This window comes from Dendrobates tinctorius, unplaced genomic scaffold (genome assembly GCF_039654945.1).
Source record: "Dendrobates tinctorius isolate UK_male_01 unplaced genomic scaffold, ASM3965494v1 ptg000143l, whole genome shotgun sequence".
In the NCBI taxonomy this organism is placed as follows: domain Eukaryota; kingdom Metazoa; phylum Chordata; class Amphibia; order Anura; family Dendrobatidae; genus Dendrobates; species Dendrobates tinctorius.
Genome location: NW_027361810.1, coordinates 12656973 through 12729061, shown reverse-complemented (window position 1 = coordinate 12729061; position 72089 = coordinate 12656973). Strand labels below are relative to the sequence as shown.

Genomic DNA, 72089 nt, shown 5'->3' with positions numbered 1-72089 from the left:
TGGATGAGGGAAGTTTATTTGTGGGGTCAGGGGGGTTTACAGGGTGTATGTGTCAGAGCCGCGAGTGTGTGAGGTGTACGGAGCAGAGCTGCAAGTGTACAAGGTGTACGGAGCAGAGATGTGTACGGAGTGGAGCTGTGTGTGTGTGTACGAGGTGTGCGGAGCAGAGATGTGTACGGAGTGGAGCTGTGTGTACACGAGGTGTACGAAGCAGAGCCGCGAGTGTGTGAGGTGTACGGAGCGGAGCTGTGTGTACGAGGTTTACGGAGCAGAGTCGCGTGTGTGTGAGGTGTATGGAGCGGAACCGCGTGTGTACGAGGTGTATGGAGCAAAGCCGCATGTGTACAAGGTTTACAGAGTGGAGCCATTTGTGTACAAGGTTTACAGAGCGTGGCCACGTGTGTGCAAGGTGTACGGAGCAGAGCCGCATGTGTACGAGGTTTACGGAGTGGAGCCATGTGTGTACTGAGTGGAGCCGTGTGTGTGCGAGGTGTACAGAACGGAGCCGTGTGTGTATGAGGCATAAAAATTGCAAAAAAAAGGGGGAGACAAAAAAGCGCAATAGGGTCTTATCCACGTTACAAGAGACAGTATATCATGAAATATGCTCACCTGGTTAGGATGAGATAAGAGCGTGTAGGTAGCGGCTGCTGCAGATCCACAGGTCTTCAGCGACCAAAGAAATCATGAATCCAAAGGGAGTTTGTAGCTATATTCCGCGCTGCCGCTTTAGACAAATTCCAGGAGAGTGCTGTATGATTGCAGTGGTTTTATTCTACGCGTTTCAGGGGTCTCATGCCCCCTTCATCAGGAAATACCACAAATACATACAGGTATCACAGACATAAATAGGTTTGAAAGAATGCTGGATTTCAAAAAAATGAGTGCCAACAAGTCAGATGATGCAGTGTCAAAGTTCAATGACACCACATGATTAACAGTTAACCTAAGATATATTACAAAAGAATACGTATTTTAAAAGATTTTTTGATTAAATTTTCGTTTACAAAACAGATAATAAAGTCAAATTTACGATTTAAACAAAAAAAAAAAAAAAAAAAAAAGGGGAAGGGGAGAGTTTATTCCTGTTTAGAGGTGGATACCTTACAAGTGAACTATCGTATGGAAACAGCAAACCGCTTTTTTTCATTGAAAGCATTGCAATCTTTATACAAAAAGGGGAAAAAAGTAAAAACATAATTTTAATTCTTTACCAATAAAAAATATATAATTTTAGTTAAATTCTAAAAAATTAAATATAAAGTTATTTTTTAGTATAGAGGAAATGGGTTTAAAAAATAAATAAGGATGCTAAAAGCAGCAACACACGAGAAGCTGCACAGCAGTCAGCGCTGCTCAGAATGAGAACGCAGACAGCATGGATTCATTACTTCACTAATACAAAGATCATGGGCAAATTTTAGATTTAACACGAAGCACATAAAAAAAGGGGGTTAATATCAGATGCAGCAACACACAGGACGCTGTGCAGGAGCCAACTACTGCTCAAAGTAAAAACACAGGATAAAGCGGCAGAGTGAATGGGTGGCTTCATTAATAGATAAGATCACAGGCAGTTTTTGTGTTCAACACGTGACACATAAGTCTTTACACTGTGAAGGAGTGGCAGTAACATTCTTGTACTGTTCACTAATCTCTATGGCTAGGCAATATATGCATGGGAGCTGAGTTAAAGGAGAAATGAGATACTATTATCAGCCGGGGTCATTCTTTCATGTCAGACTAGTAGAATTAGTAGCGCTTACCCGGGCTTAATTAAAGAAGAAAAAAACTCTTCAAAAAATTTTTTCTTCAAAAAATGCAACTAACAGAGATAATGTTTAAGACAGAGGTATGAAAGTGATTGCTCCCAAGGGCAAAAGGAGCTAAACCTGATAGGAGGCTATACAGGATTTTCATATATATAACACTCTTTTAGAGCTAAAGCACAAGTAATATTTAAATAAATACATAAATAATTTTTATTTTTTTTTTTCCTTTCTTTTTCACCAGACCAAGGAGGCACAGTATTGTAAAATTAGTTATAAATATAAATATAAAATTGCAATTAGGTATTGCATTAAGTACAAACAAATCTATAAAAAATATATAAAAAACCACAAGGCGGGGACTGCATAACTAGGTTAACATTATCAACAAGGGAAACTGACACAAATAGTGCATATAAAATTTTAAATTTAAATAGAACAAAGAGAAATTATCGCAAAGAACTCAGAAGCCATCTATACACATGAGGGTTTTTTTTTTTTTCTCTGATTACAGAGCATGTGAATATGGGTGTGAACAAAAATTCCACTGTCTAGGTAAAAACCTCAGTTATTTCATTTAAACCCTGTGGTTTCAGACTCCCTAATTTGTAGATCCAATAGGCTTCCTTTCTATTTAATTTCGTTGATCTGTTCGGTGCACATTTAGGTATATGATCGATAGGGCTAATTTTTAATAATTTCGAATTCTTATCATGTACCAAGGCGTAATGTCTGGACAGCCCATGAGTAAGCAGGCCTTTTTTAATATTATGCCGATGGGAGTTCAATCTGAGATGTAGGGGTTGTGTGGTCCTCCCTACATATTGCTTACCACAGGGACATTCAATGACATAAATGACAAAGTCAGAGTTACAATTTAGAACAAAAGGGATCATAAATTTCTCTTTAGTAGAAAATGAAATTATACAATTAGCTTTATGATTTATATTAGAACAGCATAAGCAGTTCCTCGTACCACATTTAAAGATTCCTTTAGTTGAATTCAGGGTGTAACCGTTAATGGGGCTAGCATGAGCTCTCAGGCAGCTAGGGGCTATTAGATCCTTGATTGTGGGGGCTCTACGGAATGTAACCCCGGGATTCCTAGGAAGGATATTGTTCAGAATGGGATCGTTCAGTAATATATGCCAATTCTTATGAAAAATTCTACGGATTTCATTATGTTCAATGGAGAATTGCGTTATAAAATTCATTGAAAAGTTCTTATCAGTAATTACTTGCTCTTTAGGCTCCAGCAATGCTCTCTGATTTACTTTGAGAGAGTTTTTAAAGGCATTCTTAATTAAAGGCCCTTTTACATTTAGCGATGCACCAGCGATCCGACCAGCGATCCGACCCGGTCAGGATCGCTGGTGCATCGCTAAATGATCGCTAGTGAGCTTTCATACAGAAAGATCTCACAGCGATGCAGCAGCGACGCAGCGCACGATACTTACCTTTCACACACAGCGATCCTGGCGTCCTCCCGCCCGCGTCCAGCGTCGCTCGTCGTCACAGCAGGAAGTCTCAGCAGGAAGTGCCCGACGAGAAATGGAGCCGGACATTCTCGCGCGATCAGCGATGGACAGCGGGGGAGCCGGTCGCTGGTAAGTATCACACATAGCGATATCGCTAGCAATATCGCTATAACGTCACAAAACCAGTGACGTTTTAGCGATATTGCTAGCGATATTGCTTAGTGTAAAACCCCCTTAAGTGTGAAGGGTATTTTTGGGCAAAAAAATCTTTTCTTTAAAATATTGGACTGATCTTTAAAGTCAGTATCCAATGAGCAGTTTTTTCTAATCCGGTGAAATTGATTGTTAGGGATGTTATTAGGGATGTTATTCGGAATAAGAAAAACCCTGTTTTTGCCTTGTACAGCCTCTCTGGCGTCTGTACGGGCCTTTCGGGGGGCTGTGCCGGCCTGCCAGGGGGTCTGTGCAGGCTCCGGTGGTCTGTGCCGGCCTGCCGGGGGGCTGTGCCGGCCTGCCGGTGGTCTGTGCAGGCTCCGGTGGGGTGTGCCGGCCTGCCGGGGGGCTGTGCCGGCCTGCCGGGGGGCTGTGCAGGCTCCGGGGGGCTGTGCCGGCCTGCCGGGGGGCTGTGCCGGCCTGCCGGTGGTCTGTGCAGGCTCCGGGGGGCTGTGCCGGCCTGCCGGGGGGCTGTGCCGGCCTGCCGGTGGTCTGTGCAGGCTTCGGGGGTCTGTGCAGGCATCGTCCGATGGGACTACAAGTCCCATCGGGCGATGCCTGCTACCATGACAGTGATTGACACATTAGCCAATGATGGGACAGTAGTAGTCCCATCATCCGGCTAATGTGTTGAATGTAAAAAAAATAAATAAAAAAAAATTACATGCTACATACATGCTACATACATACAACATGCATACTACATACATGCTACATACTACATACATGCTACATTCATACTACATAAATACTACATGCAACATACATACTACATATATACTACATACATACTACATATATACTACATGCATGCTACATACATACTGCATGCTACATACATACTACATGCTACATACATACCACATATATACTACATACATACTACATACATACCACATATATACTACATACATACTACATGCATGCTACATACATACCACATACATACTACATACATACTACATACATACTACATGCATGCTACATGCATGCTACATGCTACATACATAACACATATATACTACATGCATGCTACATACATACTACATGCTACATACATACCACATACATACTACATGCATGCTACATACATACTACATGCATGCTACACACATACTACATGCTACATACTACATATATACTACATGCATGCTACATACATACTACATGCTACATACATACTACATATATACTACATGCATGCTACATACATACTACATACATACTACATATATACTACATGCATGCTACATACATGCTACATACATACTACATATATACTACATGCATGCTACATACATACTACATGCTACATACATACTACATATATACTACATGCATGCTACATACATACATATATACTACATGCATGCTACATACATACTACATGCTACATACATACTACACATATACTACATGCATGCTACATACATACTACATGCTACATACATACTACATATATACTACATGCATGCTACATACATACTACATGCTACATATATACTACATGCATGCTACATACATACTACATGCTACATACATACTACATATATACTACATGCATGCTACATACATACTACATGCTACATACATACTACATATATACTACATGCATACCACATATATACTACATACATACTACATGCATGCTACATACATACTACATACATACTACATATATACTACATGCATGCTACATACATACTGCATGCTACATGCATGCTACATACATACTACATACATACTACATGCTACATACATACCACATATATACTACATACATACAATACATTCATACAATACATACATAGACATACAGTACATATAACATAGAGTAACATACTTACCAATACTTGTCACATTGTTCCCCGAAGCCATTGTATTTTACGGAATAAATATTAACATAACAAACCACAAAAATACTCACCCACGATCCGAAGCAGTCCACGAGTGTGTCCCACGACGATCTTGGGTAGAGAACTGCAGCATCAGCTGATGCTGCCGTTCTCTATGGGCTGCAGGAATCCAATGACGGAAGGTAGGTATCCTTCCGCACTGTATTCCTCCGCCACTTAAAAAAAAAAAAAGTCCCTAGTCTCACTTTATGCCATTGCTGTGTGGGAATTTCCCACGCAGCAATGGCATAAAGTGAGACTAGGGACTTTTTTTTTTTTTAAGTGGCGGAGGAATACAGTGCGGAAGGATACCTACCTTCCGTCATTGGATTCCTGCAGCATCATCTGATGCTGCAGTTCTCTACCCAAGATCGTCATGGGACACACTCATGGACTGCTTCGGATCGTGGGTGAGTATTTTTGTGGTTTGTTATGTTAATATTTATTCCGGAAAAGACAACGGCTTCGGGGAACAATGTGACAAGTATTGGTAAGTATGTTACTCTATGTTATATGTACTGTATGTCTATGTATGTATTGTATGAATGTATTGTATGTATGTAGTATATATGTGGTATGTATGTAGCATGTAGTATGTATGTAGTATGTATGTAGCATGTAGTATGTATGTAGTATGTATGTAGCATGCATGTAGCATGCAGTATGTATGTAGCATGCATGTAGTATATATGTAGTATGTATGTAGCATGCATGTAGTATATATGTAGTATGTATGTAGCATGTAGCATGTATGTAGTATGTATGTGGTATGTATGTAGCATGTAGTATGTATGTAGCATGCATGTAGTATATATGTAGTATGTAGTATGTATGTAGTATGTATGTGGTATGTATGTAGCATGTAGTATGCATGTAGCATGCATGTAGTATGTATGTAGCATGCATGTAGTATGTATGTAGTATGTATGTAGTATGTATGTAGCATGCATGTAGTATGTATGTAGTATGTATGTAGTATGTATGTAGTATATATGTAGTATGTATGTAGCATGTAGCATGTATGTAGTATGTATGTGGTATGTATGTAGCATGTAGTATGTATGTAGCATGCATGTAGTATACACTCACTGGCCACTTTATTAGGTACACCATGCTAGTAACGGGTTGGACCCCTTTTGCCTTCAGAACTGCCTCAATTCTTCGTGGCAGAGATTCAACAAGGTGCTGGAAGCATTCCTCAGAGATTTTGGACCATATTGACATGATGGCATCACACAGTTGGCGCAGATTTGTCGGCTGCACATCCCTGATGCGAATCTCCCGTTCCACCACATCCCAAAGATGCTCTATTGGATTGAGATCTGGTGACTGAGGAGGCCATTTGAGTACAGTGAACTCATTGTCATGTTCAAGAAACCAATCTGAGATGATTCGAGCTTTATGACATGGCGCATTATCCTGCTGAAAGTAGCCATCAGATGCCTGTTCTTAGCTGAGAGGAGTGGTACCCAGTGTGGTCTTCTGCTGCTGTAGCCCATCTGCCTCAAAGTTCGACGCACTGTGCGTTCAGAGATGCTCTTCTGCCTACCTTGGTTGTAACGGGTGGCAATTTGAGTCACTGTTGCCTTTCTATCAGCTCGAACCAGTCTGCCCATTCTCCTCTGACCTCTGGCATCAACATGGCATTTCCGGCCACAGAACTGCCGCTCACTGGATTTTTTTTCTTTTTCGGACCATTCTCTGTAAACCCTAGAGATGGTTGTGCGTGAAAATCCCAGTAGATCAGCAGTTTCTGAAATACTCAGACCAGCCCTTCTGGCACCAACAATCTTGCCACGTTCAAAGGCACTCAAATCACCTTTCTTCCCCATACTGATGCTCGGTTTGAACTGCAGGAGATTGTCTTGACCATGTCTACATGCCTAAATGCACTGAGTTGCCGCCATGGGATTGGCTGATTAGAAATTAAGTCTTAACACACAGTTGGACAGGTGTACCTAATAAAGTGGCCAGTGAGTGTATATGTAGTATGTATGTAGTATGTATGTGGTATGTATGTAGCATGTAGTATGTATGTAGCATGCATGTAGCATGCATGTAGTATGTATGTAGTATGTATGTAGCATGTATGTAGTATGTATGTAGTATGTATGTAGTATGTATGTAGCATGTATGTAGTATGTATGTAGTATGTATGTAGTATGTATGTAGCATGCAGTATGTATGTATGTAGCATGTATGTAGCATGTATGTAGTATGTATGTAGTATATATGTAGTATGTATGTAGCATGTAGTATGTATGTAGCATGTATGTAGCATGCATGTAGTATATATGTAGTATGTATGTAGCATGCATGTAGTATATATGTAGTATGTATGTAGCATGTAGTATGTATGTAGCATGTAGTATGTATGTAGCATGCATGTAGTATTTTTTTTTTATTTTTTTTTTTAACATTTAACACATTAGCCGGATGATGGGACTACTACTGTCCCATCATTGGCTAATGTGTCAATCACTGTCATGGTAGCAGGCATCGCCAGATGGGACTTGTAGTCCCATCGGACGATGCTTGCACAGACCCCCGGACATCAGCACAGCCCCCCGGCAGGCCGGCACAGCCCCCCGGCAGGCCGGTACAGACCCCCACAGGGTGCACAGACCACCGGCAGGCCGGCACAGCCCACCGGCAGGCCGGTACAGACCCCCGCAGGGTGCACAGACCACCGGCAGGCCGGCACAGCCCCCCGGCAGGCCGGTACAGACCCCCACAGGGTGCACAGCCCCCCGGCAGGCCGGTACAGACCCCGGGCAGTCCACACAGCCCCCCGGCAGGCCGGCAGAGACCCCCGGAAGGCCCGAAATGACGGCGCATCATGATGCGCACACACCGCGCATCATGATGACGTCAGGCTGTCAATCAACTTTGAACTTCCGATTCCGATGCCGAATTCCGATATTGAAAAAATATCGGAAGTCGGTATCGGAATTCCGATACAGCAAGTATCGGCCGATACCCGATACTTGCGGTATCGGAATGCTCAACACTAGTCTTCTTTAATAAAAAGGTTAATATCTAAAAAATTAATTAAAAGACTGCTGTAAGCTGCTGTAAAAGAAAGATCCCAGTCATTACAATTTATTGTCTGAATAAAAGTTTCAACATTGTTAGTGGAGTTGTCCCAGATAAAAAATAAATCATCAATTAATCTTTTATAAAAAATAATATTTTTGCTCCAATTTTCATTCAAAATAAAAGAATTTTCAAAAATCCCCATGAAAAGGTTAGCGAAAGTAGGTGCTACCTTTGAGCCCATTGCGGTCCCCTTAACTTGTTGATAAAATATTTTTTCAAAGGTAAAAAAATTATTTTTCAATATAAAATCAATACCTTTTAAAATAAAATCCTTTTGAGCCAAAGAAAGTCTAATGTCAGATTTTAAAAAATGATGAAAACAATTCACACCTACATCATGTGGAATATTAGAATAAAGTGCAGTCACATCCATAGTAATGAAAACATATTGTGGTTTCCAAGTGATTTCTTGGAGTAGATACAATAAATGAGTTGAGTCTCTGAGGTGACTTTTTAATTCAAATACATGCGGTAACATAATCCTATCAATGTAATGAGCTAGATTAGAGGTTAGAGAGTTAATACCCGCAATTATCGGTCTGCCAGGAGGATTGCAAAGACCTTTATGTACTTTAGGTAAGTGATAAAAAAAAGGAATGCTTGGGTTTTTAATGCTTAGAAACTTTTTTTCTTTATTATTGAAAATATTCTGGGAAAGACCCTCGATGATTAAAGCATTATAGGCTGTAATAGATTTAGAATAATCGCTAAATGAGCTTTTAATATAGTAGCTAGTATCAGATAAAATTCTATGAGCTTCATTAATGTAGTCACATCGATTTTGGATTACAATCCCACCACCTTTGTCAGCCTGTCTGATCACAATCAAACTGTTAAGAGAAAGGGATTTCAATGCTTGTTTCTCTTGTCTATTAAGATTAGGTTTCTTCCTTTTACTAATGCCCCTCCGTGTTATTTTTTCAAACTCTTTTTGTACAATATCGCTGAAGGCATTAATCTGATGACTTTTGTCCTCAAGGGGATAAAAATTAGATTTATAAGGTACATCGAGATGAAAAAGATCATGAACATCTTCATCCATTTCAGCAGAATCCTTTGTGGTGTTTTTAGCAAAATGTCTTTTGAGAGTTAATTTTCTGATAAAAATCTGCAAGTCCAAAAAGAGGTCAAAATTCTTCGATTTATTATTAGGGCAGAAGGATAATCCTTTGGAGAGAAGGGCTGTCTCACTACTGGTAAGATCATAATCTGATAAATTAAAAATATTAGAAATATTAGAAGCATGACCCTCCTCACTACTTGTTAAGGTAGTATTTTTCCTTTCTTTTTTTCTCCCACCTCTTGTTCCTCTAAAGCATTTTTTCTTTTTCCTTTTTTTGGAAGAAAGAACTGATCTATTTGAGGTGTGCTCTTGAGAGCACAGGGTAAAAAAGGCACAATACCATTTTTGGAAACATTAGAGTTATCCAGTATAATGGTATTAATAATTTCTGAGGAAGTAATAGCACTTGTGGTGGGAATATTCACAGTATCAAGCTCATTAGTATTGAAAGGTTGAGAGGGTAAAAGCATGCTTGGTGTAGTATCATGTATAGATAAATCCAGTAATGAAATGGGGAGAGGGGAAGATACCGATAGGGAAACATTGCCCCCTTTCGTGGGTGGACAAGAATTTTTGAAGGTGGAGGACATTTTTACTTTTTCCATTTCCTTATCAGCAATGTTTTTGTTAATCTGAATTTTAATCTTTTCAAGGTGTTCCCTTGCTTCAAGCAGGGTTTGGGAGTGATTAAGAAAACTCTTATTAAGAGCTTTGCCAGAGGATTTTGGAGTACTCATATTATCTGGGGGGATACTGGAGACAGAATTATTGTCCAGATTAGTAATAGGAGTTTTGGTATGGAGGGGTTGTGGGCTAGATCCACCCGAATCACCATTTGATTTCTTTATTTCTGTAAGAGATACAGTATAGGTCTGTTTATTAATAGGCTGTAGTGAAGCAGAATCATTTTTAGTAGAGGCAATTAAACAATTGCTCTTTAAGTTCTTATTCTCGTTATTGTTTTTTCGTTTATAATCTTCCCTGTCCCTCTGTAATTTTTTGGATTTCTTCATTATCGTGTCATTTTCTAGCTGCATAATAAATGTCGTCACATTTGAATTTATTTTCCTATATTCTGGGTGCGCTATAAACGGTAAAAGATCATTGTAGATTTGTTTGATCTTAATTGTTGCTATATCGCAAAGCTAGGACCTCTTTTTAAAGAGGGCAGTTAACATTTCTGACATGCAATTATTTACAATATTATTCCAGTCATTTGTGAACTCACAGTCATCCGGAAAAGGTGATTCATGCATTATTCTGAGACCTCTGGGGCAGATATTTTCTCTCAAATAAATCGAGAGAAAATGAGCATCCAGATGAAAGTGAAGTTCTTCTTTAAGTGCTTCCTTGAAACTATAAAATGTTTTACGAAGATTTCTAGTTTCTTCATCAGTAAATATGTGTTGATTTAGATCCACAGCAGAGCTGGGTTCAACACAACCAATTGTCTGTTTAATTAGGCGTTCTCTAGAGGCCAGTCGATTCTGAAAGTATTCCATAGTCAAAAAAAGGTGAGAAAGTAACGGACCCTCTGCTGCTGTGCAGTCTTGAACCAGGAGGATTTTCCCAGATCCTGCTAGTTGATAACTATTGCAAAAAAAAGGGGGAGACAAAAAAGCGCAATAGGGTCTTATCCACGTTACAAGAGACAGTATATCATGAAATATGCTCACCTGGTTAGGATGAGATAAGAGCGTGTAGGTAGTGGCTGCTGCAGATCCACAGGTCTTCAGCGACCAAAGAAATCATGAATCCAAAGGGAGTTTGTAGCTATATTCCGCGCTGCCGCTTTAGACAAATTCCAGGAGAGTGCTGTATGATTGCAGTGGTTTTATTCTACGCGTTTCAGGGGTCTCATGCCCCCTTCATCAGGAAATACCACAAATACATACAGGTATCACAGACATAAATAGGTTTGAAAGGATGCTGGATTTCAAAAAAATGAGTGCCAACAAGTCAGATGATGCAGTGTCAAAGTTCAATGACACCACATGATTAACAGTTAACCTAAGATATATTACAAAAGAATACGTATTTTAAAAGATTTTTTGATTAAATTTTCGTTTACAAAACAGATAATAAAGTCAAATTTACGATTTAAACAAAAAAAAAAAAAAGGGAAGAGTTTATTCCTGTTTAGAGGTGGATACCTTACAAGTGAACTATCGTATGGAAACAGCAAACCGCTTTTTTTCATTGAAAGCATTGCAATCTTTATACAAAAAGGGGAAAAAGTAAAAACATAATTTTAATTCTTTACCAATAAAAAATATATAATTTTAGTTAAATTCTAAAAAATTAAATATAAAGTTATTTTTTAGTATAGAGGAAATGGGTTTAAAAAATAAATAAGGATGCTAAAAGCAGCAACACACGAGAAGCTGCACAGCAGTCAGCGCTGCTCAGAATGAGAACGCAGACAGCATGGATTCATTACTTCACTAATACAAAGATCATGGGCAAATTTTAGATTTAACACGAAGCACATAAAAAAAGGGGGTTAATATCAGATGCAGCAACACACAGGACGCTGTGCAGGAGCCAACTACTGCTCAAAGTAAAAACGCAGGATAAAGCGGCAGAGTGAATGGGTGGCTTCATTAATAGATAAGATCACAGGCAGTTTTTGTGTTCAACACGTGACACATAAGTCTTTACACTGTGAAGGAGTGGCAGTAACATTCTTGCACTGTTCACTAATCTCTATGGCTAGGCAATATATGCATGGGAGCTGAGTTAAAGGAGAAATGAGATACTATTATCAGCCGGGTCATTCTTTCATGTCAGACTAGTAGAATTAGTAGCGCTTACCCGGGCTTAATTAAAGAAGAAAAAAAAAAAAAAAAACTCTTCAAAAAAATTTTTCTTCAAAAAATGCAACTAACAGAGATAATGTTTAAGACAGAGGTATGAAAGTGATTGCTCCCAAGGGCAAAAGGAGCTAAACCTGATAGAAGGCTATACAGGATTTTCATATATATAACACTGTTTTAGAGCTAACGCACAAGTAATATTTAAATAAATACATAAATAATTTTTTTTTTTTTTTTTTTCCTTTCTTTCTTTTTCACCAGACCAAGGAGGCACAGTATTGTAAAATTAATTATAAATATAAATATAAAATTGCAATTAGGTATTGCATTAAGTACAAACAAATCTATAAAAAATATATAAAAACCACAAGGCGGGGACTGCATAACTAGGTTAACATTATCAACAAGGGAAACTGACACAAATAGTGCATATCAAATTTTAAATTTAAATAGAACAAAGAGAAATTATCGCAAAGAACTCAGAAGCCATCTATACACATGAGGGTTTTTTTTTTTTTTTTCTCTGATTACAAAATTATGTTTTTACTTTTTTCCCCTTTTTGTATAAAGATTGCAATGCTTTCAATGAAAAAAAGCAGTTTGCTGTTTCCATACGATAGTTCACTTGTAAGGCTGGTTTCACATTAGCGCTTTTTAAGCGCACGCACGGCCGGGGGTAGCTCCGCCCCAGAGCCGGCTCTCTGCCCGGCGTGCCCGCCCCTTGCTTGTAGCGCCGCCTCCTAGCGGACAGCGGCGCCTGCGATCGGCGCACCCTATCTTTAGCATAGGGTGCGCAGATCGTGCGCAGGCCGTGCGCTAGTTGCGCTTTGACCTGCGCTGCGCACTTTTGACGGTGCGCCGTGCGCGCCAAAATCCGAAAAGTTCTAAAGTAATGCCCGGCACTCCCCGACGCGTGTTTCGGAACTGGCGTCGGGGAGTGCCGGGCATTACTTTAGAGGCTGTCATTATATCACGGGTATGTAACATCTTTAATCGGCTCACACATTATTGAGTATTATGTTATGGGTTATCACTTTGGGATGTGAGTTTATCACAATGGCATATTATTGATGTAGAATTATTTTAGTTTTACAACCCAATTGTGGGTATAATCACTTTTGTGTTATATATATATTTTTTTGTTTAAATATACCACTGTTTATAATTATGCACACTTGTTATACCAATATGTGTGTGATGCTGTGATAGATCATTAATCTACTACAATCTTTTGACAGACCTCTTTTATTATTTTTTCATATATATATGTTATGATTTTAGATTAATATTTTGTATGTCCTTGGCACTTGTTTGCACAAGTTTATAATTGCCTAAATCCGATTTAATAAAGATTATATAGAATTTTAGATATATTGTGTCCTATTGTTTTTATTGAATTGTCCATACATAGTGGTTTGTTTTACCATAGAATTGAATGGTCTCCATTCAAATTTTGTGACATATCAGGAAGGCTGGTTGATTGGAGCTGTATGAATATTTGCACGAGTTAATTTAATTTATTCATTATATGTGGATTATATGTAGATTGGTGCAATTTTATACATTTTAATTTTAATTTTATTATTTCTTTCTGCTGTGTTCATTTGTTTGCTAATCTATTAATAAACAGACCTATACTGTATCTCTTACAGAAATAAAGAAATCAAATGGTGATTCGGGTGGATCTAGCCCACAACCCCTCCATACCAAAACTCCTATTACTAATCTGGACAATAATTCTGTCTCCAGTATCCCACCAGATAATATGAGTACTCCAAAATCCTCTGGCAAAGCTCTTAATAAGAGTTTTCTTAATCACTCCCAAACCCTGCTTGAAGCAAGGGAACACCTTGAAAAGATTAAAATTCAGATTAACAAAAACATTGCTGATAAGGAAATGGAAAAAGTAAAAATGTCCTCCACCTTCAAAAATTCTTGTCCACCCACGAAAGGGGGCAATGTTTCCCTATCGGTATCTTCCCCTCTCCCCATTTCATTACTGGATTTATCTATACATGATACTACACCAAGCATGCTTTTACCCTCTCAACCTTTCAATACTAATGAGCTTGATACTGTGAATATTCCCACCACAAGTGCTATTACTTCCTCAGAAATTATTAATACCATTATGCTGGATAACTCTAATGTTTCCAAAAATGGTATTGTGCCTTTTTTACCCTGTGCTCTCAAGAGCACACCTCAAATAGATCAGTTCTTTCTTCCAAAAAAAGGAAAAAGAAAAAATGCTTTAGAGGAACAAGAGGTGGGAGAAAAAAAGAAAGGAAAAATACTACCTTAACAAGTAGTGAGGAGGGTCATGCTTCTAATATTTCTAATATTTTTAATTTATCAGATTATGATCTTACCAGTAGTGAGACAGCCCTTCTCTCCAAAGGATTATCCTTCTGCCCTAATAATAAATCGAAGAATTTTGACCTCTTTTTGGACTTGCAGATTTTTATCAGAAAATTAACTCTCAAAAGACATTTTGCTAAAAACACCACAAAGGATTCTGCTGAAATGGATGAAGATGTTCATGATCTTTTTCATCTCGATGTACCTTATAAATCTAATTTTTATCCCCTTGAGGACAAAAGTCATCAGATTAATGCCTTCAGCGATATTGTACAAAAAGAGTTTGAAAAAATAACACGGAGGGGCATTAGTAAAAGGAAGAAACCTAATCTTAATAGACAAGAGAAACAAGCATTGAAATCCCTTTCTCTTAACAGTTTGATTGTGATCAGACAGGCTGACAAAGGTGGTGGGATTGTAATCCAAAATCGATGTGACTACATTAATGAAGCTCATAGAATTTTATCTGATACTAGCTACTATATTAAAAGCTCATTTAGCGATTATTCTAAATCTATTACAGCCTATAATGCTTTAATCATCGAGGGTCTTTCCCAGAATATTTTCAATAATAAAGAAAAAAAGTTTCTAAGCATTAAAAACCCAAGCATTCCTTTTTTTATCACTTACCTAAAGTACATAAAGGTCTTTGCAATCCTCCTGGCAGACCGATAATTGCGGGTATTAACTCTCTAACCTCTAATCTAGCTCATTACATTGATAGGATTATGTTACCGCATGTATTTGAATTAAAAAGTCACCTCAGAGACTCAACTCATTTATTGTATCTACTCCAAGAAATCACTTGGAAACCACAATATGTTTTCATTACTATGGATGTGACTGCACTTTATTCTAATATTCCACATGATGTAGGTGTGAATTGTTTTCATCATTTTTTAAAATCTGACATTAGACTTTCTTTGGCTCAAAAGGATTTTATTTTAAAAGGTATTGATTTTATATTGAAAAATAATTTTTTTACCTTTGAAAAAATATTTTATCAACAAGTTAAGGGGACCGCAATGGGCTCAAAGGTAGCACCTACTTTTGCTAACATTTTCATGGGGATTTTTGAAAATTCTTTTATTTTGAATGAAAATTGGAGCAAAATTATTATTTTTTATAAAAGATTAATTGATGATTTCTTTTTTATCTGGGACAACTCCACTAACAATGTTGAAACTTTTATTCAGACAATAAATTGTAATGACTGGGATCTTTCTTTTACAGCAGCTTACAGCAGTCTTTTAATTAATTTTTTAGATATTAACCTTTTTATTCAAGAAGACAGAATATGTAGCAAAACGTTTTTTAAAAAAGTAGACACCAATGGCTACATTCATTTTAATAGTGGGCACTACAACAAATGGTTGAATAACATCCCTAACAATCAATTTCACCGGATTAGAAAAAACTGCTCATTGGATACTGACTTTAAAGATCAGTCCAATATTTTAAAGAAAAGATTTTTTGCCCAAAAATACCCTTCAAACTTAATTAAGAATGCCTTTAAAAACTCTCTCAAAGTAAATCAGAGAGCATTGCTGGAGCCTAAAGAGCAAGTAATTAGTGATAAGAGCTTTTCAATGAATTTTATAACGCAATTCTCCATTGAACATAATGAAATCCGTAGAATTTTTCATAAGAATTGGCATATATTACTGAACGATCCCATTCTGAACAATATCCTTCCTAGGAATCCCGGGGTTACATTCCGTAGAGCCCCCACAATCAAGGATCTAATAGCCCCTAGCCGCCTGAGAGCTCATGCTAGCCCCATTAACGGTTACACCCTGAATTCAACTAAAGGAATCTTTAAATGTGGCACGAGGAACTGCTTATGCTGTTCTAATATAAATCATAAAGCTAATTGTATAATTTCATTTTCTACTAAAGAGAAATTTATGATCCCTTTTGTTCTAAATTGTAACTCTGACTTTGTCATTTATGTCATTGAATGTCCCTGTGGTAAGCAATATGTGGGGAGGACCACACAACCCCTACACCTCAGATTGAACTCCCATCGGCATAATATTAAAAAAGGCCTGCTTACTCATGGGCTGTCCAGACATTACGCTTTGGTACATGATAAGAATTCGAAACTATTAAAAATTAGCCCTATCGATCATATACCTAAAAGTGCACCGAACAGATCAACGAAACTAAATAGAAAGGAAGCCTATTGGATCTACAAATTAGGGAGTCTGAAACCACAGGGTTTAAATGAAATAACTGAGGTTTTTACCTAGACAGTGGAATTTTTGTTCACACCCATATTCACATGCTCTGTAATCAGAGAAAAAAAAAAAAAACCCTCATGTGTATAGATGGCTTCTGAGTTCTTTGCGATAATTTCTCTTTGTTCTATTTAAATTTAAAATTTTATATGCACTATTTGTGTCAGTTTCCCTTGTTGATAATGTTAACCTAGTTATGCAGTCCCCGCCTTGTGGTTTTTATATATTTTTTATAGATTTGTTTGTACTTAATGCAATACCTAATTGCAATTTTATATTTATATTTATAATTAATTTTACAATACTGTGCCTCCTTGGTCTGGTGAAAAAGAAAGAGAAAAAAAAAAAAAAAATTATTTATGTATTTATTTAAATATTGCTTGTGCGTTAGCTCTAAAACAGTGTTATATATATGAAAATCCTGTATAGCCTCCTATCAGGTTTAGCTCCTTTTGCCCTTGGGAGCAATCACTTTCATACCTCTGTCTTAAACATTATCTCTGTTAGTTGCATTTTTTGAAGAAAAATTTTTTTGAAGAGTTTTTTTTTTTTTTTTCTTCTTCTTTAATTAAGCCCGGGTAAGCGCTACTAATTCTACTAGTCTGACATGAAAGAATGACCCCGGCTGATAATAGTATCTCATTTCTCCTTTAACTCCGCTCCCATGCATATATTGCCTAGCCATAGAGATTAGTGAACAGTGCAAGAATGTTACTGCCACTCCTTCACAGTGTAAAGACTTATGTGTCACGTGTTGAAGACAAAAACTGCCTGCGATCTTATCTATTAATGAAGCCACCCATTCACTCTGCCGCTTTATCCTGCATTTTTACTTTGAGCAGTAGTGGGCTCCTGCACAGCATCCTGTGTGTTGCTGCATCTGATATTAACCCCCCTTTTTTTATGTGCTTCGTGTTAAATCTAAAATTTGCCCATGATCTTTGTATTAGTGAAGTAATGAATCCATGCTGTCTGCGTTCTCATTCTGAGCAGTGCTGACTGCTGTGCAGCTTCTCGTGTGTTGCTGCTTTTAGCATCCTTTTTTATTTTTTAAACCCATTTCCTCTATACTAAAAAATAACTTTATATTTAATTTTTTAGAATTTAACTAAAATTATATATTTTTTATTGGTAAAGAATTAAAATTATGTTTTTACTTTTTTCCCCTTTTTGTATAAAGATTGCAATGCTTTCAATGAAAAAAAGCGGTTTGCTGTTTCCATACGATAGTTCACTTGTAAGGTATCCGCCTCTAAACAGGAATAAACTCTCCCCTTCCCTTTTTTTTTTTTTTTTTTGTTTAAATCGTAAATTTGACTTTATTATCTGTTTTGTAAACGAAAATTTAATCAAAAAATCTTTTAAAATACGTATTCTTTTGTAATATATCTTAGGTTAACTGTTAATCATGTGGTGTCATTGAACTTTGACACTGCATCATCTGACTTGTTGGCACTCATTTTTTTGAAATCCAGCATCCTTTCAAACCTATTTATGTCTGTGAGACCTGTATGTATTTGTGGTATTTCCTGATGAAGGGGGCATGAGACCCCTGAAACGCGTAGAATAAAACCACTGCAATCATACAGCACTCTCCTGGAATTTGTCTAAAGCGGCAGCGCGGAATATAGCTACAAACTCCCTTTGGATTTATGAGGCATAAAAAGCAGAACCGTGTGTGTATGATGTACGCGGAGCCATACGTGTACAAGGTGTATGGTGGGGAGCATTCATACCTCCCAGCGGGACAGTCCCGATTTTGAGAGATTCTGCCCCACTGCCCCGGCTGGGAGCTTACTTTTCACATGGACACAGGAGTACACGGCAGAGCCCCGAGGAGCACTTTAAAATTCTCACGTGACGTTCCACCGGAAGTGACTTGCTAGAAGCTGACTGGAAATGAGGTAATTTCAGGAGGAGATTGTGACGGAACCATGGAGGCACTTCAGGGAATGCTTCAGATCCATCACCGTATCCTCCCCCAACAGCGCGAACAGCAGGATCGCTGTGGACTCGGGATGCCGGCCATGTGAGCGGATCATGATATGTCCTGCATCGGGAGGCTCAGGTGGGCACTACAGTGGGAGCCGGGCTGCTATAGTATCGTTATAGAATCTTTCTTTCTCTCTCTGTTTCTTTCCTTCTTCTTTCATTCTTTCTCTGTTATTTCTTTCTTTCCCCTCTTTCTCTCTCTTATTTCTTTCCCCTCTTTCTTTCTCTCTATTATTTCTTTCTTTTTCTCTCTGTTCTTTCTTTCTTTTCCTCAGTACAAGTCAGTGTGCCCACAGTACCAGTCGAATAAGAGGGGTAGGAAACTAGGTGGCACTGGTCACATTGAGCCTCTCATACTTTTTACTGGTGTATAATCATATGCCCTGAGCACCCCCATAAAGTGGGCCAGCGCCAGACAACAAGGTACAAACAAATAACTATTACTATCAGTCCAAGTGGACAATTATATAGGTAAAGTTAATGATGTCCCTGTGCCAAGCACTGCGGAGGATCAGAATACACTGAGGAGACCAGAACAGCGGGGTTTGGGTAGAATTATATGGGGCCCATTACACTGTATGAAGTAATATATGGTGCCCATTATACTGTATGAAGTAATATATGGTGCCCATTATACTGTATGAAGTAATATATTGGGCCCATTATACTGTATGAAGTAATATATGGGGCCCATTATGCTGTATGAAGTAATATATGGTGCCCATTACACTGTATGAACTAATATTTGGGGCCCATTATACTGTATGCAGTAATATATGGTGCCCATTACACTGTATGAACTAATATTTGGGGCCCATTATGCTGTATGAAGTAATATATGGTGCCCATTATACTGTATGAATATATTGGGCCCATTATACTGTATGAAGTAATATATTGGACCCATTATGCTGTATGAAGTAATATATTGGGCCCATTATACTGTATGAAGTAATATATGGTGCCCATTACACTGTATGAACTAATATTTGGGGCCCATTATGCTGTATGAAGTAATATATGGTGCCCATTATACTGTATGCAGTAATATATGGTGCCCATTACACTGTATGAAGTAATATATGGGGCCCATTATACTGTATGAATATATTGGGCCCATTATACTGTATGAAGTAATATATGGTGCCCATTACACTGTATGAATATATGGGGCCCATTATACTGTATGAATATATGGGGCCCATTATACTGTATGAAGTAATATATTGGGCCCATTATACTGTATGAAGTAATATATGGGGCCCATTATGCTGTATGCAGTAATATATGGGGCCCATTATACTGTACGAAGTAATATATGGGGCCCATTATGCTGTATGGAGCATTATGTGGGGATAGGGGATGACTTTCTGTTTGTTGTGGATCAGACCGCTGGGACGCCCATGATCCTGGGAAACGTAGCTTTGAAGAGCACCATGTAAATCTGTAAATGGAGCTGTGGTCAGTCATACGCACTGTGGTGCCACTCACATGCGGCTCTTCAAATAACTCCTTAAAGAGAGTGATATGGGGACGACAAAGTATAGCAAAAATTCACTGATCGGGGTGATGAGTGCTATAGTTTGTGGGCTGGTGGGATTTGTGTGGCAGGGCTGCATTTTTGTCCCAGTCCGGCCCTGTGCCAGGCCTACCATTGCCATTATTGACCCTTGTTCTATATACTTATGTGTTGTTCTTGTATGTGCGTGTGATGGCGCTGACATCCTTGTGTTTGGACACCTTTTTTTTCTATTTATCTAAATCAAAATGTCCACTATTGTACTCAGTTTTACAGGATAGATATGAAAATTTACTTTGTGTGTGGGGGTGGGGGGGGGCGTCATTTTGCTGTTCCCCTCAGGCAGCAGATAGGCTAGGTTCAACCCTGCTCGGGACTTACATGATCCTTATAATGTCCTCACTAGAACCAAAAATGCAATCTTGAAAATGACATGCCAAGTCAATATGCTTCCCTTGAAAAAATGGCAACTCCTTTCCTTTATGGCAGCTTACGGTCAATGTGTCATCAAATGCATAGTTCACTTAGTTACAATACCTCTATGCTCCCATCCATGGAAGATCTCCTCGTACTTTCTTCTTAGTGACAGTACTCACATGCAGGAAGGCAGGTCTTCTCCACCTGGGACAGACTACACCGACAGTACGATCCTTGCCACTCACTTTTTTTCCTGGGCACCATCTAGAACAAATACTACTCACCCCCACTTATAACTAGCTACAATGCAGACTTTTACTGCTGGGCTCCACATCATCTCCTTTCTTTTGACAAGCTGTTGTAGTAAGAGTTATTTTTAATGGTTTCAACACTCCAATTAATTATAATACTAATTATTGATCAATCAGTTATACATCTATTATATAAAGCTCAAGTGTGTGTATGTATGTATGTGTGCATGTATGTATGTGTGTATGTCCGGGATAGGCATCCGCACCCTCGCAGCTACAGCCACAAAATTTGGCACAGTTACATGTCTGGGCCCCGAGAGTGTCCTAAGCTATGTTGTGAGGCGAAATTTTAACCCCAAGCATTCCAATTCACCAATTTTGCCCCTATCTACATACTGGGGAAAAAGTGTGTGCGTATCAAGCCCCGCCCCTCATTATGATGTCACAATGGTTGCCATGGCGACGCTGATGTCATCATAGGTTGCAAGCCCCGTCGCTCATTATGATGTCCTAATGGTTGACTATGGGATGGAGGATGTGTGATGGGTATATGGGCACTGGACTATGGGATGGAGGATATGTATGACGGGTATATAGGCACGGGACAATGGGATGGAGGATGTGTGATGGGTATATGGGCACTGGACTATGGGATGGAGGATGTGTGATGGGTATATGGGCACTGGACTATGGGATGGAGGATATGTATGATGGGTATATAGGCATGGGACAATGGGATGGAGGATGTGTGATGGGTATATGGGCACTGGACTATGGGATGCTATGACAGAGGAATCTATGAATTATACCGCAGGAGAAGTAACAGAATTAGCTGCCAGGTACAGGCAGCAAGCAGGAGAACATTTGTTAGCATGGATTCTCAGGTTATGGGATCAAGGAGCCGATACGATAATTCTGAATCGTCTCGAGGCCATAGGCATTGGGAGTATTTGTATTGATCCTATGGTACACCTAAAAATGAGACGTGCAAGGGCCACTGCAGAGAATTTCTCTCTGTTGCATTTGGTGAGAGATTCTGTGGCACAAGTGTATGACTCTCCTAATTCAGAGTTCAGAGATTGAGAGAAATCGCATGCATAGGTGGTATAACTCGCAATCCTTTGCCAGATTTGAATGATTACTTTGCTGTTGTTGAGGATTGGAAGGGACCAGATGTTGCAATATTGACAGTATTGATGAAGAATAAGTTCATAGAAGGTGCCCCAGCTGCTTACAAATCCCCATTATTCACTGTTCAGTGCAGTTATGGGAAATTCCACTACTGTCTACACAGCATGCAATCTAATCTCCCAGTTATCTGCTCTAGAGAGAGCAAAAGTGTCAAAAAATAGTACCCTAGAGAGAGTAGATCAAGAAAGGAGAAAAGAGGAGAATACCCAAATTAGAAAGAGCAGGAAAGAGTTGTTCTGTGACCTGATAGCTACTGGAGTACCATTCCAGGAGATAGATGTGATCTCTACAAGTGACCTGTTGAGGAGATGGCAAGATCTGAGGAGACAAAGTAAATTGCAAATCACCAGGCACAGGAGGGTGGTGACAAATGAGATAGGGGGTTGGTAAGATAGAGGTGGGACCCCTGATGGAGGCATACAAAGCCACTACTGTAACCGCCTCTTACACTCCTCCAATACCAAGACATACTACACTCCCTGCCCTGATTCCCTCATGGACTAATTTTAATTTCAACTTTTAAATAAAAAGTTGTGGAGCATTCCCTGGAAATTGTGTTTGAACAGTTTACCATTTTTGATATTGTCAAATGATGTTTGTTTTCTTTCTAGAATTTTTTTTAAAGAAGAAAAATATTCCTGTGAGCATACTATGACGTATGCGCTGGCTCAGTTATATGATGAATTAGGTTTGGTCTCGGTGATGCATAAATGTGCATTTCTTACTTGAGGGTTTGTAATACCTTCCAATTAACAGACCACTGTCATTCGGTGCTAGACCTTGATGTTTTTAAATGGCAAAAAACCACTGTATGTGGGTGCCATGATAGAAGCATACAAGGATAAGAGGGAATGAAATTACAGACAATGAATTATAGACTAGTGTGAGAAATATTCAGGATTGAGAGTCCTCAGTAGTTGATACCTTTTAATGGCTAACTGAAAAGATGGTAACACATTGCAAGCTTTCGAGACTACGCAGGTCTCTTCATCAGGCTAGACTAATACAAAATCTGAAGAGTCACATATTTATGCACAATACAGCATAGAAAAAATGCAATAGATGAGACAAGTGACGTGAAGCAGAACTATCAATATGGGAGAGGGAGAAGCATAAATATTGGACCAGTACATAGATAAGGAGTCCGGATGTTTTATAGTCCTCTGATTGGGGTCTCCTAATGTGTTGTGATGCCTCCACAAGGTCTTACAAGCAAATTCCTTAATTGATGTAAAAAGACATAAATCCATGCGACACATTCATTCCAGCACTGAGAGTGTCAAAGGTCGTCATAAATTTATACTCCCAAACTCGTCTCGCTCTCTGAGACTTGAAGTTACCTTTCAATACCAGTAATTTCATATCCATGTTGCTGTGATCAGGGATACGAAAATGTTTTGCACAGGTAGATCCATTCTTTTTTCTCTTATTGTGTGACGATGAGCATTCATCCTTGTTCTAAGCTTTTGCCCGGTCTCCCCCACATACAGACCCCCAGTTGGACATTTAGTACAAATAATTAAGTACACCACATTAGATGTAATGCAGCTGAAAGTACCTGGGATCTTGTAGTCCTGATGTGAGTTGGGGATCTTTATCTTGTCCGTGGTCATTATAAATGGACAGGTTTTACATTTTTTCTGGTTGCAAGGAAAGGTTCCTCCAGCTGTTGGAGAGGACAGCGAGCTTCTGACAATGATGCTTCCTAAATTTGGGGGCTGCCTAAAACACAGCAGTGGGGGTCTGGAAAAATGGATTGTAATCGGGCATCTTTTTGTAGTAAAGGTTGTAATTTCCGTGCAGCTCCCCTTAGCACTTCCAGATTTGGGTTGTAGGCGACTACTAGAGGCACCCGGTTATTTTCTTCTTTAGCTTTGTAGTGTAGCAGGTGATTCCTTGACATTCTGGTGGCTCTTGTAATTTGGTTTTCCATTGTTCTTGGATGGTAACCCTGATTCAAAAAGGTCTTTTTGAGGTGACCAAGGTGTTTGTCTCTATCCATGGGTTTGGAACATATACGATTGTATCTGATGGCTTGGAACTAAACAAGTTGGTATCTTGCCTCTCTGACCAGTCCATAAGAGCTGGCGATGACTTGATACCAGAGACTCCAAGAATAGGGACATTCTACATGCTTCCCAAAATCCACAAATCTGGAAATCCAGGAAGACCAATTATTTCATGTGTGGGCACCCTTACTGAGCAGGTATCTGGATGGGTAGAGGGTATTCTTAAACCACTGGTGAAGGATACAACTAGCTACATTCAGGACACAACTGACCTATTGAATAAACTAGCAGCAATAGGTCCTCTACCAGAAGGAACCATCCTGGCCACCATGGATGTGGAATCTTTGTACTCTAATATCCCACACCAAGATGGATTAAATGCCTGCAAATTCTTCATGGAAAACACAGGGACTGATGCTGATGCTGTGGTGAAACTTATAAAATTCATCCTCACCCACAATTACTTTGAATTTGACAACAAGATCTATCTACAGGAGACTGGCACAGCTATGGGAAGTAAAATGGCTCCACAGTATGCAAATCTTTTCATGGCCAAGCTTGAAAGCGACTTTTTGTCCTCATGCCCCATCAGGCCCCTGGCCTACTACCGCTTCATTGATGATATTTTAATCATCTGGACGGAATCTGAGCAACAGCTAAAGACGTTCCACGAACAGTTTAATCAATTTCATCCCACCATTAATTTAACACTCAACTACTCCAGCACTGAGATTAACTTTTTGGACACCATCATTAAGCTAAAAAACAATGAAATAGAGACATCCCTGTATCAGAAGCCAATCGACCGTCCAACATACCATAAATGGGACAGTTTCCAACCAAAACACATAAAGAACTCTATTATCTACAGCCAAGCCATCAGATACAATCGTATATGTTCCAACCCCATGGATAGAGACAAACACCTTGGTCGCCTCAAAAAGACCTTTTTGAATCAGGGTTACCATCCAAGAACAATTGAAAACCAAATTACAAGAGCCACCAGAATGTCAAGGAATCACCTGCTACACTACAAAGCTAAAGAAGAAAATAACCGGGTGTCTCTAGTAGTCACCTACAACCCAAATCTGGAAGTGCTAAGAGGAGCTGCACGGAAATTACAACCTTTACTACAAAAAGATGCCCGATTACAATCCATTTTTCCAGACCCCCCACTGCTGTGTTTTAGGCAGCCCCCAAATTTAAGAAGCATCATTGTCAGAAGCTCCCTGTCCTCTCCAACAGCTGCAGGAACCTTTCCTTGCAACCAGAAAAACTGTAAAACCTGTCCATTTATAATGACCATGGACAAGATAAAGATCCCCAACTCACATCAGGACTACAAGATCCCAGGTACTTTCAGCTGCATCACATCTAATGTGGTGTACTTAATTATTTGTACTAAATGTCCAACTGGGGGTCTGTATGTGGGGGAGACCGGGCAAAAGCTTAGAACAAGGATGAATGCTCATCGTCACACAATAAGAGAAAAAAGAATGGATCTACCTGTGGCAAAACATTTTTGTATCCCTGATCACAGCAACATGGATATGAAATTACTGGTATTGAAAGGTAACTTCAAGTCTCAGAGAGAGAGACGAGTTTGGGAGTATAAATTTATGATGACCTTTGACACTCTCAGTGCTGGAATGAGTGTCGCATGGATTTATGTCTTTTTACATCATTAAGGAATTTGCTTGTAAGACCTTGTGGAGGATTCACAACACATTTGGAGACCCCATCAGAGGACTATAAAACATCCGGACTCCTTATCTATGTACTTGTCCAATATTTATGCTTCTCCCTCTCCCATATTGATAGTTCTGCTTCACGTCACTTGTCTTATCTATTGCATTTTTTCTATGCTGTATTGTGCATAAATATGTGACTCTTCAGATTTTGCATTAGTCTAGCCTGATGAAGAGACCTGAGTAGTCTCGAAAGCTGCAATGTGTTACCATCTTTTCAGTTAGCCATTAAGGCTAAGTGCACACGTTGCAGAAATTTTCTGCTCAAAAACCTGAATCCCTTCCCAGAAACCGCACCTATTTTTCCGCTTGCGTTTTTTGCGCGGTTTTGATGCGTTTTTTTTCCGCAGCGGTTTAAAACCGCATGGAAGAGGCCTAAAACGGGGAAAATCCGCAAAATTAATGAGCATGCTGCGCTTTTTACCGCAATGTGGTTTTTTCGCGGTAAAAAACGCATCAGTGTGCACAAAAAGTGCAAAATGCATAGAAATGACTGTGCAGCTTATTTTGAGCGGTTTTATAGCGGTTTTATAGTGAAAACCGCGGTAAAAACCGCTAAAAAAACGCTGTGTGTGAACACAGCCTAAAAGGTATCAACCACTGAGGACTCTCAATTCTGAATATTTTTCTATCTACTGGCTAACACGGTACAAAGATATACATCTAGACTAGTGTGAGATGACTGATGATATACTTGGGGTTGACTAAAGAAATAGATGACTTATTTGTACTACATGTTGTCTTTGTCACTGTATGTCTGTGCAACCCCTGTATTTGTCATGGATATCCTTTGTTAAATTGGTTCACAGCCAAAGAAAAAATCCAAGTGGTATTTTCATTTTTTATGAGTGCATTCTTTCAATTTTGTTTGTATTTCGGTTTTAAAAGGAACTGTTTTCCCCTTTCAGTCCACTAAATGTTGGATTGGGGGGTGAGGTATTCAATTAACCTTTTGTTTGTTTGCAGGAGTGAAAGAAGAAACCTTGGCAATTTGATTAACATGTAATTACAGTGCACAGTAAATAGTTTGTTTTTGCAGTACTGAATATAATTTATTTGACTTTTATTTTTGAGTTTTTCACATTTTTATTTTTTGGGAGCTCCTGTGCATTTTGGGTTTTGAAGAACCTATACATTATAGAAATGATTTCAGTGAATGTTTGTTTGTTAATGTTGGTCTTTTGTTCTTGATATAGCTTTGTTCACCTACACCTGAGTATGGTATTAGCCAAATGCAAATGTGTGGTTACTCAGTGTGTTTTTTGTTTATGTGTAAATGAGAATCTCTCCTGCTAACTGAATGACTGCATTAGGTGAAGCCAGAGTGTGTGTTGATGTAATGTGTATGTTATGATGTAAAAATAATAATTTGCTAGAATTGGGTTAATTGCATATTGGTTTGGGTTCTGTTTTCCCTAAAAAATGTGGAAACGTAATTGTACTGATTTTGATTTAGCAGTAACATTATTTTATGATCTCAATATGATTGTACTGGTAATTATGATCATCATTATTATGCAAATGTGATTGACATGAATTTGTGTTTGATAATTGGTGTATATATATATATATATATATATATATATAAGTCCATACATATGATATATATTTTATTTAGTAGTTATCATCTAGAATATAAATATTTATTTGCTACAGTAGAAAATTTCAAAGGTCGTTCTGGACACAGCTAATTTGGACCAACAAAGTTACAGTAATTTTGTTTTATTCATTTGATCAAGGGGTGGAAAAGCAAGCCACCCGGACTGAGTTATCTTGGACAAGTTAATCTATCTTGGACTGTTGCTTTGGACTGAGTTAGCTCTGCCAAGACTTTGGAACTTATTCCAAGTATGATTTTGAATTTCACTTTGCCACAGTGCAGATTGTGTCTTGTGCATAGACTGAAGATGTCCAATTGAACGCTGAGACTGAGCCCAGATGCTGCTAAACCGTCACCAGGATGAATACTCATAACTGCCAGCTGAAGACAAGCGAGGGGAGAACTAACCCTAGAAGCTTCTGCCTGAAACCAAATGGCGTATAAAGTGAGGCCCTGAACAGCGGCAGCAATAGAAGATGAAGGGACTCCGCTCAGCCATGGACACCTGCACTTCCCTCACCCATTGCTTTGGAGAAACGAGGGGTTAATGTTAAAAAGGGCAGGGACAGATTGCTCTTTAGAGTCTGTTCTTTTGCTATCCCGGGAAAGTAGTGAAGTCACCCCATGGCATTAGGCAAGGTGATGAGGGCATACTACTCCCCTTGTTTCCCTGCAACAGAGACCCAATAGGATTTTGGTCTAAGAAGATCCGAAGAAATATGATTTCTACAAAGAAATTTGATATTTCAGTACCTGTTAGTTCAATGTTTGTTTTTGTTTTCTTTTTTTCCTTTTAAGCCCATGTTGTTGCTTTTTTTTACCAAAGTAGTTTTCTATTGGTAGCAAATAAATAAATATATATAGGGAACAATGCAATAAATGTTAAACGGTTTAGCAAAAATTAGTATGGTTTAGTGGAAGGTTCATTAATTAAAGTGGTTGAAACCAGGGGTGGATTGTAGTAAGAGTTATTTTTTAATGGTTTCAACACTACAATTAATTATAATACTAATTATTGACCAATCAGATACACATATACTAGCTATGAACCCGTTCTACGCCCGGGTGGCAAGCATTTTTATTGGTATATGGTCTCCCATCCTGGTATGTGCTACCCCCTTCCTATCCTGGTATGTATGGTCCCCTCACCCCCACCCAATCCTGGTATGCATGGTACCTGCGCAATCATATCCTGGTACTCATGGTTCCCTCACCCCCTATCCTGGAATGCATGGTCCACTCACCCCCCAATCCTGGTATGCCTAGTCCCCTCATCCCCCAATCTTGGTGTGCATGGTCCCCTCACCCCCCAATCCTGTAATGCATGGTCGCCTCACCCCCGAATCCTGGCATGCATGGTACCCCTCACCCCCAATCCTGATATGTATGGGCCCCTCACCCCCAATCCTGATATGCATGGTTCCCTAACCCCTCTATCCTACAATACATGGTCCACTCACCCCCCAATCCTGGTATGCATGGTCCCCTCACCCCCCAATGCTGGTGTGCATGGTCCCCTCACCCCCCAATCCTGGAATGCATGGTCCCCCCAATCCTGGTATGCATGGTCCCCTCACCCCCCAATCCTGGTATGCATGGTCTCCTCACCCCCAAATGCTGGTGTGCATGGTCCCCTCACCCCCCATTCCTGGAATGCATGGTCCCCCCAATCCTGGTATGCATGGTCCTCTCACCCCCCCAACCCTGGTATGCATGGTCCCCCCTCATCCCTATCGTAGGATGCATGGTCCCCCTCACCCCTAACAAAGGAATGTAACTGACCAGTGATTTGTTGTTGGTAACTGGTTTGGGGAGGTTTCTCCCTGGCATCCCAATGAAGATCAAACCTTTTACTGATACCTTGAATGCTTTAGGATATAAAAAGAGCACACAGGGACATACGGGAGGACACAGAGATTGGAGATGTGACCTACAGAGACACAGATGGATGGACTTTCTACCTTTATGATGTAATGTATGTAATGCTTGTTATTTATTGTTTGTACTGTTTATTATTTAGTCTTATCATTAAGTAAATCAATTTAAGTAAATTCAATTCTTGTGTGAGCATTTTCATATTCATTACAATCCGTTGAATCCCTTACAAAACAGCTGTCCGTTTGCAAGTGTCTGACCTCTTCTCATGGGACACAAGAACATTTTGTTCTCTGTACACACATGCTAATGCTGACACCAAAATGTCCAATGTGTCCACCCCACTCTTAATGAGCGGCACCTCAGACTTCACTACTTAGTCGCATCTTGTATAGTCATATTTTAGACCTTTGGCATTTCTCCTTTATTATGTAATGGCCCATACATCACTGATCACTCACATCCTTCACATATCACAAAGAAAATCAGTCTGGACCAGAGTTTTCAAAATTGTAACTGATTGTATAAATATTTAAGCCCAATTCTATCCTTCTTACACAGAAGTAGAGTGGAAATAAATGGGAGGCAAGGCTGTCCTTATACCTGCTCATAGAGTCTGAAGAAGGACCTTCATCAGTCTGAAAACATTCCTGCACTCCAACGCTTTTTGAAATACTGATTAATTAAATAAAGTCTATTCTATACTTTCTTCCAAAGTCAGGAGTGCGGTTCATCCTCTTGTTGGATAATAATGTTTTAATTATTTTATAAGAAAAAATACAGAAACTGAGAACAATTTTATTTGGCTGATAAACTAAAGTAATAACTACAAGCATCAGCCTTTTTTGTCAACCAAAATCAACTTGTTGTTGGCTTCCAGGCTGCGAATGATAAGTGGATTGTATTAATAATTACTATATGTAAATAGTCATAAAGATCACCAATTGTCGTAACCCTGATCTGATCTATGATTATGCAGAACACGTTGTAGTAAAATCATGATATTGTTTTAACCTCTTTGTTTATGGCACAACAGGACACTTAACCCTTTAAAAGTACAAATTTTTTTTAAGTCACAGATTCTAGTACATATTTTTTTCTGCATGTGGGGCTGTTATTTCAACTCTCTGCCCCCATACTTGGATACTTGGCAAAAAAAACCTCATCCTGTACCTATGCCATTGCATCCTACATTTCCGCGTATACTGTGTCTCCAACACATCGGACAATATCTGCAGCATATCGCTCAGAGTCCTCACCACATCCACATTTGTGATCGCCACATTGAAACATATTGACCCATGTCTCCACCATATTGACCTCCTTCAAAACATTATCCTGTCCCAATAGCAGATTTCTCTGCGTCTTCAATAGATTTCTCTGCGTCTTCAATAGATCGATTTGTTTCATCAGATCTTTCTGCTTCTCTAACAAATTGCTTTGTGTCTGCAACAGACCGGCCTGAGCCTTCACCAGAGTCGTCCATCTCTTTACCATCTGCATAACAATATCTGTCTGCTCCTCAGACACATCTTCCTCATCATCAGATATAACTGGATCTTCAAAAGAAAATTCTGTCTTTACACTACAAGTATCTGCCCCCAACTCTTCTGCCGGGGCATCTGTATCATCACTAGTAGTATTGGTCTCATCATCAGCAGGACATCTCCGCACCAGCAATATTTGTTTCCACAGACGTTCTACTTTGTGCATCAACTTCACCAACCTGATAAATAATAAACAAAATAAATTATCAAATTAGATGAAAGGTTAAAAATCAGAACTTACTCTCCTGATAATTAGCGTTTTCTTGCGATCGCTGGTTTTCCTCCTGACCTCTTACTTTTGAATCTGGATCTAGGATGTGAGTAAATTTCAGCAGCCGCGTTTATCAGCTGCGGAGATACTGTTTAGTCTCAGAGTCACTTGTAGAAACACAAAGAGGGATATTTACTATTTACTATAAAAAGGTTCCAAAATTTGCCACAAGACATGTTTGGTCAAAAATTTCAACTTTGTGTTACTTTTGCAAAAAATAAATAAAAATGAGGGTTTAACAAAATGGAGCTTGGTGCCTCCGAGCACAACGTAATAATGTACATTAGAAAGTATCTCTATACTGCCTAGAAATACATAAATATGTGACACCTACCCGATGTCTTTACAGATCCAGGATTTCTCACACACGGTGTCCGCGGAGGTCTCACCACAGCAGGAGTAGCAGCCGTCTGTGTTGGTTCCACAATGATCTATGTCCGATGTTAAGGCTGAAGCCACTGAGTAAGCGGTCTGAGGACACAACATGGACTGTGGAGACTTCTTCACTCCATCACTGTTCTCCTGGACTGTATGACCATAACCAAGAAAGTGGGAAACCTCGTGGATAAATGTTTTTTGTTGGGATTTAGATTTTGGATCAATTTTAAAAAATGGTGTACATAGGTAGATGGTTCTATCGTCAGAGCCAGGGTATACATACGCATTAACTCCAATATCATCTTCAGGATATTTATTTTTTGCAAACTTAACCTTCTCTAGTTCTCGGATCAGCGACTCCACCAGATCTGTGGTGATGAATGGACCAAGCTTCTCTAAATTTAGGTCTCCAAACACCTTGGGATCTTCCACCAGAAGACTTTCCTTTTTCTTCAAAACATCGGATAATAGTCTCTGGGTTTTTTCTTTAGCTTCCTCGGCCTGCTTTCTCTCATCTTCACTTAAACATGGATTCTTCATGGTCTCCTCTTTGGCTTCCATGGCCATACGTTTTTCATCCTCAATTCCAAAGTGCCTCAAAAGTGTCGAGAGCATTGTTCTCTATACAGGTGTCATTACCTTTCTGTGCAAATCCTTCTGGCGTCTTCTTTATATTCTGTGCATATAATGGGGCAGAAAGTCCCTGCACTGTTTTCACTTTCACTATTTAATAATGTGCTGCTATAATACAGATTAGACCGTTCAGCAGAATAGCCGCAAGTTAACCCCTGTATGGTCAAAAGTGGCGCAAGGTGCAAACTTTTAATTCCAGAGTGAAATTTGTAACCTTCCTATACTGCATCTTAATGGAGAATTTGTGTTTTTCTTTCTTCAACAAAGTTCTACCCTAATGCTTATACTAACTATCAGCAAGAATAAGACACCCGGTTTACTTTAAAACTTATTTTAGCCTTTCATATAGTGTTTATGCATTTTTTTTTATAATTTAATAGAACTTATTCTTTTCACTATTATTTAATACAGGAGAGGAAATTCTCCAAGGCAAAATTAAATCCATCATCAGAAGATTGAGCTGCAATCCAGATCACTATCACCAAGAACCTTAATTTTACCATTCTGTCGATATAGCCGTACGAGGACTTGTTATTTAATGGCGCCATTCTGTGGTTCATGTAATTCGTTGTATTTTTTTAAAAGTCAAGATGGTCCCTGAATCAGTGTCATCACCAGATATAAAGTGAGTAATGGATACCGTATATTCATGTTCTGGTGTAATTACCGCTTGGAATCTTCCACAAAACTTTCCTTTATCAGAACTTTGGATAAGAGATGAAGAGTTAATTTTTACATTGATTGGTTAGTTTGTATTTTTCTAAAGTTTCTAAATCTGATCTCACTAGGCAAGGGCCTGGACTTTGCTCCTTCACTAAAGTTTTTATTTATTTTTTAATCTGGGCAAAAGCCTTATCTAGATTCTTCATATTTATTCTTAGTCATGGAAGTAGCACAAAGAGTCCCTTCATTTCCATTTTGTATACAAATAAAGAATGTCACCAGAAACCCCACTCAGAAACATTTGGATTTTACCCCTTTACCATACCACCCCCTCCAAACTCTGGTGGGACATGAGATGTCACGAGTGATATCCATTCTTCAATTGTTATGTCCTTGCCTAACGTCGCGATGAGGAATGCTCCCTTTAATTTTAAGTCTATTGCTTATAATGGAATATGGTGGAAATGAACAGACAAAACCTCGGATAAAAACAATGAGCGAATACTCTGCAGTAAATTCCAACCAACTATTGTGAGAAGCTTGTGGAAGGAGAACCAAATATTAATGAAATGGAGAGAAACTTTTAACTTTGCAGTTATAAAAATGCCTTAAAACTTTCTCTCGCTAATTATTCTGGCATTTGGCAAATAATAATTATGGTAATCCTAAATATATATTATTATTATTATTTATTGTTATCGCGCCATTTATTCCATGGCGCTTTACATGTAAGGAGGGGTATACATAATAAAAACAAGTACAATATTGTTAAACAATACAAGTCATAACTGGTACAGGAGGAGAGAGGACCCTGCCCGCGAAGGCTCACAATCTACAAGGAATGGGTGAGAATACAGTAGGCGAGGGTAGAGCTGGTCGTGCAGCGGTTTGGTCGGTCGGTGGCTACTGCAGGTTATAGGCTTGTCAGGAGAGGTGGGTCTTCAGGCTCTTTTTGAAGGTTTCCATGGTAGGCGAGAGTCTGATATGTTGTGGTAAAGAGTTCCAGAGTAAGGGTGATGCGCGAGAGAAATCTTGTATGCGATTGTGGGACGAGGAGATAAGAGGGGAGTAGAGAAGGAGATCTTGTGAGGATCGGAGGTTGCGTGCAGGAAAGCACCGGGAGACGAGGTCACAGATGTATGGAGGAGACAGGTTGTGGATGGCTTTGTATGTCATGGTTAGGGTTTTGTACTGGAGTCTCTGGGCAATGGGGAGTCAGTGAAGAGATTGACAGAGGGGAGAAGCTGGGGAATAGCGGGGGGACAGGTGGATTAGTCGGGCAGCAGAGTTTAGAAGAGATTGGAGGGGTGCGAGAGTGTTAGAGGGGAGGCCACAGAGCAGGAGGTTGCAGTAGTCAAGGCGAGAGATGATGAGGGCATGGACTAGGGTTTTTGCAGATTCTTGGCTGAGGAATGAACGGATTCGTGAAATATTTTTGAGTTGAAGTCGGCAGGAAGTGGAAGTGTACTAAATGTCCAACTGGGGGTCTGTATGTGGGGGAGACCGGGCAAAAGCTTTGAACAAGGATGAATGCTCATCGTCACACAATAAGAGAAAAAAGAATGGATCTACCTGTGGCAAAACATTTTTGTATCCCTGATCACAGCAACATGGATATGAAATTACTGGTATTGAAAGGTAACTTCAAGTCTCAGAGAGAGAGACGAGTTTGGGAGTATAAATTTATGATGACCTTTGACACTCTCAGTGCTGGAATGAATGTGTCGCATGGATTTATGTCTTTTTACATCATTAAGGAATTTGCTTGTAAGACCTTGTGGAGGATTCACAACACATTTGGAGACCCCATCAGAGGACTATAAAACATCCGGCCTCCTTATCTATGTACTTGTCCAATATTTATGCTTCTCCCTCTCCCATATTGATAGTTCTGCTTCACGTCACTTGTCTTATCTATTGCATTTTTTCTATGCTCTATTGTGCATAAATATGTGACTCTTCAGATTTTGTATTAGTCTAGCCTGATGAAGAGACCTGAGTAGTCTCGAAAGCTTGCAATGTTTTACCATCTTTTCAGTTAGCCATTAAGGCTAAGTGCACACGTTGCAGAAATTTTCTGCTCAAAAACCTGAATCCCTTCCCAGAAACCGCACCTATTTTTCCCACTTGCGTTTTTTGCGCGGTTTTGATGCGTTTCTGATGCGTTTTTTTTCCGCAGCGGTTTAAAACCGCATGGAAGAGGCCTAAAACGGGGAAAATCCGCAAAATTAATGAGCATGCTGCGCTTTTTACCGCAATGTGGTTTTTTCGCGGTAAAAAACGCATCAATGTGCACAAAAAGTGCAAAATGCATAGAAATGACTGTGCAGCTTATTTTGAGCGGTTTTATAGCGGTTTTATAGTGAAAACCGCGGTAAAAACCGCTAAAAAAACGCTGTGTGTGAACACAGCCTAAAAGGTATCAACCACTGAGGACTCTCAATTCTGAATATTTTTCTATCTACTGGCTAACACGGTACAAAGATATACATCTAGACTAGTGTGAGATGACTGATGATATACTTGGGGTTGACTAAAGAAATAGATGACTTATTTGTACTACATGTTGTCTTTGTCACTGTATGTCTGTGCAACCCCTGTATTTGTCATGGATATCCTTTGTTAAATTGGTTCACAGCCAAAGAAAAAATCCAAGTGGTATTTTCATTTTTTATGAGTGCATTCTTTCAATTTTGTTTGTATTTCGGTTTTAAAAGGAACTGTTTTCCCCTTTCAGTCCACTAAATGTTGGATTGGGGGGGTGAGGTATTCAATTAACCTTTTGTTTGTTTGCAGGAGTGAAAGAAGAAACCTTGGCAATTTGATTAACATGTAATTACAGTGCACAGTAAATAGTTTGTTTTTGCAGTACTGAATATATTTTATTTGACTTTTATTTTTGAGTTTTTCACATTTTTATTTTTTGGGAGCTCCTGTGCATTTTGGGTTTTGAAGAACCTATACATTATAGAAATGATTTCAGTGAATGTTTGTTTGTTAATGTTGGTCTTTTGTTCTTGATATAGCTTTGTTCACCTACACCTGAGTATGGTATTAGCCAAATGCAAATGTGTGGTTACTCAGTGTGTTTTTTGTTTATGCGTAAATGAGAATCTCTCCTGCTAACTGAATGACTGCATTAGGTGAAGCCAGAGTGTGTGTTGATGTAATGTGTATGTTATGATGTAAAAATAATAATTTGCTAGAATTGGGTTAATTGCATATTGGTTTGGGTTCTGTTTTCCCTAAAAAATGTGGAAACGTAATTGTACTGATTTTGATTTAGCAGTAACATTATTTTATGATCTCAATATGATTGTACTGGTAATTATGATCATCATTATTATGCAAATGTGATTGACATGAATTTGTGTTTGATAATTGGTGTATATATATATATATATATATATATATATATATATATATATAAGTCCATACATATGATATATATTTTATTTAGTAGTTATCATCTAGAATATAAATATTTATTTGCTACAGTAGAAAATTTCAAAGGTCGTTCTGGACACAGTTAATTTGGACCAACAAAGTTACAGTAATTTTGTTTTATTCATTTGATCAAGGGGTGGAAAAGCAAGCCACCCGGACTGAGTTATCTTGGACAAGTTAATCTATCTTGGACTGTTGCTTTGGACTGAGTTAGCTCTGCCAAGACTTTGGAACTTATTCCAAGTATGATTTTGAATTTCACTTTGCCACAGTGCAGATTGTGTCTTGTGCATAGACTGAAGATGTCCAATTGAACGCTGAGACTGAGCCCAGATGCTGCTAAACCGTCACCAGGATGAATACTCATAACTGCCAGCTGATGACAAGCGAGGGGAGAACTAACCCTAGAAGCTTCTGCCTGAAACCAAATGGCGTATAAAGTGAGGCCCTGAACAGCGGCAGAAATAGATGAAGGGACTCCGCTCAGCCATGGACACCTGCACTTCCCTCACCCATTGCTTTGGAGAAACGAGGGGTTAATGTTAAAAAGGGCAGGGACAGATTGCTCTTTAGAGTCTGTTCTTTTGCTATCCCGGGAAAGTAGTGAAGTCACCCCATGGCATTAGGCAAGGTGATGAGGGCATACTACTCCCCTTGTTTCCCTGCAACAGAGACCCAATAGGATTTTGGTCTAAGAAGATCCGAAGAAATATGATTTCTACAAAGAAATTTGATATTTCAGTACCTGTTAGTTCAATGTTTGTTTTTGTTTTCTTTTTTTCCTTTTAAGCCCATGTTGTTGCTTTTTTTTACCAAAGTAGTTTTCTATTGGTAGCAAATAAATATATATAGGGAACAATGCAATAAATGTTAAACGGTTTAGCAAAAATTAGTATGGTTTAGTGGAAGGTTCATTAATTAAAGTGGTTGAAACCAGGGGTGGATTGTAGTAAGAGTTATTTTTTAATGGTTTCAACACTACAATTAATTATAATACTAATTATTGACCAATCAGATACACATATACTAGCTATGAACCCGTTCTACGCCCGGGTGGCAAGCATTTTTATTGGTATATGGTCTCCCATCCTGGTATGTGCTACCCCCTTCCTATCCTGGTATGTATGGTCCCCTCACCCCCACCCAATCCTGGTATGCATGGTACCTGCGCAACCATATCCTGGTACTCATGGTTCCCTCACCCCCTATCCTGGAATGCATGGTCCTGTCACCCCCCAATCCTGGTATGCCTAGTCCCCTCACCCCCCAATCTTGGTGTGCATGGTCCCCTCACCCCCGCAATCCTGTAATGCATGGTCGCCTCACCCCCGAATCCTGGCATGCATGGTACCCCTCACCCCCAATCCTGATATGTATGGGCCCCTCACCCCCAATCCTGATATGCATGGTTCCCTAACCCCTCTATCCTACAATGCATGGTCCGCTCACCCCCCAATCCTGGTATGCATGGTCCCCTCACCCCCCAATGCTGGTGTGCATGGTCCCCTCACCCCCCAATCCTGGAATGCATGGTCCCCCCAATCCTGGTATGCATGGTCCCCTCACCCCCCAATCCTGGTATGCATGGTCCCCTCATCCCCAAATGCTGGTGTGCATGGTCCCCTCACCCCCCATTCCTGGAATGCATGGTCCCCCCAATCCTGGTATGCATGGTCCTCTCACCCCCCAACCCTGGTATGCATGGTCCCCCCTCATCCCTATCGTAGGATGCATGGTCCCCCTCACCCCTAACAAAGGAATGTAACTGACCAGTGATTTGTTGTTGGTAACTGACTGGTTTGGGGAGGTTTCTCCCTGGCATCCCAATGAAGATCAAACCTTTTACTGATACCTTGAATGCTTTAGGATATAAAAAGAGCACACAGGGACATACGGGAGGACACAGAGATTGGAGATGTGACCTACAGAGACACAGATGGATGGACTTTCTACCTTAATAATGTAATGTATGTAATGCTTGTTATTTATTGTTTGTACTGTTTATTATTTAGTCTTATCATTTATTAAGTAAATCAATTTAAGTAAATTCAATTCTTGTGTGAGCATTTTCATATTCATTACAATCCGTTGAATCCCTTACAAAACAGCTGTCCGTTTGCAAGTGTCTGACCTCTTCTCATGGGACACAAGAACATTTTGTTCTCTGTACACACATGCTAATGCTGACACCAAAATGTCCAATGTGTCCACCCCACTCTTAATGAGCGGCACCTCAGACTTCACTACTTAGTCGCATCTTGTATAGTCATATTTTAGACCTTTGGCATTTCTCCTTTATTATGTAATGGGCCCATACATCACTGATCACTCACATCCTTCACATATCACAAAGAAAATCAGTCTGGACCAGAGTTTTCAAATTGTAACTGATTGTATAAATATTTAAGCCCAATTCTATCCTTCTTACACAGAAGTAGAGTGGAAATAAATGGGAGGCAAGGCTGTCCTTATACCTGCTCATAGAGTCTGAAGAAGGACCTTCATCAGTCTGAAAACATTCCTGCACTCCAACGCTTTTTGAAATACTGATTAATTAAATAAAGTCTATTCTATACTTTCTTCCAAAGTCAGGAGTGCGGTTCATCCTCTTGTTGGATAATAATGTTTTAATTATTTTATAAGAAAAAATACAGAAACTGAGAACAATTTTAATTTATTTGGTTGATAAACTAAAATAACTACAAGTAACAGCCATTTTTTGTCAACCAAAATCAACTTGTTGTTGGCTTCCAGGCTGCAAATGATAAGTGGATTGTATTAATAATTACTATAAGTAAATAGTCATAAAGGTCATCGATTATCGTATCCCTGATCTGATCTATGATTATGCAGAACAAATTGTAGTAAAATCATGATATTGTTTTAACCTCTTTGTTTATGGCACAACAGGACACTTAACCTTTTAAAAGTACAATTTTTTTTTAAGTCACAGATTCTAGTACATATTTTTTTCTGCATGTGGGGCTGTTATTTCAACTCTCTGCCCCCATACTTGGATACTTGGCAAAAAAAACCTCATCCTGTACCTATGCCATTGCATCCTACATTTCCGCGTATACTGTGTCTCCAACACATCGGACAATATCTGCAGCATATCGCTCAGAGTCCTCACCACATCCACCTTTGTGATCGCCACATTGACCCGTGTCTCCAACATATTCACCCATGTCTCCACCATATTGACCGCCTTCAAAACATTATCCTGTCCCAATAGCAGATTTCTCTGCGTCTTCAATAGATTTCTCTGTGTCTTCAATAGATCGATTTGTTTCATCAGATCTTTCTGCTTCTCTAACAAATTGCTTTGTGTCTGCAACAGACCGGCCTGAGCCTTCACCAGAGTCGTCCATCTCTTTACCATCTGCATAACAATATCTGTCTGCTCCTCAGACACATCTTCCTCATCATCAGATATAACTGGATCTTCAAAAGAAAATTCTGTCTTTACACTACAAGTATCTGCCCCCAACTCTTCTGCCGGGGCATCTGTATCATCACTAGTAGTATTGGTCTCATCATCAGCAGGACATCTCGGCACCAGCAATATTTGTTTCCACAGACGTTCTACTTTGTGCATCAACTTCACCAACCTGATAAATAATAAACAAAATAAATTATCAAATTAGATGAAAGGTTAAAAATCAGAACTTACTCTCCTGATAATTAGCGTTTTCTTGCGATCGCTGGTTTTCCTCCTGACCTCTTACTTTTGAATCTGAGTCTAGGATGTGATTACATTTCAGCAGCCGCGTTTATCAGCTGCGGAGCTGCGGTTTAGTCTCAGAGTCACTTGTAGAAACACAAAGAGGGATATTTACTATTTACTATAAAAAGGTTCCAAAATTTGCCACAAGACATGTTTGGTCAAAAATTTCAACTTTGTGTTACTTTTGCAAAAAATAAATAAAAATGAGGGTTTAACAAAATGGAGCTTGGTGCCTCCGAGCACAACGTAATAATGTACATTAGAAAGTATCTCTATACTGCCTAGAAATACATAAATATGTGACACCTACCTGATGTGTTTACAGATCCAGGATTTCTCGCACACGGTGTCCCGGGAGGTCTCACCACAGCAGGAGTAGTAGCCGTCTGCATAGGTTCCTCGATGGTCTATCTCCAATGTCAGTGCTGAAGCCACTGAGTAAGTGGTCTGAGGACACAACATGGACTGTGGAGACTTCTTCACTCCATCACTGTTCTCCTGGACTGTATGACCATAACCAAGAAAGTGGCAAACCTCGTGGATAAATGTTTTTTGTTGGGATTTAGATTTTGGATCCATTTTAAAAAATGGGGCACATAGGTAGATGGTTCTATCGTCAGACCTGGGGTACACATACGCATTAACTCCAATATCTTTTCCAGGATATTTATTTTTTGCAAACTTGACCTTCTCTAGTTCTCGGATCAGCGCCTCCACCAGATCTGTGGTGATGAATGGACCAAGCTTCTCTAAATTTAGGTCTCCAAACACCTTGGGGTCTTCCACCAGAAGACTTTCCTTTTTCTTCAAAACATCGGATAAAAGTCGCTGGGTTTGTACTTTAGCTTCCTTGACCTGCTTTCTCTCATCTTCACTTAACAAACACGGATTCTTCATGGTCTCCTCTTTGGCTTCCATGGCCATACGTTTTTCATCCTCAATTCCAAAAAGCCTCAAAAGTGTCGAGAGCATTGTTCTCTATACAGGTGTCGTTACCTTTCTGTGCAAATCCTTCTGGCGTCTTCTTTATATTCTGTGCATATAATGGGGCAGAAAGTCCCTGCACTGTTTTCACTTTCACTATTTAATAATGTGCTGCTATAATACAGATTAGACCGTTCAGCAGAATAGCCAGGTAAGTTAACCCCTGTATGGTCAAAAGTGGCGCAAGGTGCAAACTTTTAATTCCAGAGTGAAATTTGTAACCTTCCTATACTGCATCTTAATGGAGAATTTGTGTTTTTCTTTCTTAAACAAATCTCTACCCTAATGCTTATACTAACTATCAGCAAGAATAAGACACCCGGTTTACTTTAAAACCTATTTTAGACTTTTATATAGTGTTTGTGCATTTTTTTTATAATTTAGTAGAACTTATTCTTTTCACTATTATTTAATACAGGAGAGGAAATTCTCCAAGGCAAAATTAAATCCATCATCAGAAGATTGAGCTGCAATCCAGATCCAAGAGCCTTCACTTTACCTTTCTGTCGATATAGCCGTACGAGGACTTGTTATTTAATGGCGTCATTCTGTGGTTCATGTAATTTGTTGTATTTTTCAAAAGTCAAGATGGTCCCTGAATCAATGTCATCACCAGATATAAAGTGAGTAATGGATACCGTATATTCATGTTCTGGTGTAATTACCGTTTGGAATCTTCCACAAAACTTTCCTTTATCAGAACTTTGGATAAGAGATGAAGAGTTAATTTTTACATTGATTGGTTAGTTTGTATTTTTCTAAAGTTTCTAAATCCGATCTCACAAGGCAAGGGCCTGGACTTTGCTCCTTCACTAAAGTTTTTTTTTTTTTTTTTTTTAATCTGGGCAAAAGCCTTATCTAGATTCTTCATATTTATTCTTAGTCATGGAAGTAGCACAAAGAGTCCCTTCATTTCCATTTTGTATACAAATAAAGAATGTCACCAGAAACCCCACTCAGAAACATTTGGATTTTACCCCTTTACCATACCACCCCCTCCAAACTCTGGTGGGACATGAGATGTCACGAGTGATATCCATTCTTCAATTGTTATGTCCTTGCCTAAAGTCGCGATGAGGAATGCTCCCTTTAATTTTAAGTCTATCGCTTATAATGGAATATGGTGGAAATGAACAGTCAAAACCTCAGATAAAAACAATGAGCGAATACTCTGCAGTAAATTCCAACCAACTATTGTGAGAAGCTTGTGGAAGGAGAACCAAATATTAATGAAATGGAGGGAAACTTTTAACTTTGCAGTTACAAAAATGCCTTAAAACTTTCTCTCTCTCATTCTGGCATTTGGCAAATAATAATTATGGTAATCCTAAATATATATATATATTATTTATTTATTTATATAGCGCCATTGGTTCCATGGTGCTGTACATGAGAAGGGGTTACAAACCAAGTACAGATATCACTTACAGTAAACAAACTAACAAAGACAGACTGATACAGAGGGGAGAGAGGACCCTGCCCCTGTGGGCTTACATGCTACATAATATATATTAATATATATTTATATATTAGATAGATACAGTGCCTTGCAAAATTATTCGGCCCCCTGGAACTTTTCAACCTTTTCCCACATATCATGCTTCAAACATAAAGATACCAAATGTAAATTTTTGGTGAAGAATCAACAACAAGTGGGACACAATTGTGAAGTTCAATGAAATTTAATGGTTGTTTTAAATTTTTGTGGAAATTCAAAAACTGAAAAGTGGGGCGTGCAATATTATTCGGCCCCTGGTGTAAAAATAACAGTATCACTGGGCTTGATTGGCAGCAAACTCGCCTGACCTTAACCCCATATAGAATCTATGGAGTATTGTCAAGAGGAAGATGAGAGACACCAGACCTGACAATGCAGACGAGCTGAAGGCTGCTATCAAAGCAACCTGGGCTTCCATAACCCCTCAGCAGTGCCACAGGCTGATCGCCTCCATGCCACGCCGCATTGATGCAGTAATTGATGCAAAAGGAGCCCCGACCAAGTATTGAGTGCATTTACTGATCATACATTTCAATAGAACAAAATTTCTGATTTAAAAATCATTTTTCAAGCTGGTGTTATAAAGTATTCTAATTTACTGAGATAATGACTTTTGGGTTTTCATTGGCTGTAAGCCATAATCATCAACATTACCAGAAATAAACACGTGAAATAGATCACTCTGTGTGTAATGACTTGTTGTATTCAAGAACTGAAATAAGTTAATTTAATGATATTCTAATTTTGCAAGAAGCACCTGTATGTGTATAGTTGTGTTTGTGTGTATATATATATATATATATATATATATATATATATATATATATATATATATATATATATATGAACATATTTATATATATTGTACCCATGATAATAATTATGAAATGAAAAAAAAACAGCTACAGATACAGTGCCTACAAGTAGTATTCAACCCCCTGCAGATTTACACATTCGGAATTAACTTGGCATTGTGACATTTGGACTGTAGATCAGCCTGGAAGTGTGAAATGCACTGCAGCAAAAAAGAATGTTATTTCTTTGTTTAATTTTTTTTTAAATTGTGAAAAGTTTATTCAGTGGGTCATTTATTATTCAACCCCTCAAACCACCAGAATTCTGTTTGGTTCCCCTAAAGTATTAAGAAGTATTTCAGGCACAAAGAACAATGAGCTTCACATGTTTGGATTAATTATCTCTTTTTCCAGCCTTTTCTGACTATTTAAGACCCTCCCCAAACTTGTGAACAGCACTCATACATGGTCAACATGGGAAAGACAAAGGAGCATTCCAAGGCCATCAGAGACAAGATCGTGGAGGGTCACAAGGCTGGCAAGGGGTACAGAACCAAGGAGTTGGGCCTACCTGTCTCCACTGTTGGGAGCATCATCCGGAAGTGGAAGGCTTATGGAACTACTGTTAGCCTTCCACGGCCTGGACAGCCTTTGAAAGTTTCCTCCCGTGCCGAGGCCAGGCTTGTCCGAAGAGTCAAGGCTAACCCAAGGACAACAAGGAAGGAGCTCCGGGAAGATCTCATGGCAGTGGGGACATTGGTTTCAGTCAATACCATAAGTAACGTACTCCACCGCAATGGTCTCCGTTCCAGACGAGCCCGTAAGGAACCTTTACTTTCAAAGCGTCATGTCAAGGCTCGTCTACAGTTTGCTCATGATCACTTGGAGGACTCTGAGACAGGCTGGCTCAAGGTTCTCTGGTCTGATGAGACCAAGATCGAGATCTTTGGTGCCAACCACACACGTGACGTTTAGAGACTGGATGGCACTGCATACGACCCCAAGAATACCATCCCTACAGTCAAGCATGGTGGTGGCAGCATCATGCTGTGGGGCTGTTTCTCAGCCAAGGGGCCTGGCCATCTGGTCCACATCCATGGGAAGATGGATAGCACGGCCTACCTGGAGATTTTGGCCAAGAACCTCCGCTCCTCCATCAAGGATCTTAAGATGGGTCGTCATTTCATCTTCCAACAAGACAACGACCCAAAGCACACAGCCAAGAAAACCAAGGCCTGGTTCAAGAGGCAAAAAATCAAGGTGTTGGAGTGGCCTAGTCAGTCTCCTGACCTTAACCCAATTGAAAACTTGTGGAAGGAGCTCAAGATTAAAGTCCACATGAGACACCCAAAGAACCTAGATAACTTGGAGAAGATCTGCATGGAGGAGTGGGCCAAGATAACTCCAGAGACCTGTGCCGGCCTGATCAGGTCTTATAAAAGACGATTATTAGCTGTAATTGCAAACAAGGGTTATTCCACAAAATATTAAACCTAGGGGTTGAATAATAATTGACCCACACTTGTATGTTTAAAATTTATTAAAATTTAACTGAGCAACATAACTTTTTGGTTTGTAAGATTTATGCATCTGTTAATATATCCTGCTCTTGTGTGAAGTTTGAAGGCTCTAACTTATTTGCATCTTATTAAACCTGCTAAATCTGCAGGGGGTTGAATACTACTTGTAGGCACTGTACATTTAGCAGAAATTATGGGACACATTTTGGTGTTATTTGTCCCCGTGTGAAAATTTCAAATCTGGGGCTAAAACAAAATTTTGGGTTAAACACATAATCATTTTTTTCTTCATTGCCCAATTGTATAAAATTCTGTGACCCACCTGTGGTGTCAATATAATCGCTGCACCCCTAGGTGATCTAATTGAGAGGTTTAATTGGTAAAATGGGGTCTCTTATGGTGGATTCTGTTGTTCTGGCACCTCAGGGACTCTGCCAATGGCACCCTCAAACCAGTCCAGAAACATATGAACTTTATTATGGTGCGTCACTTCTGAGTTCTGCACTGTGCCTCAAAAATAGATTTCGATCACATATAGGGGTAGCAGTGTCCTCAGGAAAAATTGCACAACAAATTTTAGAGTCCATTTTCTCCTGCTATTCTTGTGAAAATATAAAAATTGGGGATAAAATAACATTTTTTGTGGGAATAATGTGATTTATTTTATTTTCACTGCTCTACTTTATAAACTTATGTGAAGCAGCTGAGGGTTCAAGGTGCTCACCACACATCTAGATTAGCTCCCTAAGGGGTCTAGTTTCAAAAATGGTGTCACTTGTGGGGGGGTGTCCATTGTTTAGGCACATCAGGGGCTCTCCAAACACAACACAACGTCCGCTAATTAATCCAGCAAATTTTACATTCAAAAAGTCAAATGGCGCTACTTCCCTTCTGAGCCCTGCTCTGCACCCAAACAGTGGTTTTCCCCCACATATGAGGTATTAGCGTGCTCAGGAGAGATTGCACAACAAATTTTGTCATCCTATTTTTGCTGTTGCGCTTGCAAAAACAAAAAAATTCTGGGTCTAATGTCAAATTTTTGTGATAAAAAGTTAAAATGTTCATTTTTTCCTTCCACATTCCAAAAATTAACAAATTAGTAAAGTTCTTGAATGTGGTTTTGAGAACCTTGAGGGGTTCCATTTTTAGAATGGTGTCACTTTTGGGTATTTTCTGTTATATAGACACCTCAAAGTTACTTCAAATGTGAGGTGGTCCCTAAAAAAATGGTTTTGTAAATTTTGTTGAAAAAATGAGAAATCGCTGGTCAACTTTTTAACCCTTATAATTTCCTAACCAAAAAAAAATATGTTTCAAAAATTGTACTGATGTAAAGGAGACATGTGGGAAATGTTTATTAACTAATTTGTGTGATATGACTCTCTGATTTAAGGGCATAAAATGAAAAGTTTGAAAACTGCATAATTTTTCAAAATTTTTCCCAAATTGTTTTTCACAAATAAGCACAAGTCCTATGGAAGAAATTTTACCAATATTATAAAGTACAATACGTCACGAGAAAACAATCTCAGATTCACTGGGATCCATTGAAGCGTTCCAGAGTTATGACCACATAAAAGGACAGTGGTCAGAATTGTACAATTTGTCCGGGTCATGATGGTGAAAACAGGCTCGAGGTTAAAAAATGAAAAACAGGGAATACTCAGGAGGGTAGCGGGAATAAAGGAAGAGCGAAAATTGGAGACTTGACCATGCAAAAATAAAATAGGTTTGCTACTGATAAACTGCCTAAAAACCACCAGTGTTTGTCAGACGGCTGTATAACCAGCTGAGAACGTTCATGAGGCCGGCCAGGACTCAGTCACAATAAGTATTTATCATAGTCTTAGTAATTAGATTTTTGGTAGAATATTTTGGGGGAACACAATGGGCAATATAGAAATAACACAGAGGACAGATAAAAAGCCCCTTAGCTGATCGGTCACCCTTTCGGAACCTATTTGCCTCATTGGGAAACATCTAGTCTCAAAATGGATCCATTTTGTAAATTGTTCATCTCGAGCAGTAACAATCTCAGATAAATCCATATAACTACATACTGCTTTATAGGAATTAGAAAATCTGCCCCATCATGCAGAAAACTTGCTAATGCTTATAGTAAATTGTGGCACTTACTAATAAAAAATGTAATAGAGGTAGAAATACAAGATATTTAATTCGGAGCTCTAAACGCAACGCATTTTTGAAAAGAACACATCTGTGTTTGAAACGCGTTGCTTTTAGATCACCATGGATTTCTTGCAACTATATTTAAAAAATTTTGGAAATAAAACTACATATTTTTTCACCTAAGAAGCTGGATATTCTCCCTCTTTTTGTTACAGGTGTATGAAGCCTGCCGGTAGCACAAGTCTCGAGGAGGACGGGTCGCATCCTCACCATCACTGCTCATTTCCAACCTGTTTCTGAGCAGCTCTGGATAGCCCTGAATACCATGAAATGATCAAGAATCTAATTCCTGAGATCACCCCGAGAGAGAACATAGGGGCTGACTCCATAAGTGCACTTTAAAGGCAAAATCATCTTTATTCCAAGCTGGAAAAATGACTTTTTGAGCATCATGAACTGCCCTAAGCGACATAATCTCTTCAGGAGTTCTGCGCATGGATCCCGAGAAAGGTTCTGCTCCTTAGGATTGGTCGTCACATAGTGGCCTTAAAAGCGTGTTCTTGTTATTAAATTAGTTTAGATAGTTTGCAAACAGTTGCAAAATGTTCATGCTATTTCTAGCTGTTCTCATTCTGCTGGAAGAGCGTTTACGTATCTTTCATAGTTGGCACAGGTTGTTGCCAAACATATCAACCACGAGAGCCTGGTCAAAAATGCACAGAAGCTACATTCTCGGGTGAGTTCACTCCTGAGATACCAGTCACCTCCCTTCACCGCATTGTTTTTTCTATACAGCGTTGGGGCTGCACGCACTATGTCCTAAAGTGGAGATTATGGGTAAGGGCAGCTTGTAGCATGTTCAGGTTATTTTCGTTCCCTTAAAGTGACACACCCAATTTTTGAACTTAATTGTATATGATCCTCTAGTGTTTGACTTTACCACTCACTGTTTCATTGGGCCTACACTTTGATATGTTTTGTTACTTTTTATTACTTTATATTATATAGTGTGAAGCAGTGATTGTTTAAGTCTTCATTGAGATTCATACTTATCTAGAAACATCCAATTTCTTGCACCTGCACTTTATTTAGCCTGCTGCTATACTTTGCCCCTACCTTCCACTAAAATAAAGGTGGACTCTGTGGGCTACACCTGTGATATCTACTATTCAGCTTTGTCCTCAATTTGATTATTACTATCTTTCAATGTTGTGTTTTATATGTTTTTTGAATAAATATAATTTTATTTGGGACATTCCGTGCTCTTTTGCCCCTTATGTGTATATGGATATGTAAGATGTAGATGATTAAACACTATTTAAGCCTCTTCCCATTGTTATAATTCTTATCCACGAATAACGTGAAAGTCAAAGAGAAGCAATACTGCCCTCACACCTGCTGATCTTGCCTGAAGAAGGGCTTTCAGCCATCCGACATGTTGGTACAATGCTAAAATGCTTTGAGAACTTGACGATTTCAAGTTCTTCTGGAGATCGGCTCTTTCACATCTTGGCCAGTAATTTCATTGCTTTTTAAAGAAAAAGACAAAGTCTTGGATAAATATTCATAATTTATTTAATTTACAAAATAAAAGAATATCAGCACGTGTTTGCATCTTTGTAGATTTGTTTGGAGGACACTAACATGGAGGCTCATTGTTTGACGGATCTTAATATTGCTCTATTTTTAATTTAAACTGCGGCTCATGTGAATGCCTAGAAGTGAACGAACCCCCTGGACATCCACAGCTGGATACAGTCCAATATCTGACGTGTATAAGACCAAAATGTGCTAAATGAAGTAAAAGGAGAACAGCTCCTATAAATATTAGACAAATCATAATCCTAGTGATCCTCCCAGCTAAGATGGGAAGGAGACGGGACACCACGATGTACAGAGGGAAGCTGTAACAGATGAATCACAGGAGAGAATCGCCGATCAACACCAGGAAACCTCAGAGAGATATTGTGAAACTTGAGTTATAATATTATTAAACGCTAAATACTAACCTCCAATGAAGCTCAAACAATTGGTCTGCTAGTAGAGAAAGAGTAATGTGCTCCTATAAAACCCTAATTATGTGTAACACCACCAGGACGCTAACAATCCGTATCGAAAACACAGCCAGTACGTCGTTCATTTAACATTCATCATTCTGCTACCACCGTAACCAACTTCTATTAACTGAGGATCTATCAACAAATTGACCACATATATTGTCCAGGCACAACTGGGTCACCAGTCGCTTACCCTATTATTATATTTGGGGTCCGAGGATCTGACATAAGGATAGAGAAAACACGTTGGTAATACTCGTCTTTTGTTGTTTTGTACTAATGTTTTGCTCCTGGTGTCGTGTTCATGACGGGACTGATTGTGTTTTTGAATTGTTACAAAATTGTACTATTGGCGGTGTTACATTAATGATTTCTATTATTCTGGCTCCAAGTTTCTTTTTGGCCCTTTATTTTTTTTCTGTTATACCCATTTATACATAAGGATAGGGTATCTATCTATCTATATATATACAGCTCTGGCAAAAATTAAGAGCCCACTGCACAGTTTTATAAAAATCCGCTTCTCTCCATGTCGGACAGCCATTCCATTCCAGTATCAGTTGAATTCCATCCACAGTACACCTCATTCTACTTAATGTGCTTCTGATCAGGTGATCACCTGAACCAAATCTTATTTAACGAAGGAAAGTATAAGAAAAACCCTGCTGTGGTGTTCACAATCCTCTTGCAATAGGACAAGCTGGATGGCAAAACAAGTGCTAGTAATATCCCAAAAATAATAGGAATGAAAAAATAACTTTTAACCATGCCAAAGGAGTTGAAAAGAAAAGACTTGAGTGAGGAAAAGAAGGGCTCAATTCTGGCTTTACTAGCAGAGGGATACAGTGAGCGTCATGTTGACTCCATCCTTAAAATTTCTAAGACCATTACAACAAGATCAAGCAGCAAACATGGGTGACAACAAAGCTACAGACCGGGAGAGGGCGAAAATGGCTCTCCACTGACCAGAATGACCGTCATCTTATTTGAATATCACTCAGCAACCGCAAGATGACATCAAGTGACCTACAAAAGGAATGGCAAATGGCAGCTGGGGTGAAGTGCACGGCAAGAACAGTTCATAACAGGCTTCTAGAGGCAGGGTTCAAGACATGTAAGGCTTTTTTCTACCTTTTCATCAATGTGAAGCAAAGGAGAGCCAGGCTGAAGTTTTCCAAAGACCATAAGGATTGGACCATAGAGGACTGGAGTAAGGTAATCTTCTCTGATGAGTCTAATTTTCAGCTTCGCCCAACACCTGGCCGTCTAATGGTTAGATAGATATAAGAAACTCGGCACTCAACGCGATCAAGTAAGGATTATAATGGTATCCACAAAGTAATAAACGTTTCGGTCCTAATAATGGACCTTCATCAGTCACTGTTATAGTTTGTATAGGGATATGGGTGGACCTATAGGATCACTGACGATAAGAATAATCAGGCTATTTATGAGACTGCTGCCTGTATTAGAGGAGGTATGGCCAGAATAAGAGCTGGCAGGTCTGTAGAAGCCGGGTAGTGCGCGTCGTGCCTGTGCAGCGTGGGGACGCAGTGGACACCGTGTCTCCATGCTGCACAGGCACGACGCACACTACCCAGCTTCTACAGACCTGCCAGCTCTTATTCTGGCCATACCTCCTCTAATACAGGCAGCAGTCTCATAAATAGCCTGATTATGCTTATCGTCAGTGATCTTATTGGTCCACCCAAATCCCTATACAAACTATAATGGTGACTGATGAAGGTCCACTATTAGGACTGAAATGTTTGTTATTACTTTGTGGATACCACTAAAATCCTTACATCATCACGTTGAGTGCCGAGTTTCTTGCTATACACTTTATGGTGTGGAAACCTACTCTGGCACCTCCCTACGGCTGAGCACACGTCTATTTGTTCACAATAATGGTTAGACGGAGACCTGGAGAGGCGTACAAGCCACAGTCTCTTGCACCCACTGTGAAATTTGGTTGGAGGATCGGTGATGATCTGGAGCTGCATTAAAGGGAACCTGTCACCCCCCCCCCGGGCGTTTTTAAGTAAAAGAGCCACCTTCTGCGCTAAGGCTGCATTCTGTGAAGGTGGCGCTTCCGTTTCTGACCCCCAGTAATGCCGAAATATTAACTTTTATAAATGGGTCCTCATACCTGTATTGAGTCCCATAGGAATGGTGTGTCCCCCTGCAGCAGCCGCCTCCCCGCCGTCAATCATGTCTCTGCAGCGTCTGGGCCCCGCCTACCATAGCCGTCCATCATGCCCCTGTGCTGCCGTCTGTGCCCCGCCTCATATGCCGGCGCCTGCTCTGTGAAAGCAGTTCTCGGGCATGCGCAGTGCACGCTGCCCGTGAACTGACATCAGGCGATCACGCCTGCGTGTTGTGGAAGATCCTGCTACGCAGTGTGTGTGTTCTGACGTATTCACACTGCGGGGCAGGATCTGGGGCCTCTACAACATGCAGGCGTGATTGCCTGATGTCAGTTCACGGGAAGCGCGTACTGCGCATGCCCGAGAACTGCTTTCACAGAGCAGGTGCCGGCATAGGAGACAGGAGGCGGGGCACAGACTGCAGCACAGGGGGATGATTGATGGATATGGGAGGCGGGGCCCAAACGGCAGAGCAGGGGCATGATAGACGGCTATGGTAGGTGGGGCCCAGACGCTGCAGAGACATGATTGATGGCGGGGAGGCGGCTACTCCAGGGGGACACACCATACCTATGGGACACATTACAGGTATGAGGACCTATTTATAAAAGTTCATATTTCGGAGTTTTTGGGGGTCAGAAACGGAAGAGCCACCATCACAGAATGCAGCCTTAGCGCAGAAGGTGGCTCTTTTACTTAAAACCGCCCGGGGGGGTGACAGGTTCCCTTTAATAATTGATTTTTAACGATAATTAAAATCTATGTTTTGGAACAATTATATTTTAGCTTTTTCAGTGAACAGAATTCTTAAATGTGATTTGTCAAATCCTACTCCTGTACAAATCGGTAGAAGACCGGCGTATACAACTGCAAATCTCACCCTGAGCGCTAAATATAAATACATAGAGAATTACTTCTGCTGACAGCCGGTGATGTTTTCTAGACTGAATATTATGTGGATTGTACTAATAATTCCAGTATTTAATTGTCATCCCTGTTCTGATGAAGGGTTATGAAATCGGCAATGTACAAAATTATATATACACTGATATACTCATGATGGAATTTAACCTCTTTTTATGGTCCTTTAGGCTGTACTACTTTTAAAAAAAAAAAGTCACTGAGATTGTACTTTTTTTTTTTTTTTACTTTTGGCCTCTATTTCAATTTGTCTGAGCTCATACTTGAAACCATCAGCCTGTATCTCTACCATATCAGCCTGTAACTTCAATATTGTCCTCATCCTACTGATGAGATCACTAAAAGTTTTCACAGTACTTGGTTTTATCTTTAAAGCATCAGCCTTTATCTTCAACACATCGACCTTTCTCTTCACTTTATTTGAAAAACACTTCACCATAGCGCTCTTTATCTTTACTAAGATGGAAAAAAAACTTCACAATATCGACGTTTGCGTCCACCACATAGACCAGTATCATCAACATATTGGCCTCCGTCTCCAGCATATGTCAGTGTCTTCATCATATAATCTTTTGTAGTCACCAAATCAGCCTTTGTCTCGAACAGATCGTCCAGAGTCTTCGCCTTTGTATTCATATTATTCTGCATCTTCAGCAGATTTCTCTGTTTCTTCATTAGATCGATTTGTTGAAGAGTCCGTCTTTACACTACAAGTGTCTGACTCTTGTGCAGAACTAGAAGACTCATCCCCAGCAGTTTCCATCTCTTCATCTGAGGAATCCATATCATCAGACATATATCTGTATCATCACAGTTAGTATCGGTCTCATCCCCATCGGAATAGCTCAGCACCAGCAATATTTGTTTCCACAGTCGTTCAACTTTGCACATCAACCTAATAAAATATATATATAATTTAAAATTATCTAATTAATTAGGTCGAATGTTAAACATCAAAACTTTCTGTGCAGAGAACCTGAACATTCTTCTTCTGACAGTTATTCTTTCTTCCTCTTGTATCTGAATATTGGAAGTTGCTAGATTACAGCAGCCATGATTATCATCTACAGAGCCATCATTTTGCCACAATTATTCATAGAAACATTATATAAAAAAAAAAATCCCAAAATATTTGCCGAAATGCACGTATGGCCAAAGATTGTGATTTTTTGCCTTTTTTTTTTTTAATAGAAAATAACACAAAAGTATGAGAGAATTTAGCAAAAGGGAGAGTAGACATTCTCAGCACACCGGGATAGTCGCGTCAGAAAACTCGTAAAAGTTTGAAGAGTTCAGAGCTGCCGTAAATTGATGTTCTGACCCACGGGCATAAGACATTCAATATACCTCAGTAGAGGAATGCTCCCAGAACATGTACCTGACCCCCCCCCCCCAAGTGCAGGGAGGTGTCAGCGCACCGCTTTGTCTTCCTCAGGGTATAAGGAGCTAGAACAACAAATTATATATTTGCCTTATGAGGGGAAACCGTATCTAGAACTATTTAAGCTTTAATTTTTGCTTTGCGCTCCACTCTTTTGGTAATTTATAGCATATTAGTAAATTACTAAACATTCTAACACATAAATATGCAGCACCTCCCTGACATAGTAACAAATCCAGGATTTGTCGCACACGGTGTCCCGGGAGGTCTCACCACAGCAGGAGTAGGAACCGTCTGTGTAGGTTCCACGATGATCCATGGATGATGTTAGGGCTGAAGCCACTGATTCAGCTTTCTGAGGACACAACATGGACTGTGGAGACTTCTGCACTCCGTCACTGTTCTCCCAAACTGTATGACCATAACCGAGGAAGTGGGAAACCTCGTGGATAATTGTATCTTGTTGGGATTTAGATACTGGATCCGTGCTCCAAAATGGTGCACATAGATGTATGATTCTATCTTTAGAGCCGGGAAATACATACGCAATAAATAAAGTATCGTTTTTAGTGCTTGTATTCTTTGCAAACGTCACCTTCTCTAGTTCCCGGCTCAGCTCCTCAACCAGATTTGTGGTGATTAATGGACTATGGTTCTCTAACTTCAAGTCACTAAACACCTTCAGATCTTCCACCAGGAGACTTTCCTTTTTCTTCAAAGCATCGGATAAAAGTCGTTGGGTTCGCTCTTTAGCTTCCTCGGCCTGCTTTCTCTCATCTTCATTCAGCAAACATGGATTAGTTATTCCAAAAAATCCCAGAAGTCTTGAGAACATCGTCCGGTCTACAGCTGTTTTTCACCTTTCGGTACAAGATCTGCTAGTGTGTTCTTTATATTCAGCACAGAAAATGGAGCAAAAAATCCCCTCCGTGATAATATTCACTTTCGATATTTTTTTTTATTGATGGCATAAAGTACGCAGATTTCCAGAATAGCCTCCCAGGTTAAACCTTGCGTAATCAAGGTTGTGTTGCATCCTTGTGCCCAGAGTGACACGTTACCGTTTAATGCTGCAGTCTAATAGCAAATTTCGTTTTTTGTTTCTCGAAAGTTGTTCCCCAGAGGCTTCTGCCATAGACGAGCTCATTGCATAAACTACACTGCTCAAAAAAAATAAAGGGAACACTTAAACAACAGAACATAACTCCAAGTAAATCAAATTTCTGTGAAATCAAACTGTCCACTTAGGAAGCAACAGATTGACAATCAATTTCACATGCTGTTGTGCAAATGGAATAGACAACAGATGGAAATTATTGGCAATTATCAAGACACCCTCAATAAAGGAGTGGTTCTGCAGGTGGGGACCACAGACCACATCTCAGGACCAATGTTTTCTGGCTGATGTTTTGGTCACTTTTGAATGTTGGTTGTGCTTTCACACTTGTGGTAGCATGAGACGGACTCTAGAACCCACACAAGTGGCTCAGGTAGTGCAGCTCATCCAGGATGGCACATCAATGCGAGCTGTAGCAAGGTTTGCTGTCAGCGTAGTGTCCAGAGACTGGAGGCGCTACCAGGAGACAAGCCAGTACACCAGGAGACGTGGAGGGGGCCGTAGGAGGGCAACAACCCAGCAGCAGGACCGCTACCTCAGCCTTTGTGCAAGGAGGAACAGGAGGAGCACTGCCAGAGCCCTGCAAAATGACCTCCAGCAGGCCACAAAGGTGCATGTCTCTGCACAAACGGTTACAGTAGAAACTGACTCCATGAGGATGGTACAGTATGAAGGTCCAACTTCCACAGATGGGGGTTGAGCTCACAGCCCAACACCTTGCAGGACGCTTGGCATTTGCCACAGAACACCAGGATTGGCAAATTTGCCACTGGTGCCCTGTGCTCTTCACAGATGAAAGCAGGTTCACACTGAGCACATGTGACAGACGTAACAGAGTCTGGAGATGCCGTGGAGAGCGATCTCCTGCCTGCAACATCCTTCAGCATGACCGGTTTGGCAGTGGGTCAGTAATGGCGTGGGGTGGCATTTCTTTGGAGGGCCGCACAGCCCTCCATGTGCTCGCCAGAGGTAGCCTGACTGCCATTAGGTACCGAGATGAGATCCTCAGACCATGTGTGAGACCATATGCTGGTGTGGTTGGCCCTGGGTTCCCCCTAATGCAGGACAATGCCAGGCCTCAATGTGGCTGGAGTGTGTCAGCAGTTCCTGCAAGATGAAAGCATTGAAGCTATGGACTGGCCCGCCCGTTCCCCAGACCTGAATGTGATTGAGCACATCTGGGACATCATGTCTCGCTCCATCCACCAACGTCACGATGCACCACAGACTGTCCAGGAGTTGGCGGATGCTTTAGTCCAGGTCTGGGAGGAGATCCCTCAGGCCACCTGCAGCCTCATCAGGAGCATGCCCAGGCGTTGTACAGTAGGGAGGTCACACAGGCACGTGGAGGCCACACACACTACTGAGCCTCATTTTGACTTGTTTTAAAGACATTACATTCCACTTTAATTTTGTGTGTGACTCCAAATCCAGGCCTCCATTGGTTAATAAATTTGATTTCCATTGATGATTTTTGTGTGATTTTGTTGTCAGCACATTCAACTTTGTACAGAACAAAGTATCCAATGAGAATATTTCATACATTCAGATCTAGGATGTGTTGAGTGTTCCCTTTATTTTTTTGAGCAGTGTATAATGTGGCTATAACAGCAAGAACAAGAACACCCATTTACTATTACAAACAACATAGAAACCTGAAAAAAAGAATCTTGCTTTTGTATAATGTTTTACTTTCTTCCTTAGTTGTATGAGGACTTGTTATTCTGCACAACTTCTCAGTAGATGGTATGTATTAGAAAAAAAAAAAAAGTTTCTTCATTTTTTGGAGGGCTACGAAATAGAAAAACACTTCCGAGATATTTTCTGAACTTTACCTTTATTGCTACCACCATTAGGCTAATGTGACAAAGTTTTCATAATTTCATAGCGTCATGGGTGAAAGTAGATAAGTCCATCCAGCTTTACCTATATTGTAACATATTGATACAGTCGATGAGACAGATGCCAATTGCCTGATATTAGGGGACAAATTCTTTCCCGACCTCACATATGCCAATCAGACTAGTTCTCCTGATGAACGTCCCATCACAGAGCCCACCACCCCCGAACCCGTAATGTTATATTTTTCAAGGTATCTAGTTCTGCTTTTAACTTAATTATAACATGATAACTTTCTAAAACATGTCAGTTTCTACATAAATGGTGCCCAGTGATAGATGGCGCGATCCTCTGCGGCTTACGTAAGCTAAGGAGCGTTATCGATTCTAAGGTCCTTTGATTGCAGATCCCCGGTGAGCAATGGATACTGTATCTTCATGTTCTGGTCTCTATACTTCTTGGAATATTCCAGAAGACTTTTCTTTATCTTCAGAACTTTAGATAAGTGTTGAAAAGTTTATTCTTAGATTTCTCATTTTTATTAAAACTACTAAATCTGATCTCATTGGGAACGAGATTTTTGTCAAGTCACAAGAACTTTTTTTTTTTTTCCACCATCAGGCCAAAGTTTTATATAACTTTTTTTTTTAGAACGTTGGTCAAAAGTGGCAAGAAAAGTCCCGTAATGGCTTCCACTTTCATTTGGATTTCCAAGAGGATTCTCGCAGCCGGGGTCACGTGATGCTAAGAAAGCGGTCAGAGATAGCGCCGCTCACAGGCACAGAGGACAACAGAAGGTATTTACAAAAATACTGCTTTACAAGGTTTAAATCGGAGGGGCCATTATACAATGTAGTGGACACCCCTTTAATCTATTCATTACATAAGCACTGTTTGGCGGTATTATTTGGACACCATATACAACATTTTCTGGTGGTGTGAACACCATATTTAAGTCTAATATTAGCACTGTATTGTGGATATTTTTGGACATGTGAGGAACATAGATAGCAGATTTATGCGAGTTCTGTATGGTGGTATTATTTAGATACTATATAGCGGCATTATTTATGGACTGTATGGTAGAATCTGAATGGCAGTATTTGGGTAAATTTGCAAAGTGCATGTTATCTGCATATTATGTATTTACTTTGATATTACAAAAATGATAGTTGTTTCTTGATCTAGGCCTCAATCTTTTACTTTATTTTTTTTTTAAATAAGGTCAGGTCTCTGGTTGCGGTTTCTAAAAAAAAAAACAAACAAACCTGCTTTCTCATATTACACTTGACATCTTACCCGAGTGCAGTTCAGAAACAAAGATGGTCGTCTGCTTTGAATCAGTGCAGAGGCTGCTGTAATCACAGGACTATTACCCGGCACTCTCACCTCTACAGACACACAGTACGTCATTTCTTATTTGGTTGGGATATTCGTTCACATGGAATACTCCGAGAGTAGAGTATAGGTATGTATGACCATCCCCATCAATAGTGGTCGTCCTGAGGAAGGAGACATTTCTGACAAACAACCTTTCAGTTTAATTATTTTGTCTTCGGATCTTGGAATCAGCCGCACATTGGAAATCCATCATTCCTGTTTGTATATCCCAATTTTAATCCCCATTGATAGTAGCGATATCTCTTATCGGACTACTCTAGTTTTTGTGGACACCTTTCCTCTCATTCCACCTTCATGCCTGTCCCCCCCCCCCTTGGCAGAACCACGTAATGTAAACGTATCGTATACAATTCTTCACATTTGCTGGACGCCATCACGTCCTATTATTTTAATAGTATCAATTTATAAAGAAAGACAAAAAAAAGTTTTCCATGAACGTACATTCACAATTTATTTGGTTTATAAATTAGAATAATAACCGGAGGAGCCGATTTCTGTCTCAAAGTTTTTCCTCCGAACATTACAAACTGTCACAGTATCAATAAATCCTGCGCCTCTCGGCACTTTTTGAACCTGAGGAAACAACTTTCAAGTGATCCGCTGCTAGATCTCAGGCTTGGATTACTGTCTTCAACGTAACATTTTTGCAGTCACTCCATCTGATTACAGACTGAATCCTGACAGTGTGCAATAAGCGCACCGTCCTGACGCCGCTCTGCTGCCAGCTTGTTGTATATGTGTGCAGAAAAGAAACTTTTCCTGGTTCTTTCCGTGTTGTATTGAGAGAAATGGTTGGAAAGCTCGTCGACACATGACTACACAAGTGATGTGCGCTCAAGCTGATAACTGAGCGTAATGCTGACAGTGTGTAATAAGCTCACCTTCATGACGCCGCTCTGCTGCCAGCTTTTAGTACAGTTGCGGTCTTGTGCACACGAGCAACTTTTCTTGCATCTTTTAGTGTTGTATTGGGAGAAACGGTTGGAAAGCTCGTCGGCACATGTCCCGGACAAGTTGATGTGCACTCAAGCTGATAAGTGAGCGTAATCCTGACAGTGCGCATTTCGCATGCTGTGAGGACTTGGCAATTTGCAGTCACAGAGAGTGACTGCAGAAAAACATTTTTCAACCCGGAAAACTTTAATGAAGGGTTTTTTTGTCATTTTTTAAGAAAAAAATCTGATTAATAGTGCAGGATGGGATCAGCTGAGAACTTAACAGTCATGTGAGGAAGTCCGGTTACGATGGATAAACAGCCTAACAACTCCTAGCATTTGTCAGACGGAGTTTAACAAGTGTCTTTGACTATTCTAATCGTTTACCTAAGGTCCAAATCGGGAAGTACAGGAGGGCGGCCAGGACTCCCAGTAGCCATTTATTGCAGCTTTAGTAATCAGATTTTTTGTAAAACTATGGTGGCCACAGAAATAAGACTGAGAGGTGCGTTAAAAACCCACTATCTCCTGCTACCTAAAATCCAGACTGGGTAACATCTAGTCTCAAAACGGACCCATGATGTAAATGGTTTGGCCACGTGTGAACATGAAAAATCTCAGATAAATCCTTATAAATACATATACTCCAGGCAGTAGAAGACAATATCTGCCCCCTGTGACATAAAGTAATCAGCGTATATAGACTAGAGCAATAAATACAGCCAGAGCAGTGAGAATGGAGATTACATGGGCAGAAAGGATGAGTGCTCATGAAGACAGTGTCCGGTCTGCGGCCCTACAGCTGTTGTGAAGCCATGATATCAGCACGCATTCTTTTGTAAAGTGTCTACGTTTTGGCTGCCGAGCGATCGCGGGACTTTTTTTTTTTTTTTTAATCTGTTTGATTGCTACATGTAGTTCTAGGAGCTGTAGAATGCACTGCCTCTCTACTGCACAGACTTGTTTTAGATCAATTAGGAAATCTGCGCCATCATTCGAAAAAATGTATTTATGGTGAATTGGGCCATTTACTACTTAGAAATGTAGCGGAGGTATGAAGACAAGACATTTCTCAGTTCTTATACAGATCTCCAGTGCACAACTGAGCGTTCGAGGGGCTACGGGCGCTGTTCAGAGCCGCTCACTTCCACACTGTAAGCGGTACGCATGTCCTTACATCCCGCATACCTCCACAGATGTGCACCATTCCTTAAAAGTAAGCCGTTTGCTATATGATCTGGGAAAGCTGCTCTCTCGTACCCCAATCAGATTCATAGGCCTCCGATTAATAACTGGAGGCCACAACTTTTAGCCTTCAGCTTCACGTGCTGCGCAGTCAGACCCCACTACATCCCTCCACCTAACTGTACAGACACTGGACCAGCAGCGGGTGCGGAAAGATGTGAGGTCAGAACCAAAAAAGAAATCACAATTCTGCTGTCATTTCTGATTAGTACAAGTAAAATAAAATATCTGCGATTACTCAGGATCACATATCAATCACATCCAGATGAACAGAACAAAAGACAGACAGATGGGTGAGGCATATAGAAGTGATTTTACGATCCGCAGGACATGGCGGTAACGTTTACGTCCTCCGCATATAATGGAATTGTCCAGTCTTGTGTCAATAAAGCTTACAAATCTATCCTAGCAGCCTATAGTCACACAGCTGCCATTTGTTACAATGTACAGTTGTGGCCAAAAGTATTGACACCTCTGCAATTCTGTCAGATAATACTCAGTTTCTTCCTGAAAATGATTGCAAACACAAATTCTTTGTTATTATCTTCATTTAATGTCTTAAATGAAAAAACACAAAAAGAATTGTCCTAAAGCCAAATTGGACATAATTCCACACCAAACATAAAAAAGAGGGTGGACAAAAGTATTGGCACTGTTCGAAAAATCATGTGATGCTCCTCTAATTTGTGTAATTAACAGCACCTGTAACTTACCTGTGGCGCCTAACAGGTGTTGGCAATAACTAAATCACACTTGCAGCCAGTTGACATGGATTAAAGTTGACTCAACCTCTGTCCTGTGTCCTTGTGTGTACCACATTGAGCATGGAGAAAAGAAAGAAGACCAAAGAACTGTCTGAGAACTTGAGAAACCAAATTGTGAGGAAGCATGAGCAATCTCAAGGCTACAAGTCCATCTCCAAAGACCTGAATGTTCCTGTGTCTACCGTGCGCAGTGTCATCAAGAAGTGTAAAGCCCATGGCACTGTGGCTAACCTCCCTAGATGTGGACGGAAAAGAAAAATTTACAAGAGATTTCAACGCAAGATTGTGCGGATGTTGGATAAAGAACCTCGACTAACATCCAAACAAGTTCAAGCTGCCCTGCAGTCCGAGGGTACAACAGTGTCAACCCGTACTATCCGTCGGCGTCTGAATGAAAAGGGACTGTATGGTAGGAGACCCAGGAAGACCCCACTTCTTACCCCGAGACATAAAAAAAGCCAGGCTGGAGTTTGCCAAAACTTACCTGAAAAAGCCTAAAACATTTTGAAAGAATGTTCTCTGGTCAGATGAGACAAAAGTAGAGCTTTTTGGGCAAAGTCATCAACATAGAGTTTACAGGTGAAAAAAAGAGGCATTCAAAGAAAAGAACACGGTCCCTACAGTCAAACATGGCGGAGGTTCCCTGATGTTTTGGGGTTGCTTTGCTGCCTCTGGCACTGGACTGCTTGACCTTGTGCATGGCATTATGAAGTCTGAAGACTACCAACAAATTGTGCAGCATAATGTAGGGCCCAGTGTGAGAAAGCTGGGTCTCCCTCAGAGGTCATGGGTCTTCCAGCAGGACAATGACCCAAACACACTTCAAAAAGCACTAGAAAATGGTTTGAGAAAAAGCACTGGAGACTTCTAAGGTGGCCAGCAATGAGTCCAGACCTGAATCCCATAGAACACCTGTGGAGAGATCTAAAAATGGCAGTTTGGAGAAGGCACCCTTCAAATATCAGGGACCTGGAGCAGTTTGCCAAAGAAGAATGGTCTAAAATTCCAGCAGAGCATTGTAAGAAACTCATTGATGGTTACCGGAAGCGGTTGGTCGCAGCTATTTTGGCTAAAGGTTGTGCAACCAAGTATTAGGCTGAGGGTGCCAATACTTTTGTCTGGCCCATTTTTGGAGTTTTATGTGAAATGATCAATGTTTTGCTTTTTGCTTCATTCTCTTTTGTGTTTTTTCATTTAAGACAAATTAAATGAAGATAATAATACCAAAGAATTTGTGTTTGCAATCATTTTCAGGAAGAAGCTGAGTATTATCTGACAGAATTGCAGGGGTGTCAATACTTTTGGCCACAACTGTATCTGCGTAGGTAATAGCCATTAGGACAGAAAGGAGGTTTGTGCTGCTGTATTGTGCTCACGGAGGATCGCCAGCAACAAGCTGCAGCTGTGTGAACACGACCAGACCCAGGATGGGTGTCCAAAATAAATCACCGATAGCAGAGATCTTGAAAATGGTGATGAACGGACACAAAAAAAAGCACATTAGGAGTTTGTAGAGATTTAATTTACAAGAGACTGGAGAATCCCTCTAATTTCTTATCCCTCTCCCATCTTTTTGCCAGTTAAGAAAAAAACTCTGCGTTTCTAAAAAAAAAAAAAAAAAATCATAGCACCACGTAGATTTCTACATACAGCAGAAATTAGATGTTTACCTACAACGCCCAATATGTCCTGTATATGTGGAGCATGTTGAGACTTGTAGTAATCAGACTATTACATGACGGGGTGTATTACAGGAGCCCTCTTGATAAAACAGATACCTGTGTCATGTCTGGTGCAGGGTCTGCAGGGGCGGAGCACGACACATGGACTCCACCCACGCAGAACCTGCCTAGACATTACACGGGGTAACTTGTGCCTTGAGTGTTCCCTTAAGTACCAGGAATAGAAAAGTGTAAATGTGAAGGAGAGAAACTGAATTAAAGACGTCTTATTAAGTAATTTCCTTGGAATTAATGAAACTGAACGATGGATATAGACGTTCAGCTTCTGCAAATTTGATATCTTCTCCAAGAGTAACTCCGACCACGATGAATGGTGCCGTACACCCGGGTTCAGATGTGGTGACTTTTTGTGCAGATTCATAACCCAAACACACAATAACGCAGATATATTTTAGTGTCCATATTACGTCCACCACAGCCGAGTCCCCATGACAGTTTTCCCCAGAACAGCAAGGATCTCTGCCACCGGGCTGAGTACGGACCTACGACTGGTCCCATTAAAGATAATAGGGCGACGCCAGAAATGTTCGAGGAAAACCTGCCTTTGGGACTCTGTTCTGAAACTAAGCAGCGGCCTCTTCATTCTCAGGACCAGATCCCCCCGATCATCGAGTGATGGTGTTTGCCACTACTTTTTGCATTAGTTTGGATCAGTTTCCTCCATGATATCTCAAATACCTGGCAGTAGACTGGAAAATCCCCCCAACGAGAAACCTGAGGGCAGCACTTGGCCAGATATAGGGTCCCATGTAGTCTTGAAGCATTTGGTGTCCACATGTGAAGGTCGAAACCCCCAAACATAGCGATTCTGTAAAGAAATCTGCCGTCCCGGAGAAAGAGAAGCGCTGATTGGGTCATGATTCTGCTCGCAGTCCCTGTGCTGGGTCATCGATGCTCCATGTGCTGGGTCACGGGTGGTCCATGTGACACTAGCACATATTGCAGGTGCTCTGTTTGGCATTACGACTCGTCTGCCCCTGAATTCAGACATTACAGATTTATTTAGTTTTATATCAGCCGAGTGTAAGAAGATCAGTAGACAGGACAGCAGGAAACCAACAGAGAACATACAAGGTACAATAGGCTAACACGCCGTCTGTATATAGAAAAGATACATATCGTTTCACTTACCCTGTGCTATGCGGCACGCAAAATCCTAAGTATGGTGGTCTGAGCGCTGAAGGAAAAAATGTTTGGAAAAAATGTTTTTCTTTCATTGGAATTTGTTTCCTTTTTACTTCTGAGGAGTGTTGGTCTATTGGTACCTTGTACATTGTGCGGCAAGCGACTACATGCACATTATACTAGATGGGAGCAAAGGAATGATGATGTATGGAGGAGGATGATCGCACACAGGATGCCTCGCTGCGGTGACCTCCAGCGATTATCTGCAGAAAGGGGTATTCTCTTTTGGAGATTTATGGCATATCCTGTGGATTTGCCATAGCTGTTTATAATGGGACAAGCCCTGTAAACTACAAATAATGAGTCCTGGTGATATAAGCGTCACTCCGGCTGAATGGCGCCATGCATTGCCCTACACACAGCACCATGCTCGTGTCAGGTCAGCCTATACATCGCAGCGAGATGATAATGACCCTGGCGGGTTTCTACTCACCGCCTGCTGCCGTCTGTGTTCCTCCTCGCTGGCCGACAGTGCTCGGGCTAGAGCCAAATCCTCCTCTTCCTGAGAGCTGAGAGACAACACAATACTAAGTTACTGAAACAATAGATAGCATTAGGGAACAGTGTCATCAACGTAGCGCAAATCGCCCATTAAAAGAAATAGACCTAGAGGGGGGGGTTTCTGGGACCCCCATCCTTCAGATCAGCTGTAGGGGCTATGGCTTCTTTACAGCTTGTGCTGTGACACCCATCACTGCTTCTGCTACATGCACGTAGTACGGTGTAGGCAGCGATGCAGAGGCAGCAGCACTCCCCCACAACCAATGCGAGGCCGAGATGATACTGATGGCCTCTGAATATGTAATCACAGAAACAAATAGACCTATTAGGAAATATGCTAAGGACCTCCTTACACCTATCAGCGAGAATGGAGATTTGCAGTGGAATCATATTTAAAGGGGATGTCCAGCATTAGAAAAATATGGCAGCGTTCTTCCAGAACAGCACCTCACCTGTCCACTGGGCGTCTTGAATTTTAGCTTAGTTCCATTCACTTCACTGGAGCCTTGTTGCAGTACCATAAACTACCTGTGGACAGGTGTGGAGCTGTTTTTAGAAACATATCTGCCCTGTTTTTTTTTTTATCCTGGAAAACCCCTTATAAGCCTTTTTGCCACATTGATGATCATTCAGTGATGGCTGCTTTGTAATTCGATGCAAGGTAGTCTAAATTGCAAAAAAAAAAAATCTCAAACACACCACGTGACTAAGGCTAGTTTCACATTAGCGTTTACGGCCGCGTCGGGCTGCGCATGGCCGCCGCTAAGCCCCGCCTCCGCCTACGGGCGCATGACGCTGCATACGTCCTGCGTCCCCAATCTTTATCACTGAGGACGCAGGCCGTGCGCAGTATGCGTTTGGCGGCGCATGCGTCCTTTTGACGGTGCGCCGAGCGCAACCAAATTGCAACAGGTTGCGTTTGGCGCTGGTCAGCGCACCGTCAAAAGAACGCATGCGCCGCCAAACGCATACTGCGCACGGCCTGCATCCCCAGTGATAAAGATAGGGGACGCAGGACGCATGCAGCGTCATGCGCCCGGAGGCGGAGCTACCGGCGGGGGCACCGCACGGGGCGGGGCTTAGCGGCAGCCGTGCGCAGCCTGACGCTGTGGCCGTAAACGCTAATGTGAAACTAGCCTAAGACAGCTGATATGCCACCCTGCTTTACACTGCAGCTCTGCCTGCTCAGATTGGTTGCTGAGCACGGCAGAAGTCGCATACACACAGAGAATTTTCACAGGACATAATATTACTAAACACCAAGTAACCAGTGAAAAAAAGATTTTTCAGGCAAGTCTAAATTACCCTACCTGTGCTGCGGAGTTGCATTCTGTGCTGATTCTGCAAGCGACATTTCCAAAGCCCTCTGTAATGCCTCTTCTTCTGTCTGAGAGGAGATGAAGTCAGAAATTGGACTTAAATCGACATTCAACGCTACAAGAACCTTAAAGGGAATTTTTGGGAGAGACTTTATAAAGTGTGGTAACATACAACGTTAGCCACAACGCACTGATCTAATCCCTTGCCAGTCCACGGCCTCGGTGGTCATGTGCCGTACAGACCAGCATCATTGCCGAGGCCGGTAATTGGCTGCTTTAATCACATCAATGATATATAGCATATAACCGACATGGAGCATGGGATGCGCAGCTCTGCAAGGACAGAGAATGTGAGTTATAGTTATTATATTATCACTTTGCCGGTTATAAAATCCGAGAAGACCCCTTCAAAGTGCACTTATTGCTACAAGAACCAGCAGCATAAATACATTAGAGCCTAATTTATAAGTTATTGGAAAAGTGCACACGCAGCAAGTAAAAACCTAGTGTGGTGCTTCCACTAGAGGGCAATGTGTACACAGAAGTCTATGCACGAACTGCACATAGATCGCCCCCTAGTGTTGTATGTAGGGATGAGAAGAATGGTGCTTTCTACTAGAGAACCTGCTCATCCTAGTGTGTATTTATGCTTAATGCTGCTGGATTCTGGTCGTTACATGATATGCCCATCAGGAAAAGCAGAACACTTACTAATCCATTCTGTAGAGCGACTGCAGCAGGGGGATTGGGACTAGGAACGCTCACTCTGAAAACACAGAACAATGAATACGGAAGCAATGCAATCAAAATCAATACAAAAATACATCATCCCATACCCAACGTCAGCCCCCCGTACCTGTTGTGCTGCGGCTGTGGCGCCGGCCCGGCCACCGTGTGACTAGACGATGCTGGGGCTTTGGAAGAAGAGGCCTGAGACCTGAGCAGAGCGACATGCCTGAGAAACAGCAGAAGATTTATCCTACTCTCTGCCATTAAAGGGTTTGTCTCATGTTCCATCTTCAGCAGTGAACTGTGCCCTCAGACCCCTATTTTACAGGAGGGGAGGGGACGTAAACTTCTGATGACTGACAGTTCAAACCCGCAGTGCACCGCTGGTTCGAAATGTGCGCTATCCCACAAGCAGAGGCAGCACCTGAAGATCGCAGGGGCGCTGAAGATGGAAGGATCCGGCAATCAGCACAGCACAGGTTACATGCTCTATAGTAGAGCTTGTAAAAGCAGCACTCCTTGCCTAGGAAAATGACCACCTCTCAAAGAGCAGTGGTGGCTGGTAACCAAGGCAATGAGCAGTAAACCATAAAATTAAAAATCTGTTCTTTAGAATGAAGAGGATTTTTTTAAAGAGGTAAATTGCAAATTTCTTTGTTTTTACGAACACTTTGCAATTTTAGCCACTTAAGAAGTTGAGACAACTCCTTTAATAGAATTAAAAAGCAGTTAAAGGGGTATTCCAGAATGTGTGATAGGAATGGGTTAAATGGATTGGATCCCCTGCCACTCCGGTGCCGCAGCCTCAGTGGTCCTAGCTGGCATCTACTCGCTTTCTGTAGTGATGCAGTATCAACATCATTCAAGTGATCACTGTAGTAAGTCACTAGCAGCGATGCCAGAGAGTCAGGCCTGTGATTGGCTGCAGTGGTCACATGAATGATAGGCCGGAGATGGCAGGTTCCCCCGATGTACAGAAAAGTTATTCATCTTTCTCCACCAGACTCCATACTTTCCTACGATAATGTCAGACGTCTTCTTGGATTTACAGTGGTGCATAGAGTCACAGGTCCTAGTTAGTGACTGATGAGCGAGCCTGCTGGGATGTGTTATCTGAGCATGCTCGGGTGCTAAAGGGAGTGACTTCAGCGTGCTCGAATAATATGTTCGACAGCCGCAACAAATGAAGGAATTGCCTGTTTGTTAGGACAGCCGTGAGACATGCAGCTGCGGTGACTTGTACATGGCATTATAGCAAGCCAAGGCAACTCTGTTAGCACCCGAGCATGGATAACACCTTATCCGAACATGTTGGCTCAACACTAGTCCTAATGCTTAGACCACTAAGCATGCACATTCAAGCCCAGTGCGGACTCACCCTGCCCGGGAGATGGGGGCGCTTTTGCCTTTGCACTCATGGTCCAGCGGATGTCTGTGCTTGAGGCAGAAGTTCCCATGGCAGTCTTCACAGATCACTTTCATCAGCTCTTTCTGCCGACAGCCCGGCTTCCCACATTTATTAGTAAAAATCTGAATAAGGACAGAGAGGCCTCCGGTCATGGATGCAATCATCAGGACACTTGCCCCTGACGAAGCCACCTTGCGTGGCGACACACGTTGGGCTCTTATGCCCCCGGACTACTCTGGCACCTCCTTACATTAATTGGCATCTTTTTCTGGTCGTTCTCAATAGGCCCAGAGCATCCCTCCCTATTTGGATTTCCTTCCCAGTTTGGTAGCTATTGTGCCTAGCTGTTTAACTCTTTGCTTCATTTCATATGTCCCAGGCTTGTCTGTGTATTAGCATTTGTGGATATTATTGCAGCTGGCTCCCTTCAGCCTTGTACCATGCAAGGTTTTGGGAGATCTATTATAGAATTGCCATTTCTTACACCCCTTTTATTAGGGATGATTTGCAATTGGTATTCTTTACCCTTATAGGGGGATACTTTACTGGCTATAAGTGGCCAATATTGGCCCTAGTATTATACTGCTTTATCCTATTGTAAATCTACTTTTCCAGATGCCAAAAAATTGATATAAATTGCCATTAGTATTTATTATATTTGTACTTAGGTCTGAGGGGCAAAAAACCCATGTTTTCTTTTTGGGCATTAGTTTGAATTGGTTTTAATTGTGTGTGCTTTTGCATATGTTAATAAAATGTGCATTATATATTGGATGTATTTTTTGGGTGATCGCCGGTTTAGCATGCCCTTATTCTCTTGATACATGAGGAAGGACAAGAAGGCTGTTGCCTGTGCTACACAAGGGATAAAGCTGGACATGAGAGAATCGATTTGCTGGACCCTGGTCCCGAGGCCACGTCAGTAGTCCGTGGCTGCCAGACGGGAGCCCTCAGAACAGCCCCCTATTTGTCGGCATCCTATGCATCTCTTCAGATTAGCAGGCTGCAGAGTCATGTGTGCATCACGCCACAATGATGACGATCAGAACAGGCTCTGAGGATTCCAGAAGGTAGGAGGCAGCTCCACTCTCGTCAGCAGGTCACTTCTGGTATTGCAGCACAGTCCCATTTAACACACTAGGGAGTGTTGGACCCCCAACTGATCACAAACATTAACATTTCTCGTTCTTGCAGAGATCCATCTTCTCCTCACCTTGCGCTTCTGCTGAGCCGGGTCGGACTTGCAGTCACGATCAATGTGTTCCCCAACCACGATGTCTGGCGTTTGACCTCTTTTCACGGGGATTGGGATGTTACAGAGGGGGCAAACCGGGACCTGCACATCCTGAAAAAGAGCAGAGGTGATAAGACGACCACCCAGGAGACAACCAGGATCTACAGGGTGGATTATCCCATGATGATACCTTCTTGTACGCCGAGCTGCAGTTATGGAGGACATACGTTATGTGGTCTTTGCAGAAGATTTGCTCACAGGCGTCACATTTGAGAGGTAGAAAGTCTGCGGGATGAGAAGACATAGATGAGGTCCAATTACTAGTTCTATTTCATAATCACCGTCTCTGATTTCCAGCTTACCCAGCTGCTTGCAGGTCGGCTCTGAACAATGCTTCCCCAAGTCTGGGAACTCCATGGCGGTAGTTTCCAAAGAAGTAAAAACCGTCTGGAAGTAAAGAAACATCATAAAGAAAGCAGAAGAGAACGGCAGACATTGACGCTAAAAAAATGTGATCACGGGTAGAGATATTACAGAACGTGACCCATCTATAACCCAATGGAAAGTAAAAGGACTAGAGTTGAGCGAAACAGGTCGGCCAGATTCCTAAGTTGCCGACTTATGGCAAAGTCGGGTTTCGCTGACAAACCCGACCACAGCTTGAAGTCGGCCATGTGGTTGGCAAAACGAGCGACAAAGTCGGATTTCCCATGTTTGCATGTGACTTTTTTCAGCCAGTAAGGATGTACACTGTGAGGGAGAGAGAGGGGGAGAGAGAGAGAGGCAGAGAGAGAGAGAAAGAAGGAGAGAGAGAGGGAGAGAGATTTCGCGCACTTGAAAAAAGCGGTCTGGCACGTAGGTGTTTCCTGTCCTCCACTCCCTGCCGACCTTGGTTCCCCATTGACTTGCATTGGGTTTCGTGTTTCAGTCGGACCTTCGACGTTTCCCGATAGTCGGCCAATTTCGTTTGACTCGACTTTTGAGAAAGTCGGGTTTCATGAAACCCAACTCGACCCTAAAAAAGGCAAAGTCGCTCATCTCTAAAAAGGACGTCAGCCCCTACACTAGCCAGAGAGGAGCGGGACAGCACGGCCACGATCCAGCAGTTTTTGTATTTGGAGCCCGCAGCTTCCTCCGATCACTGGCGGCTCCTGCAGCCGGATTCAGTGGATTGTCGGAGGCTTCCTTATAAGCAGAGAACCACCCTGACTCGAAATAACCTCCAAATACTGAAGAATCATTTCCTGTATGGGAAAAAATTCCAATTGTGGAGAAACTCTAGAAAAAATTATTCCGAGATTTTTTTTTTTTTTGGGGGGGGGGTGGGGGGGGGGAAGAGGGTGTTGTTTTCCCAGCATTCATTGTGTGTTAAAAAAATTAAAAAAAAACATGACAGCGTGATTCTTCAGGTCAATACAATGATGGCAATACTAGGGTTTTTGTTTTTTTCTTCAAGATTTTGGTGCTTAAGAAAAAAAAAGTTGCAAAAACTCTGCAAAAGAAAAAATACATTTGGTTTGTGCCGATCTTTTCTAAGCCTCGCACTTTTGGTCATTTTCCTTTATTTTCGGGAGATGAGCTGAAGCTTTTATGGGTACAATTTCTGCATGCTTATTTCATGTTAGATCACTTTGTACTGCAATTTTTTTCATTTTTATATAGCACCAATAATTCCATGGTGCCGTACATGAGAAGGGGTTATGCCATGTGGCAAATATGCCAAATCTGGGGTGTCATTACTTTTCCTTTTCTCTTTTACGACATTTACCTAATGGATTAAAATAACTTTATATTTCCACAGATGGGACTTTTACAGCAGGCGGAGAACTGAATGCGTGATGTTAATGCGGTTGATCAATCTGTTTAAAAAAAAATATATCTACAGTATATATATGAAAAAATGGGGTTAATGGGGCAAATAAGACTTACGTTTTTTTATTTTTGCTTGTCATTTTACGCGTTATTCCCGGCACTTATTGGACAGTTTGTGCTTTATGTTGTAGTTCTCCAGTGATGGTTATATCACCGTCTCCGGCCGCCCTGACCGCTTCCCCCATTATCAGTGCAGAACGTTCACTAATGTCGGCTCGCTTCTCCGGACGAGGCGGAAATAAGTCAGTGAATGGAAGAAGGTGCCGTTATCAGCCATTACCGGGGCCGGACACCGGTGAGGAGGAACGGACGACGGTCTCATTACGGCCGGTGAGAGTTTCAATAATTCATGAAAATAAAGGTTTATCCGAAGTGGAGACAACAGTAACGAACCCTCAGCTGTGGGATCTGTGCAGGTTACACGTGTCCCATTCACTGACAGCAAGCAGATGGATTGAGAATAGTGTCAGAAGTCATCTGTCAGGACCCAGCCCTCAGCACTGCCTGCCCAGATATCACCCCCAGCCATAACATGACGCCTCACCCCACACAGGGCGCAGGTTACACCCGCACCGCACACAGGGCGCATTCCCGGGGTGTTATCGCCTCTCCAGACCCCCAATAGTCCCCCCCCACCCTGTAATATCCCGATATCACACGACTACACCCGCTACTTACTCACCTGAACCCGCCCGTGGCGCCAGACATCCGGACATTACGTCACTTCCTCTCCGTTACCCTGGAGACCGCAAGCTTCCTCGCAGCGCGGATCACTCACGGGCCGCACGAGCTGTCAATCAGCAGAAGGCGGGACTATCGGCCATCTTTGTACACCCATGAGCACGGTAAATACGGAAGCCCGGACGGATGAGTTGTTTTGACAGAAGTTCGTCATGTGATGGGCGTTGTGTGTAACTGTTTTGTGGGGTACAGTCTCCTCGCCAAGGTTCACAACCGTCCAGAGATCTCAGGACAGTGTTTTTTAGCTCCTCACCTTCCTGGAGCGATAACTTATATACTTTGGTGAATCTTTATTAGGACCATGTCTGATCTCTAATTTTATGTATTGAAAAGTGACCCCAAAATATTTTCTTCCATTTTTTTTGTTTACCTTATGGGGTAAATAATATATTTTATTAGTTCGGACATGATGGCACGCGGCGAGAT

General features: G+C 40.8%; 1 protein-coding gene across 8 annotated transcripts; it reads right to left on the bottom strand.

Annotated features, from left to right (window-relative positions):
* Nucleotides 1-39377: 39377 nt before the first annotated feature.
* On the bottom strand, nt 39378-71745 carry ZFAND2B (zinc finger AN1-type containing 2B). 8 transcript variants are annotated; one of them, XM_073545499.1, is made up of 11 exons: nt 71467-71573; nt 69413-69497; nt 69241-69335; nt 69030-69161; nt 67787-67938; nt 66536-66634; nt 66391-66445; nt 65671-65747; nt 64293-64368; nt 63806-63851; nt 58414-63651 (listed from the first exon to the last, which is right to left on the bottom strand). In XM_073545499.1, exons 1-10 carry the CDS (start codon nt 71509-71511, stop codon nt 63831-63833), a joined length of 837 nt encoding a protein of 278 aa, XP_073401600.1. In that variant the 5' UTR covers nt 71512-71573; the 3' UTR covers nt 58414-63651; nt 63806-63830. The 8 variants fall into 8 exon arrangements, with proteins under 8 accessions (XP_073401598.1, XP_073401597.1, XP_073401603.1 ...); XM_073545497.1 differs by lacking the exons at nt 58414-63651; nt 63806-63851 and adding an exon at nt 39378-40083 and having other exon boundaries at nt 66536-66616; XM_073545496.1 differs by lacking the exons at nt 58414-63651; nt 63806-63851 and adding an exon at nt 39407-40083.
* Between the last annotated feature and the right edge of the window lie 344 nt (nt 71746-72089).

Bases quoted from the DNA above. Each gene is read 5' to 3' on its own strand.
- ZFAND2B (XM_073545496.1), bottom strand. From the start codon at position 71,511: ATGCGCCCTGTGTGCGGTGCGGGTGTAACCTGCGCCCTGTGTGGG. The intron at 66,446-66,535 runs GTACGGGGGGCT...CTGTGTTTTCAG, and splicing joins CCACAGCCGCAGCACAACAG to AGTGAGCGTTCCTAGTCCCA. The intron at 65,748-66,390 runs GTAAGTGTTCTG...ATCTCCTCTCAG, and splicing joins TCGCTCTACAGAATGGATTA to ACAGAAGAAGAGGCATTACA.